Here is a 72089-nt window from a genome sequence, read left to right as displayed (position 1 = left end):
CCTGAGAAGAGCTAGATAAATGTCCTTTAAAACACTGGCTGATGTCACACTTCAACACTATTCAGAAGTATGAAGTCGTGTGGGTGAAACGCAGTGTCTTTTTTCTTCCACTTCCTTCCTTTACTCACTTTTCAGTCAGAGAGTTGGGATGTTTCCTAAGTTTGGGAAGAGGGACAGGGAGATGGGTCCACTCACTCCTGCCCCTCTGTGCCAGAACCACACTGGCAGCCTCCCAGGCACAGGGCACAGGGCCGCTCATTTCCACCCTCCTCCTACCTGGTCAAAACTGTTCCGGAACTTTCTCTCCAAGTCTGTCACCAGGCCTGCCAAATAAAATTTGCCTCACTTAGAAATTGTGCTGCTCAAGTATAATTTAAGTCCCAACCCCTACAAGTCACATTTAGACAATTAAAGAAGTGAGATACATTGTGCAAAGGGATGTCATTCTGGGTACAAAGGATGCAGTGGTTGAACTGAATTGTTTGTGAGATAAAACTGAACTGACCTATTGACCAGTGCATTGATAATTTTGGCTTAATACGTTTTTATTTAAATATGTTATTTCTTAATAGACATAACTTTTAGATTTCCATTTTAGTTTTTAAATTAAAAAGCAATATTCCCAAACAAACAAATAAAAAAAGCAAAAGTGATTATTTTATTTTGAAGTTTTATTGTTATTACTTTGGACTCCAACATGGAGACAAATTTTGTTAATATAGTGCAAAGTAGATTTTCTTTACCAATCAGAATGCCATACTGTTCTGATTTTTCCCCACCTTACTGACTACTCCTTGAGTTTTTGCTGATTCCATTTCAAGTGTCCAGCCTCCATAGTTTAAAGTGCACAGAACTAGTCCTTCAACTCCTTTATACTCACAATTCCTAGTGATCGCCACAAAATCCTGTATGTATTGTGATGACTCAAATTTGAGTTATTTATAATTCAAATAATTTCACTTAAATATCTGACTGTCGATATCTGGAGTCCCCAACCCCAGGGCCGTGGAGAGGCTGAGGCGGGATGATTGTCATGAGTTTGAGGCCAGCCTAGGCTATATAGTGAGTTTAAGGCCATCCTGAACTACTGAGCAAGCTGATGTCTCAAACAAACAAACAAGCAAACAAACATTTGATTTGTGATTTGAGACAACTTCAAATCTCTATACACTCAGGATTAAAGTTAAGGCAGAATGTCCCAAGAGTGCCACAAAAGCACTTAAAAACTACTCCCACTTTAAGTATTCTATCTTGACCAAACAAAGTTTTCTGTGGTGATAGATGAGATGTAAGCAGCACACTTTGGGTATCATTGTCAGTCATCACTCCCAAATGGGACCGCCTGTTAACAGGAAAACAGGCTCAGGGATGCCACTGATTTTGCATTATGTTGAGTCATTAGATATTACAATAATAATAATAATAATATAATAGAAATAGAAATAAAGTGCACAATAATTGTAATGCATTTAATTCACCCAGAAACCATCCCCATCCATGGAAAAATTGTCTTCCACAAAAGTAAGGAACAAACAACTTCAGAATCAATCTCTTTCACTCCCTCTCACTCTTTCTCTCTTTCTCCAGTCTTATCAATACTTTCTTTTAAACACTAGAATTGGATCATGTGTTCCCACTTCCAGTGTTACTACCATTGTTTAAATCTGCTTCCACTTTTGGCCACTTTCAGTCAAGTTTCTACACATCATCTAGTACTATCTTTTACTTGAGTCATTTATAGGAAAATGGCTGCACCTTGAGACCATGATATTTAGTGAAATAAACCAGACCCACAAGCTTAAATGTCACATGCTTTGTCTTATATGAGGAACACAAATTAGTTTTATAATTTACAAAGAGCAAAGTAAAAGATAGATAATAGGAAGAAAGGAGATAGATCTTTCTCAATTGGAAAGGAAGCAAGAGATGGAAGGACAGTAAAGGGAGGGGAGACAAGGGGATAAGAAAGGAATTAAGTTGTGTTGTGTACAGTACCAGCTCCACACAGGAAATGGAAACCTTATGCATTACAAGTATGTGCTATTTATTTATTAATAAAAAATAAACCTTTTTGTTTCATACATACAATTTTGTCAATCCTAAAATAGCTTCTTAGCACACAGAGAATGAAATCAGAAGTTCTTCCTTCTGTGAGGTTCCCATTATTTCAGTATCTGGTTTCTCGCCAAGCTCATCTCAGCCCTCTCAAATGAACTCTCTGGTGTGTCTTTGCAAGTTACGTGCTGCTCTCTTCAATTTGCTGATCTCTCTGAATCAAATGCTCTTCCCCAAGATAACTTCATAGCTCACTTTCCCCACTGCTTCAGTGTCTCTTCAAATAAGTTAATTAATTAATACATGATCCAGAGCAGCCTATTCAAGTCTATCTAATATTTTTCTTTATTCCCTAACTCACTCTACTCTGTTCTCCATGAAGAAGCAGCAAAACCAGGATTCAATACTGATGCAATAATCTTGGAGACACTGGATACCAGGTGACAAAGAACAGTAATTCCTGAAAGACTGAGTCAAACAAAGTAAGCCCTAAATTGTTTCAGCTTGCTCACTTGAGATTCCAAGCCATGGAACAGAGAAGAGAAAAGCACATGGAACCTGTGGAAGTTCCAGACATGAGGGGTTAGAGCCAATAGTCTAGGGATACTTATATAGCTAGTTTACAGAACAGAACATAGAAAAGCAGGGATCTCCCCAGCAGGAAGAAGAAGAGATGGGGAGAATGGCATGCTAAGATCTGCAGAAGGTCCTTTCAAGAATTCACAAAATATGTATCAGCAGAAGCATATGAGGAAATCATTTGAGATAAGGGAAAGAACCACTGAAAAGATGATAGGAAACAATATCGCATTCATGCAGGTCTGGGAATAGTTCCTGTTCTTACCAGCCAGAAAGAACAAACTTGAAACTAAAAGGGCATTAGTAGAGCATTCAGAAGGGTCCTGCTTCAGTAGTGGAGAATAATTAATCCTATACTAACCACAGATTTGTTCCCACCTAAGAAATCTTTTGTTTTTATTTCTTTTGGGAGGGGATATAATGGGAATCCAACTAAGGACTTTGCACTTACCAGGCAGGCACTGTATCCCTGACCACCTAATAAATCATAAAAGCATGGCTGAAGATTATAAAATTATGCCTAAGTAGCTACTAGAACAAACCTCAAGAAATTGAAGGAATACAAAGACATTCAACAACGAAAATTAGCATCAAGTTAAAATTTACTAGATTAGCAAAGGAGCAGGAAAATGACTTTTAACTGAAAAAAATATCTATTGATTGAACAACCCAGAATTGACACAGGTGGCAGAATGAAGAAAAATAAGAACATTGAAAAATTTAAGTCCATGGACTTTACTTTAAGCTGATAACAGCCATTTATGACAAACCAACAGCCAACATCATACTAAAGTGACAAAAACTGAAAGTTTTCACTTTAAAATCAGGAACAAGATGAGGATGTACACCACTCCTATTCAACATAGTTCTGGAAACATTAGCCAGAGCAATTACACAAGAGAGAAAGAAATAAAAGAAATAAGGATAGGAAAGGAAAAAGTGAAATTATCATTATTCACAGATGACATAATATGCTACATGGAAGATTCCAAAAACTCCACCAAAAGACTTCTAGAACTAACAACCAAATTCAGAAGCATAGCTGAACACAAAGTCAACACTCAAAAATCAATAGCCTTCCTATAGAAAACAACAAACACCCTGAGAGAGAAATTAGGGAAACCACACCTTTCACAATAGCATCCAAAAAGGTGAAATACTTAGGAATCAATCAAACAAAAGAAGTAAAAGATCTATACAGTGAAAATCACAATACTCTGAAAAAAGAGATCAAAGAGGATTTCAGAAAATAAAAAGATATTTCTTGCTCATGGATAGGAAGAATCAACATTGTGAAAATGACCATACTCCCAAAATTGTTATACAGATTCAATGAAAATTGTGGTACTTTTATATAATAGAATATTACTCAGGTGTAAAGAAAGGCAAACTCAAGGCTTTTATAGGTAAATGGTCACAACTAGAGACCATACTCATAAGTGAAATAAATCAAACATACATGTGCAAGCACCGCATTATTTCACTAGTGTAAAACCTGAAAGAGTTCATTTAAACTAGGAGGTATGATAGACATTGTGACATGATAGGAAAGCACTCAAGGGTAAAGGGCAACTGGGATGTGAAAAAAGAAAAGGGAAAGAAGGAGAAATTTTGTATGTATGTGTACACAGGATTGTTAACATGGTTGTTCTACTGTCTTCTATTTCTTTGCTGAAAGAAACTGTCAGTGAGTCCTTGGTTGATCAATATTACATGTCTCTATCTGTTTTCATGGGAAACCACTTTGAAGATATCAATATGTAATACAATAAGCATTGTTAATTTCCTATCACTTTGTTTGTAACTCCGTATTGTCTGTACTGTTCTTTTGCTATTTTGTAAAAGGTTGCCTGTCTGTTACTGTTTTCCTCCTTTTATTTTTAAAATAAAAAAAGAAAAAGTTGTAAGAAGAAAATAACATCTTTAAAGGACTGAAAATTTTATTTTTAAAGGTCAGTCCAGAATTCTACACTCAGTCAAAATATCTTCCAGAAATAAACATAAATTTTTTTAGAAATACAAAAGGTGAGAGAAATCATCACCATCGGTTAGACACTACAAAACCCAAGGAATAAGTGTTGTCAACAATAGTAACTTGTTAAAAATGTATTTTTCCTCATTATTTTAACTTGTTAAAGATAATTGATTACTTGAGCAAAAAATAGTAATGTATTGATAGTTTTATAGCATAAGAAAAGTGTATGAAAACAGCACACGATATAAGAGGAAGTAAATGAAGGTATACCAGTGTGTGGTTTGCAGATAAATTTTTTCAAGACTTTAATTCTAAACACCAAGTGGTATAATATTAGAAAGTACACTGATCTGCTAAAAAAGTTAAGCTGTGATTCTTAAACAACCAATAATTTAAAATATAATAGTTAATATCACAAGAAAGCTAATATCATAAAAACAAAAAAATACTGTCAAAAAAGAACTCATATACGGGCTGGGGATTTAGCTCAGCGGCACAGCGCTTGCCTGGCAAGAGCGAGGTCATGAGTTCGATTCCCGGTACCGGAAAAAAAAACAAAAAAGAAAGAATTCATATAAGAAAAGGAACAAAGAATGGATGGAAAAAATAATAAAATATAACAAAATCATAGGCTTAAATCTAATATTAATCACATGGAATGTAAATGGTTTGAACAGATGACCTAAACAGAAAACACAATCAATGTAATATGCTACATTAAGAGAATGAAGAGAAGAAAACATAGTCTTTCAACTGACACAGAAAAAGCATTTGAAAAATTCAACACACTCTCATGACAAAAACATCGATCAAACTAAGGGTTCATAACAAAATCCATATATGAAAAGTCTACAGTAGGGAGTAGTAAAAGACTGAAAGCTTTTCTTTCAGACAGTCCGGTCTGCTTTTGCTACTTTTATCCAACATAGTACCAGCAGTGTTAATCACAGTGTCTAGGAAAGAAAAAGAAATAAAAGGCATCCAAATTGGAAAGGAAAGAACTAAAATTGTTTCCTTTTACAGATAATATAATTGTACATATAACATATCTACAAAATTCACAAGAAATATTAGAACTAATAAGCACATTCAGTGAAGTAGCAATAAACTGTTAACTCACAATGCAGTACTCAATTGCATTTCTATACACAAACGAATTTGAAAAGAGAATTAGGAAAACAATTCCACTTACAAAGGAATTAATTAAGTCAAGGTGATGAAAAACTTCTACACTCAAAACTACAAAAGATTTGTGAGAGAATCAAAAAAAGCATGAATAAATGGTAGCACACCCCTTGAACATGAGGAGAAACTTGAAAGCCTTCTTACCGTTGTAAATTCACTAATGACTGATGGGAATGTAAAACAGTAGTGCCTCTGTGGAAAGCACTATGGCAGTTCCCCCCAAAATGAAAGGTAGGATTACTGTATTAGTAACACCACTTCTGAGTATATACACAAAAGGACGGAAAGAGTCTCAAAGTGATGTTTGTGCTCTCATGTTCACAGTAGCAATACACACAATCTACACAACCTGGATGCAACCCAAATGTTCTCTGATAGTTATTGGATAAACAAATGTTATAATATTATTAAGCTTTAAAAAGAAGAGAAAATCTCACATATGTTACAGCATGGATAAACTTTCAGAACATTTTGTAAGTGAAATAAATTAACCACAAAAACACAAATACAGTAGAGTTCCAATTTTATGATATGCTTCCAGCAGTAGAAATCATTAAAAAAAAAAAAAGCTAGGATGTTAGTTGTTAGGAGTTAAGGAGAAGAGAGGGACAGAATTTTAGTTTTGCATGATGAAAAGAGATCTGGAGATAAGAGATGGGGACGGTTCTACAAAAAAGTGAATTATATAACTGTATACTTTTTTTGTTGTTGTTGTTTTTCTCCGGTACCGGAAACCGAACTCATGACCTTTCGCTTGCCAGGTAGGCGCTTTTGCCGCTGAGCTAAATCCCCAACCCCTAACTGTATACTTTAAAAAAGACAAAACTATTTGGTATGATTCTATACTGGTAGATTCTTGTTACTACGCATATGTCCAAATCTACAGAATGTACATAACCAACAGGGAATGGACTCTCCCTGATAATTATGTGTCAGTGCAGATTTTTCCATTATAACAAATGTGCCTATTTGGTAGCGGACGTTGGTAATGAAGGAAGCTATGCATGTGTAGGGCAGGGAGCGTATGAGAAATCTCTGTACCTTCTGCTCAATTTTGCTATGACCTAAAAGCTTTTCTAAAAAATTTAAGCAATTCTAAAAATTTTAAAAGATTCTTAAAATAATAAATTTTATCATTTTTCTTTTGTTACCATAAAAAAATAGAAAAATATCTTCCTAGAAAACTGTAGGTCCCCATGGCTTTTTTGATTAATTCTTCTAAATGTTTTTTTGTCTTTTTGAGATAGGGTCTCACTATGCAGTTCAGGTTGGCCTTGAGCTCACTTTGTAGCCCAGGCTGCCCTCCAACTTGCAACAATCCTCCTGCCTCAGCCTCCTAAGTGCTGGGATTATAGCATGTGTACCACACCCAGCTCTACTAAATATTTAAAGAAGTTATACCAACTCTAAACCAACTATTCCAGATCTTTAAAGAACAGAGACTATTTCTTAACACTTTGCATCAGGTCAGTGTAGAAAACACAGTCTTTTCACAATTTGTTCTAGGATAAGAGAATTATTATATGCAAATTATAAGCTTTTATCCACACCTTGCACATTATATAGTTTCTAGCTCAAACAGAAAAAAATTAACATTTCTAGAATTAAATATAGAAAAAAGTCTCTGTAATTTTTGCTAAGGAAAATTTCATTCATGCAAAATCCAAGAGCGTACTAAACAAAACCAAAACAAAATGTATTTCCTCAAAATTCTAAATTTCTTATTTTCAGAAACAACTGTTAAGATAATGAAAAGATAAGTTACAGACTGGGAGCAACACTTGCAAATGTAAATGTTATATGGACCTATGTTCTGATAATATCAATATCATTAAAAATTCAAGAAAAAAATCTTAGTTTATTAAATGGGAAAAATATTTGACAAGAGACCTGAAGAAAGTCTTTGGGTGATAAAGAAGCAAGCAGATGCTCAACTTTATTAGTGATTAGGGAAATACAAATTTAAATACAACACTATACTCATTAAAATTGTTACAATAAAAAATGTATTCACATTTAGTGTCGGGAAGGACGTAGAGAAACAAATTCTCATACACAGGATAATTGAGGGTAGACACGTAAATTGCAGTCACTTTGCAAAACACATCTTTTCACAACTTTAAAGGGATATGTATCATATACTAGCAAACTGACTCTTAGTCACTCAAGAGAATTGAAAGCATGACTAACAACACATGCAAAAAATGTCCATAGCAGCATTATTTATAGTAACATCAAAATAGAAACACCTGAATTGTTCGACATATAGATGAATAAATTTTGGTATAGCCATAGAATAAAATACTACTCAGTTAAAAAAAGGAAAAATTACTGTTTCTTTCAACAATTGCTATGTCTTATATCTGGATGTCATCCTCCCTCATCCCCGTGCCAAAGCTTCATGTGGTCATAGGTGGGGCTTTTTAGGGGTGACTGGATCCAGGGTGTGTAAATGTGGGTGCAGGGTGTGGGTAATGGAAGCCTCACCCTGGGTGTGGGTGGCATCAGTTAATAGGGTTGTAGCCTGGGTGGAATACCAAAGGGCAGAAAGAAGGTAGACCTGCTGCTGGCTGCTTACTACTTACTGCTGCCTCCTGCCTCTTCTGCCATGGACCCTTCTGCCATGCCCTTCTGCTGGGAGCCAGCTGACTATGTACTGAAACTTCTACAAACTGTGGGCTAAAATAAACCTTTCCTGCTTTAACTTTTGGAGTCCGGTATTTTGTGTCAGCAACAAGACAAGTAACCATGATAGCAACAATAACAGATCTCAGAATACTTAACTTGAGTGAACAAATGACAAATACTACAGACCTGTGACTCCGTTAGTATAAATCTCTTTGATATGCAAACTGTTCTACGGTAACAGAAAGCAGATTATTGCTTTCCTCTGAGTAGCCTAAGGAAAGGTCTGCCAGGGTGGAGTGTGGCACTGGGGGAACTTTTAGAGATGATGACTGTGTTTACTGTCTTGATGGTAGTAATGGTTTCACAGGTATTTACATTTGTCAAAATTTATAAAATTGTACACTTTCAATTTGTATAAATCATATAGCAATTAAACCTCAATAAAATACTTTCTGTAAAAAGGGTTATATAAAATTCAAGCTGTAGCCAAGGAGCGAAGTTTTGTGGTCTTCACCTTAGTAGTGCAATTTAGGAGTTCTGGAAAAGTGATTCAAAGGGCCATCGTTCCCTTAATAATGTATGCAGAATGTGAGTGCTGTAGACTATTCATAGTCAGTTGTTTGCATCTTACTAACTTTAAGTACTTGAATCCTACTAACTTTAGGTACTTCAATCCTACTAACCTTATGGGGTGTATCAGTCAGTTTCACAGTACTTCTATGGAATATGTGAGGAAATTAACTTAGAATAATAAAAGAATTTGTCTCACAGTTTGGAGGTTCAAACCCAATATCAGGCCACCCATTACTTTGTCCTCTGTTAAGGTTGGCAGACAGCAGTGGCAGGAGCATGTTTTGGAATCAGTGATCACAACTGGAGCCAGAAAAAATAAAATGAGGTGGGGGTTGAGAAATAGAGACAGAGACACAGACACTCCACAGTCCCACAGCCCTTTTGAAGACCATGCTCCCAATGACCTAAGGACTCCCCATAAAGCTTTAACTGGGAAGAGTCTATAGCACCTCCCAGTATTGCAATGTGGAGCCAAGGCTTTATATATGGACTTTTGGGGACACTTATCCATCCAAACCATAGCAAAAGAGATGCATCATTGGCAGTTGTGCTTACCCAACCTCATGCAATAATAGAAAGATTTAATACTCAAATAATAAATGCTTAACAAATATTAGCTGTCACATGACAGCTAAAAATAAATAAATATTGTTATGTGGGTATTTGATGGGAGAGGTTCATAGCTTTGGTCAACTACATAGAGAGCTATGATTCAAAGAGCCAACAACTTCTCTAATAATTGAAATTGTGAAAGAGGATGAAATGACTCAGAATGCAGAGGCAGAGAAAAGGGAGTACACAATCATTTGGGAAATATTTGAACTTAAAAGGCAAGAGATGGGAGAGGAACTACATCAGAAAATTGAGGAGTATTACAGAGATGGGAGAACACCAGGAAACAGCAGGGTCACAGAAGTTAAAAGAGGAAATATTTTCAAGAAAAAGTTTTATCAAATCCCAAAACTATGTGAAAGAATCTCAAATACTGTACAAAAAAGGGCCACTGGTGTCCACAATAATGAGTTTGTGTTGTCCTTTGAGACATTTCATCACACAGTTGGGGGAGCAAGCTGCATGAGGCTGTGAGTGAGTGGCTAGGACATGCAGGCAATGAATTCAGATAACTGCTTAAGAAATTTAGAGATGCATATAAAACAGAACAAGTACACACAATAAAGAGAGTATGTTTAATGTTAGGAAATATCTGAGCATCTTTCAGTACAAAAAAGGGAACCAGTGCAGATCAGCTGGTTGAAAAGTTAATAAAACAAAATGAACGGAATAGACACTTCTTAAAAGAGTTACAAATGGTGAATAAATACGTGAACAGAGCAAGCAAGACATGCTATATATGTGTACCAATTCCCAGAACAAAACTGTTATTTAGTGCAAACATACACTAACAAAAAATTCATTTAAAAGAAATAATGAGAATGCTTTCTATTTTTTGAGCTTTGTTCTGCCAGAAATGACAGGGTACCTTAAAAAGTTATTTGCATCATTTTCTACACTTAAATTTTCCCATGAAATTATCTTAGCATTTGAGTTCATTTGTTTAAAAAAAAGTATAAAGCAGTAAAATCTTCAAATTATTATGTAACAATAGCTGGTAGATATCAGCACAAATTTAATGAATACAAAAAAACATTTATTTAGGTGATGAATGAAGGTTGGCCCCACAATTTAATAAGCATAGATAATAACATATTTCTTTATTTGGGTTTATATATCCAGTTTTCCATATTTTTTCATTTATATGTTATAATGACAGTCACTATAATCATGTCTCAGAATTGCTGTAGCAGCTGGGTTTGGTGGCACATTCCTGTAATCTCAGCACTCGGGAGGCTGAAATATTGCTGTGAGTTCAAGCTCAGTCTGGGTGCATAGTTAGTTCAAGACCTGTCTGAACTACAGTGCACAACCCTGCCTCAAAAAAAGAGAAAGAGAGTGGGAGAAATAAAGATAATTACTATAGCATATTTTTTTGAAAAGATAGGTATGTTTAATCTGATTTAAACATTATATACCATTGAAGTATTACCATGTTTACTTCACACTAGAAAATATTTTATAGATCTTTTGAGAAAACCAAAATTTTAACATTTTAATTTGTATATCAATATTTCAGAGAAATCAAAATGTTTTGAGCCGTTCATAAATAAGATGTATTATAATTTTACATTTATTTAAGATTTACCTACATTTATTTAAGATTTCCCTCATCTTTTTTGTTTAAATTTTATGAATATCATGCTAATTTGCATTTAAATTCTGAATTTGAAGTTGACTGCTAAGTTCTTATTTTTAAAATAGTTTTGTCATTTATGAATTAATAAAGGAGAATGTTATCCATTCTTTCTCCTTTTCATTTACTTTTTCACATTAATGTGTTTTAAGTAATCAGATTATTTAATTTTATTTGGTTTTATTTTGTTTAGAAAAAAAGAGTTAACCACCACATACAGAAAAAACTAAGAATGGTATACTAATAAGTTGTGGTGTTTTAAAACTCTTGTAAATTCTTGGAGAGCTAAAGAGAAATAAACTGGACTAGAAATTCCATGCAGTGAGAGAAATGTTAGTGACTAGAGTGAATTTACTGATACTTTAATGTAGTGATGGCGAACCTTTTAGAGCTCTCAGTGATACAAACAGCCCACTGTAGGACGCGTGCCATAGGCTTGCCACCACTACTTTAGTGTCCTACCAAGGAAGAGTCCCTTAGAAGGAAGAAAGTAAAACATTTAACATGGCTCGCTGAGTTACCTTACAATGACAAAAGATTTATGTAGATATGAATGGCTCTGGGCCTGAGTGCTGTCAGATCTTCAGGTCTCAGACTTGATTATGGACTTTGCTGGACTTGATAAATAAGTAACATGCAAACTGTCACAGTTTTGTGGTTACCAAAACCACCCTGAGTAAAGCAAAAGGAGGGGAACTATAAAGACCAAATGAAAGATTATAACATCATAAACATACTGTTTTCTGCTCTCTTTTTGAGACCATAGCTCTTGTTCCAGAATTAGCAAATTCTTCTCCTCAGTTTTAAAGGGAAATAATCTAGAGATCTACCATCCTAATTTAATCCTTAGCTCTGTAACATTTCTCCCCTACCTATCTGAAAAACATTTCAAAGGTCCAATTCCTATGACGCCTTTTTTATGACAATATCCACAGTGTATCCAGAATATTTTCTGTAACACTATCACAATGATTACTATCAGGAGTTTTTGTCTTCTCAGCTGGAATATGAGCCCTGCCAGGCAAAGCACGCAATTTATTCACCTGCATATGCTTCGTGCTTAATCTGGACTAGTTCATTATTGATAACTATCTGGTAAATGAAAAAGAAAAGGAAAGGAAGGAAGAGAAAGAGAGAGAAAGGTAAAAGGGCAGGGAGAGGGAGAAGAAGAGGAAGAGGGAAAGGGAAAAAGAAAGGTGAAAATTAATACAAGAAATGTTTAGAGAAGGTACTGAGATTGTTGCAAGTTGTTACTGGCATCTTAGGATAACCCATAGCATACTTCTTATTTACATCCTCTGTTAGGTTAGCAATACACTCAGCCCTGAACCTTGGACAGAATGAAAGCCCAAGGGGCAGTCCAACGTAGCAAGTAGCAGTAAAAAGTTAGTACTTAATCAAAGCTAGGAAGATCATTAAAGTTGAGTTGTCAATCCAAAGGACCCATGCAAAAAGTTAGAATCTAAGTCAAAATCAAAGGAATGGAAGCCAGGAAAACCAGATGAAAGGAAAGAAGAGAAGCAGAACAAGAGGAATTCCTAAGGCAAGGAGTAATTACTAGTTATTTGTGTGCCATTAATAAATGAGCTTAGCATTCCACACTAATCAGGTCCTGAAATAAGGCTGCCCAAATTCAAACACTGGTTCCTTGCTTATCAGATTTCTGACTGTGGGTGTGACCCCCAAAGTCCTTGCTTATAAGCCAAACCAAAGATGCACGCTTACAGAATTGCTTGGAAATTAAATAAAATATGACTGCAAATCACTTAGCACAGTTCCTAATACATAATCATGATGGCTACTGTTATTAAGAGGTTGCCAATCAATCTGAACAAATAAGTAAAGAAAAGGTGACAGGTTAAAAAAAAAATCAGTTTTTAGGTAGGGTAATAGTATACACTTTGGTTAGGCTCGGTCTTGGTTTATATATGTTGTCCTGGTATCTTATTTAGTTATTCTATTCTCACTATCATAAAAACACTAAAAAATAAATGTCTATGAATATTTTTAAGACATCAAGATTAGAAGTAACATTCTGAAACATGAAATGAAAGAAATAAATTATGAAGAAACAATGCTAAATAATTATAAATATCAAAATTTTAAATTTTGGAGAAAAAAGGTAAGCATCCCAAAAGGTGAACACTGCACTAGTAATGAAGAAAGTGCAGGTAAAAACACAGGGCCAATTTGCTTCTGTAATAACATGAAAGTAATTGTAGAACAAACTTCCCAGAGGAACTAAGTAAACACCTGGAAAACTGTGAAGAATTCAAATTAGATAGAGTATGTCTTTTGATTGTGATACTAAACTAGTCAATAATAACAAAATGATAACTAGAAAACATCTAAATGTGCAGAGGTTAGATGACATCTCTAAGTAACCCGTGCATCAAATAATTAATAAAAATGGCAATGATGTCAATCAAAATTAAAATATGCCACATCAAAACATTGAGATGCAGCTAAAGCCACACATATACACTGAGGAAATTTTATATCAGAAAAGAGAGGTTGAAAATTAACAAAAGCTTTTAACTGATCTAGGAATCCATTTTAAGACATTTGAAAAAAATTAGAACTAAAGAAAGTAAAAATAAATAAATAAATAAAAGCATAATGAAGGTAAATGAATTATAGAGTAAATTAACAAATCCAAATGTTATTTCTTTCAGAAGGACTTATGAGTGTGATAAATCCACGTTGACAATTTTTAAAGGTAAAGATAGATAATATCAGGAATAAAAGGTCACTGCTAGAGATGTTTATTTCAAAAAGAAATTTCACCTCAGAAAACATAGTAATTTTCCCTACTAATATAACAAAGGAAAAACCATTTCAATAGATGATTCTAATAGATACAAAAAACCATTTGTTGAAATTCGATATCTATACTTCTCTTCCTAGACTAAGGCTAGCTATACAACAGAATATGTATACAATACTGCTCTTCCTACACTAGACTTAGATGGGAATTTCTTTAACCTAATTTTAAAGTAAACTACAACAAGCATTTTATTTATTATTTTTCATGGCGAGATATTGAAAGCTTTCTTCCTTGGATCCCAGGTGAGATGAGACTGTCTGTTATATCATTTTTTTCAAGGCAGAGTAGAAAAATGAAAATTGATTTGGGTTAAAAATGTATGTTGTTCTTAGATATCTGAATGTTTATTTTCCTGGAGATGGGGACGGAAAGGAAAGAAGGGGAAAGAGAAGATAGAACCCCAAATCTTCTTTTTTTTTTTCTACTAACAGGAAAAGGACTTTAAAAGACAGAGAAATGTAAGTAACACCTGAGGCTGGTGTTAAAATATAGATGCCCCTGGTGTGAAAGGGAGAGAAGATGGCAGAAAGCCAAAGAACTCAAGGTGATTTAAAGGGGGACCAGAAGAAAAGGCAGACCGGAGCCTGGGAAATGAAACACTTGAGACTAAAAATAGATATTTTTAAAATGTTCTATGTTTTATGTCTTACTTCTGTTTTTTTTTATTATTCTGCAATAAATGTTCTCAAATCCTAGTACAAATTAGATTGTTTGCTTTTCAACTGAGTCAGAACTAGGAATTGTCTATATTGAATAGGATAAAAATTATCAAAATAAGGAAACGAAGTAGCTTCTGATCTTAATTTCTTTCAGAGCCCCTCACATAAATCTAACTTCTTCCCTCCATTATCACAACAAAAACTAAACAAGTCATACCCAAAATTTAATGGCCATGTAGAATCATAACAGTAAATGAAAGCAATAGAAAAAGCCTAATACCCAGTGACAAATTTTAAATTTATATTTTCACTGATCATGACCCATATTATAATAATCAATAATAAAACAATTCCAATGATTCCAAATAATTTCAATGCATAGGTTTCAGGTGAAACGAATATTATTCTCTGTTGTGGATCTTATGAGTTGACACAAACCAGTAATTTTTCTAGTGAAACCTTCACAGGTGGTGGTTGTGTCTGTATTCAGTCACAATTGGTGGTAAATTGAAAGGTTCAATTAAAAATTCAGCAGCAGAATTGTTATGCGGACAAAATAGCTAGCATATTGCCTTTCACATTTAGACACGTTAGTATCTTATAAACAGCAATTCTTTGTAAAATCTAGGGTTCCTAGCTATACCAGAAGTCAGTAGTATAGACTAAAATTCTGCTCTCAGTCACAAATGGGCCATTAAAGCTAACTTTATAAAGAATAAATAAAACCACCAAATCTGTTGGTTGAGTTTTGCCAGTACAGGAGAACTGAACCATACCAGTTAACTATAATCAAGATTGTAAACTGCCTGTTATTAAATTGTTTTTCCTGTGGTAAGCAAACAAAGATACATTGAAGGAAGGCAGGTAACAGCATTAGCTCCTGATTCAGTTTGCAGACTTTTTGGAGCCAAATTGCATGTTGCCAATCAATACGGAGCCGCACGGTTGTTTTTAAATGTCTTACCACAGGAACTGGCTTGCAGCCACCGTAGGAGGGTGGTAAAAGGAAGCTGATATTGGAGGAAGGGACCCAGTTTTTTTCCTCTCTGAAGACTGTGCATTTGTATATTTTGCTACAACATCAGTATTTTGAAATTCAAAGCCCCTAATGTAGGAACTCTTAGAACACAGTTTTATCCTTGAAGGCAATTCTGATAAGAAAACCTTTCGTTAAGCCCTTGATTTCTACATGTATGCATCATAAGATTAAAAAAGATGAGGGGCCAGGGGTATAGCTCAGTGGTATTGTGCCTGCCTGGCGAGCAGAAGGTCCTGAGTTCAATTGCTGATACCCACGAAAACAAAAACAAAAAAAAGGAATGTTCAGATGTGACTTATTGTGTTTCAAATATTTATTTTATGGATTTAAATTTTTATTGTAGTCTATGATTTTGGAATTGTCTACACCTTTGCAAATTTTCAGTGTGTACAAAGTCACCGTCCACGTGCCCGCTTTGGCAGCACGTACACAAGGTCTCCATCTAAGAGAAATGCAGTTTTTAAGATTCCAAAACATAAGAAGATAAAAGAAAAGGAAATGAGATGATGATTTGGACAGGAATTCTAGTAAGTGGTCTAGTAAGTATAAATTTAGAGTTCACTTTCTAAACCCTGGTGGTGCACTGCTGCAATCTCAGCACTCAGGAGACTAAAGCAAGAGGATCACTGCAAGTTTGAGGCCAGCCTGGGCTACAAGGTGAGTTCGAGGCCAGCCTGAACTGCACAGAGAAATTGTCTCATAAAGACAAACAAACAAATAAATAGAAAATTTTTAAAAAATTAAAAACAGAACTTACTTTCTTGCCACATACTTGTTTTAATATCCTCACAAGAATACAGTATATTTAATATTTTATAATGATTTTTTTCAGCAAAGAAATCTAAATAGGTTATTTAGATACTTTTAGTAATAGAGGAACATGTTTATCAAAAAAGCCACTGTATGTCACTATAAAAAATGGAACATTTATGTATGATTATTTCATTTGGTGATAATTTTATAAAGTAGAAAGCCAGATTTTTGGTAATTCTGTCCCCTGTCAAGAATGATCCATAAATAATAGATTTCCTGTCTCATTCTGCTATGTAAAATGAAAATTCTTCAATAATTCAATCTAAATATGCACTGAGAGCTCTCACATTGCATTTTTAATCTTTTATAACAACTCAGGTCTCTGCAAGGTTGAGCAGGTGTATCTAGGAGTTAGGTAACATGAAATTTTGTCTTCCCTACTTACTTTTTCTCATTCCAGATGTATAAGCATTGATTAACTTTAACTCTCTGGGGAACATTACATCTAACAAATATTTCCAATAAGTTTAATAGTCATCCACAGGAGGTCCATTAGTCATCTGCAAGGAGTTCATTAGCTGTGCAGATGAGGGGAGGATAGTTATATATCTAGAATAGTTATATATCTACGTGAGTAAGGAGGAGTTTCTTTCCACCTAAATTGCAAAATGTCTTTAAGGAAATATACATCTCTGATAACCTGTGCAGCTAATACACTGCTCCTAAAGTTTACATTAGAAATATATGATGTTTCATTGAGTAGGTGCATCTCATTTCACCCACTGATGTACAAATAACATTATTAAGTCCTGCCTTCAACCTGAAACTGGGAGAAGGTGTGTGGTACAGCTTGTTATTTCTCACATTGAGCTCATGTAGACTTTTGGAGACATTTATGGTTGCAGGTTCTAAGAAGCCAGATGATAAATATGTGGTAGGGCATCTTTTGGAGAGATAATTTTACTTGAGGGAAGGGGAGAGTTGAGCAATTTTCAGGAAGTTAGCTGGTACACTAGATATAGTTGCAGCTCATATATGATGGAGTAATTCACTAAACTTGTACAAATGTAAAGACAATTTTAAAATGAAAAAAAAAATGAATGCAGCAGGATATGTAGGGCTGCAGCATCCTGCACGATCCCAGGTAGGTCATTCCCGCTGCACTGGAGGCTACTTTGGTGGGGAAGTCTGAGGAAGATGGCACAGCAAAAGTGACACCAAGCTTCCAGCTACCCGCCTTGTTAGTGCTGCAAAATCTGTTCAAGTCCTCTCAAAAATCTCTATATTTCAAATGATCAAAATAATGTCACTGAGCCAATATCACAGAGACTGTTTTTAAAGATTAAATATGACAACCTTGTCAACTGGAAAAGAAGAAAAAGTGATGTAGATTTTTTTTCACGTATTTATTCTGTTATTTACCTGTGTCGAGCACTTACTACATGATGCATTGTCATTAGGTGTGATTCTTCTCTTCAGAAATCATACATTCTAAAAGAGACAAGAAAGATTTCACTGGATGCTTGCAGTGAGTCCATATCTCCATAGATGTTTGTGCTAAGTTTATTGAAGCCATTTGAGAAAATACCTCAATTCAAGCCGCAGAAGATAACTCAAGAAGGGGATTTCTGGGAAAAGGAGAAACTAAGACGCCCAGAGTTAAGAGCACACTTCATTTCTAATGGGACAATCATGTTTGCAAAATAGAATTTTGGGTAGTTGACATAATTATATGCTTTTCTCCAGCAATGTTGAACATGGGACAGAAAGGTCAGGAGATGTTTGAGAACTGAAGTTTTGATGGTGATTATGAAGAGGAATTTGAATGTATAACCAAAGGAGTGATTTAGTGGAAATGTCATGGATCGAAAGAAGACTTGAGGGAAGCCACTGAGAAAACCAGTAAAGTCAGGGATGGGGGACAGCAGCAAGATGGACACTTGTCCAAGGGAGATACCAAACAATGAAGAATATATGAGGGTTTTGTCCATAAAAACAGAGATAAAAGTCATGGGGTGGTGGAAGACAGGCTATAAAGCAATATGTATACCAGTATCCCAGTTTTGTAAAACTAAATACTTGGAATGATACACAACAAAGTATTAATGGTGGTTATTACAGGGTGACAGAATTATGAGCCGGTTTTATTTTATTTTTGCTGTCTTCTATAGTTTTCAAATTTTCTTCATTGAATATATATTGCCGTGGTAATTGAGAGAAAATGAAAAACAGATGTGGTAGCCCAGAAATATGGGAGTAAAACCAAACAGGTAATTAAAGACAGTCCCAGACCTGAAGAAATGGAGAATGATATCCGGCACCATGTAAGCATCACAAACAGACCCTAAGATGAGCTGATTTCCACCTTATTGAGATTCCTTCAAGTCCCCACTGCCACTCACCGCCTTCCTTCTGCCACCCAGAAACACACACTGAAACTAACACAGCGAGAAGCTCACAAGCCATTAGGCATGAATGCAGGCACGCACACACCCACACACACACACCCACACACACCCTTCTGCACTTCCTTCTGAAAATGACAGGAAGTCGTTAATACCATTAATATAGGTGACTGCATCCAGCACGTCTCCAGGCATTTATGCACAGCTGTGAACAGTTCTGCCTGTGCCCATTTCTGGGACCTCATAGCTTTTGGTACTGGCTAGTGTATTGGAAAGTCTAATGTGGGTCTAGAAGAGTCTCTGTTAGATAATTCTCATTTTCTTCTCCATCTTTCTTCACTCCCACTTCACTCCCAATAAAGTACTTAGTACAAGGAAGTTTATTTCCAGTTCAGGCCGGAGATCTATGATTAGGCAAAAGGACAACAGATGAAGCCTTGATCAAATTTCAGTAATGTTTCTCTGAGTAATTTATCAAGGCCGTTATCCAGGCAATAGCAAGTTTCTCTTCCAAAAGCAATCATCCTGAATTCCAAAGGCTTTTCCCCTTATACTCCTCTAACAACTCCTGTTGTCTAAAATTCCGATTCCACATCTACTGCACATGAGAGTGACTCATGTATACAGATTTATCTTAAATTCATTTTAAAGAAGTAGTAGCGGGTACAATACATCAGTCACTCAAGTTTTTTATGAATTATTTTTATCTTCTTTCTTTCTTCTACTCCTAGCTGTTTGAACCCTGTGGTTACGGTTGTTTGGATCATTTATTCTGTCACATCCAAGGGCAAAGGTTTTTTTTTTTTTTTTTTTTTTCCTTTAGCCTTATGTTGGGCCCTGGAAAGGCAAAATTGTTTCATTTAAACTGTAGGTTTACCATTTTAGATTCAGCATAGGTAGGCTGCACCTTGTACATACCCCTTGCATTTGGTGCACAAATGTTCTCTGACCCAACTTCAGATTTTCTTTGCCAGGCTATTCATCTTCAATTTTGTCCCTCAGTGCAGCATTCAACTGGAAAATGTCACACACATGTGTTAAGGGAAGTTCAGGGAGTCCTGTTAGCCGAGGAGGTGGCAGCATAAACAGGAATGTCTGGATCAGACAGAGCTGTGGTCAGATTCTTTCACTGCCACTTTTTACAAGGCTGTGTGATCTTTTGAAAATTAGTTGCAATGGTACCTCAGTTCGCGAACTTAAATTTTTACACGATTCTGGCAGCAACCAAATTGAACATGAGCTTCCCCAAATGAAAGGAGGATTAGAATCACTTGACAAAGCTGTTTTGAAGGGTTGAGGACGTAATGTGTACACAGCCCCCAGTCCAGCGACTTGCATCATGAGTGGTAGTTTACTTCTTTCCCTCTGTACTATCCACTGGAGAGTGACAAACTGTTCATCTGTTAGGGTTCAGCCATAGTCTTCGCACATCTGTAACTAACTTTAAAGGAACAAGCCCCGAATTAAACAGTCCTGAGAGAGAAATATGGTCCTGCCTAAGAATGTAGGCAAGGATTACCTAGAGGAAGTCAAGCTTTCTAATAGCACTAACATTTCTTGAGGGTGACCTGAGGCCAATATGAGGGCAGATCTAAGCACCCAATTGATCCTAAAATTAACCTGCTTTTCTCCAATACAGAAGAACTTCCTCGGGTTCCTTTACTCCCAACCCAGCCAAGACTCTTAGGATGCTTCTCAGCCTAGAGCTAAGCCTCAGATGAAATTATGTGTCTGTGTAGGGGGGTGGTGAATAAATGATAACTAGTTAAATTTCCAGGAAGAGGAAGAAAAAGATTATGTCGCTGTTCAGAGAGTCTGGTGCCTTCTGACCCTGTCTTACACATTCGATGAAATCATTAATCCATAGAGACTCAAATCTTCCTAATAAAGGATCTTATTCCTACTGAGGTAGGATACCAGTGAGTGGCAATGTGGCTGGGGACAATCAGCAGTTGGGGACAATCTGCCAAATGAAGAGACTCACTAACCACTATGGGTGCAGAGCAGCAGCTCCCAAGCCTGATACCTTGAGATCAAGCAGAGCCCTGCACCAGGAACCAATCTTCGGACATGAGAACACATGGGAACTGGGCCCTGCTGTCAATCTCCTGACTTGTGAACAAGCCCAGCCTAGCACCTGATGTCAGTCGTCCAGCAAGTGATAAAGTGGGACCACCTGGATCAACTGTCAAAGAAAATATAAAAGGAGAGCAGCAATCGCCTGCATGCTGTAGCCCTCTTGTTATTATAGGGGTTCATTCTGCTTGCAGAACGGACCTCTTCTTCTTCCTTCTAAGCACCCTTTACTTCTTGAGTATTTGGGAGGGCTACTTCTTTCCCATTTCTTATTTTTGCCCTTCGTACATGTTAATCTCTCACTTCCACCAGTTGTTTGTTCTAATTTATTGGAACAGGAAGAACTTAGAAAGCACTGCTGGTCCCCACACCACTCTGAAACACTATGGTTTAGATGACATTGGTCTTTCAAAATTATCAAATTCAGCCGGGCATGGTGGTGCACACCAGTAATCCCAGCACTTGGGAGGCTGAGGCAGGAGGATCATTTCGAGTTTGAGGCCAGCTTCAGCTATAAAGTGAGCTCAAGGCCAGCTTGAACTGCATAGTGAGACCCTGTCTCAAAAAGACAAAAACCAAAAGAAAACAAAATTATCAAATTTAAAACTTTCTACTTGAGCTATGAAGCAGAACCTGCTTTTCATTGTATTTTTAAACCTAAACTCTTCTGTGACCTTTTCTTTCTCCAGCAGTTTTTTTTTTGTTTTGTTTTGTTTTGGTTTTTTTGGTGAAATTAAGTATCTGCCAGAAGAAAATACTTTCAGAAATGGCCCTTTTGATAGAGTCTTAGGAATAAGAAATCAAGGAGGGAAATAAAAATAATGCACATGATAATCTTGTCTTTTGGCTTACTGCTTTTCTGACTTGCTAGTATAGAGAATTCCATTTCTTTTTAGTTTTTGAACTTGGAAATACCGAATTTACCAGACTGAGCGATAAGGAGTGTCATCTGCTTCAGTTTGTTTCCTTTCCTTACTGGGTTGCAGTGAAAAACCTAAGAAAAAATTAATGTCTATTCCAGCAACAGAGTCAAAAGTTCCAAAGAAACTACAGTTGTGAAAACAAAACCACTGGTGCATGTGCTATGGACAAGTGTTTTTTAACTAAATACTCGGCTTCCCTTAATCTAAATTCTAAACAAAGACAGTGTAGAAGTGGCTAAATTGACATTCTCAGGAGTATTTCCCTGATGAAGCTAAAATGAGGAATTTCAGATAGGCATATTGAAGCTCTTTAGAGTCAAGTGCTGGAAGTTTAGGACCAACAGGAGCACTCCAATGCATGGACTTCAAATCGGTCTTCAGATCAGTTCTCAGAAATTCCTTCAGATTGCAGATGGATAAAGTCACCCGCATTCCCAACACTCTACATTAGGATGTTTTCTGGTTCACAGCAGCAGCCCCAGGAACTGGCACCCTGGTAATGGGAATCAAAGACTCATAGGCAGGTAGTTTTACCTAAAAACTTTATGTGGGATAATGACGGTAATCATGCTGTTCATTGTTACATTCTTAACACCGAGAACAGTACCTGTTCTGTTGGAATAAATACTTGTCAAATGAATGAATAAATGTATTGCTACACTGACCAATATAGTGATATACCTAGTTTAATTTCTTTTTGTACGTCATTACATTGAATTTCAAAGCTTACAGTCTCTCTATAATGTAGATGTCATGCTACCCATCCTACAGATGAGTCTCAGAGAGGTTATAAAACTTGCCCAAGCAAGAAATTAAGCTGAGTCTAAAAGTTCAGTGGCTATGTTTAATCACCCTGCTTTATCTTCGATCTTAAAATCAAGAGCTAATGAAGAAATATTTGAGCCAAAAGTGCGAAGAAGTTCACTAAACTGCAATGAAATAATGATACACAGCGCATAAAAGAACATTCCTTGTTTCTGTATCCCAGCATTAATGGGCTTCTTTTATCCAAGCAATTCTTGAATCATATAGAAAATTCTTGATGCCATGCAAACCTGTTAAACTATTCCAAGTGCAATTATTTTTTTATTTTCCTTTCTCCTTTTAATTACTAGCAACTAATTCCACCAAGGGAATTTAATTTTTGCTATCTTTATAAGAGTCCACATGTTATATGCATTAGGTTCATTTCTAAGAAAATTAAAAGTATTTTAATAGAAAAAGCTAGGAAAAGCAAGCACACACAAACAAGCTGCAGATTCTAATTAAACATGTTGCTAATTCCAGTTTATTTTCTTTTTATTTGCAGGAAACAACTAACAAGTTTTCCCTGTTTATACCAAAATACCTTTCCTACCTGCTTGATCCTGTTGTACATTTTCTGTCATGGCATTAATAAAAAATGTTTCTTGGGAGTTTACTGTTCTAAAAAAATTGTAAAATTATTTTGAAAAATAACTATACTATTATGCCAACTGTCAGCAAAACACACGGGAACTTTTTTGTAGCTGCAAGAGTTGGCCAGAAGTAAGGAAATGTCACTATTCAACTCTTTTCTTAAGGCTCATGTCTAATTGTAATTCAGTAAAACTTTTGCTAAAAAAGAGAAAACTATGATTAAAAAAACAGTTTATAGTAATTATGATTTTGTGCCACTTTGGTACTACTCAAATATATATTTGTTATAGCTGTTGGAGGGATGGATATTCAAAACAGCTAAATTTTTTATATCCCAGTGTTTTTCAAGGTTCTTTTCACATATAAAATCATTTTGTCATCACAAGTCAATTTGGTTTATAGTAGAGGAATCTTAGACAAATTAAGTAGCTGCCAAGGATGTGCATCAAACAGAATTAAAGTCAAGACTATTACTGTCCAGTACAAACATAATATAAGCCACATACATGATGTTAAACTTAATAGTCACATTAAAAAACAGATGGTCAAATCAGTTCGAGTTCATTTTACTTGATGCTTCCAAGGTACTATCATTTTAGCATGTCACTTAATTCTAAAAGAGACACTTTCACATTCTTTTGTGTATGCTCTATTTTTAAAATTCAGTCTATATTTACATGTATGGAACCTCTCATTTGGCACTAGCCAACCACTCTACAAGAGCTCAATGTGCAGGAGCAGCTAGTGGCTAATACATAAAATGATGCAGCTTTCAAGGCCATGATAGTCTGCTTTGTTTTCTTTTTTGTTTGGTTTTTGACACCTGGCACTGATCAGTTTCAGTGATGATGTATCTTGCTGATCAGATTGGTAAATTAAGGTTATATAAGCATACATCAGGTATAAATAATAACGCAAGTATACTATGTCCACATTGACTTCCATCATAAACACAAGCTGAGGATTAAATCTTGCCTTGCTTTGAGAAGCTGGAAGCCCACTTGCAGGGATAATGTTAGTCTTGTAGGAGCTGCTTATGTGTCACCACCTGCTGTGGTTCCACTCTGTATCATCAGGTCCACTTCTTCCTCTTCCCCCGACTACCACCCATTTTCTTCTGTTTGAGTGTGCGGCTTCCTATTCTCCAGAGAGTCTTCACCAGTTCTTCCATTTGTCAGCTTTATGTTGATATGACAACATACCTAAGACAAACAGTTTAAAAGAAAGAAAAGCTTACATTGCCTCATGGTTTCAGGGGCTTCAGTCCATGGACAAGTGGCCCTATTGGCTTTGGGCCTGTACACCTTGGTGGGGAACATGTGACAGAGGAAATCTGCCTACCTTATGGTGACCAGGAAGCAATGAGAGAGAGGAAGTGGCAGTGGTCCCAATATCCCCTCCAGGGCACATCCATAGTAACCTGTCCTCCAGCTAGGCCTCACCTCTCAAGGGTCCCAAATGCTTTCTTTTGTGATTTAATATATTAAAAGTCCTATCTTTTGTGCTAACTTTTCAGTCAAACTTTTTTCCAACTATGAAAAATTATGCTTTCCATTTGCTAAAATATGTAACTAAATTCTGTTATCACATGAGAAATCACACTAGCATAAAGAAAACTCAAACAAAACAAAAAAGTTTTAAACAGTACTCCAAAGAGAGTCTGAAGAAAGAAGCAAAGAATTTTCCAGTTTTCACTGTTTGAAATGCATCTCAGCTAAAAGGAAAGATTGCAGTGGTGTTTATTAAAAGATAACTGCTTTTTACTATATAATTAATTTCAGCAAATACATAACTCTGAATAGTCACCACTTTGCAAAGATAAACTAAAGGGTCATAACCTATTTATAGTTCATCCACCACTTCTTCCACAGGCTGACCCTCCGGCAACCCAGCCCTGCCTGGCAGGGTGTGAAGCAGTGTAATAATGGTCCCCAAAATCAAGAAACTGAACCCAAATTCCCTCACTAAGTTGAGTAGTTGGGTATTCTTGGAGAAGTTATATAGCCTCATCTCTGAAATAAAGGAAACATTGCCTTTATCATAAGTATATTATGAATATTATATTGGGTGAAACAGGAAAAAATACCTGTCCTGTGGTGAATATTCAATAAATGTTCACTTACTGTCAGATATTTTATAGGGAAGAGATGATACAAAAATACTGTGTAAACTTGCCTTTTACATGGCAGTGATTTTCTCTATTATACATATGATCTGTCCAGTTCTTTCCCTGAGTCAACATCACATAATCGAAAATCACTTGATGTGATATCCTGTAAAGCAGAAGAAAATTTTTACTGGGGCAATGAAAATTATCCTTGTTAAACAGTCCGTTTGTTTATATTGACCTTGTAACTTCTTGATCAGTCCTTGATAGAATTCCAGGACAAAGTGCCACCAGAGGCCTTCACTGCTTTCTTAATCAATATCAATATAATTGGAAATACAGTCCTCTAACATCACAGCTCTCAAGCCCTCAGACTTTGCCGTCTCTTTAACTAACCAATACATAGTAACTCCACCTGGGCCATGTATCTCATCTGTGTCTGCTTAACAAGGGAGACATCTTTTCTTGGAAGATTTTATTATGGTAATCGATACAGTATTATATCATGCTAAAAAAACTCACACACATTGGCTCAGGCTTTAAATACATTATATTATAGCCAAGCAACCTCTGAAATTTCATATGCACAGCCTAGAACAGTGGTGGCCAACGTATGGTATGTGTGTTATTTTTCTTTTAAGACAAAAGATTTTAATATATGAGTTTTTTTTTTCTAAATGAAAACCTAGTATCCCATTTTAATTGTAATGTTGGCACCTTGTGATAAATAAGTGGATTCGGGGTTGCAGTTTGGGCATGCATCCCTAAAATGTTCACCATCACTGGCCCAGAGCTAGTGCTCTTTCTGTAATGCTTATATTCAATTTCTGTATTAGAGATAATCAACAAGAGATGATTATCATAATTACATGTATATAGAAAATTTCTGATAATTGTTAGTTGTTCACATCAGGTGTATGCATGAAATGGATTTTCATGAAAAAGACATATCTGCAGTTTGCACTGCTTGTGTATCACAGGAATGGTTGGAGATGGGCAGTGGCATCTGAACATTTCTGTAGACGTCTCTCGTCATTACCAACTGGAGTTATCTGTTCCCTGCAAAAATGGCAGTAATTAAAAGTGGCGGTAGCAGGTAGTCTTACTGGTAGAGCCGAGGTTAACTTATAGGTTATGGAGCTGTGGTACATTTTTGAAGTCTGTACTCCATGTCAACATATGAATGAAAACCCTTAGAAGTTCAATAAGGTTAGTGTTTTGAATTTATTGATAAAAATGGTGTACAATAATTATATGAATCCTGGGAAACAAGTTACACAGACTGAAAAAAGGAATAGCAGGGAAAGGAATCTGAGTATTCATCTTCTCTGGTTTCAGAAACTATGAACGCCTAGTGGTGAATGGGTGCATTTAGATGACTGGGAAGTGTCCCTGCTGACTTGGAAGGTTTATGTCATCATATTCTTCTGTTAATATGTAGCCATAATTTATTCCATTAGATTTATTTATTTTCTTAAAGATTAACTATGTAACAGTTTCCCTGAGTACCAGTACAGCAACACATTTGTTTATGTACTATCCCAAGGGTCACCCAGGTTTTTAATTTTTTTTATTTTAAAAAATAAAAGAAGGAAAACATATTAACAGACAGACAACCATTTTCAAAATAGAGTAAGAACAATACAAACAAAACAGAGTTACAGACAAAGTTGTAGGAAATTAACTATGGTTGTTGTATTACTTACTGATATCTTTGAAATGGTTTCTCAGGAAAACAGAGACATACAAGATTGATTAAACAAGTAATCATTAACTGTTCTTTTCTGTAGAGCAATAGAAGATAGTAGTAAAATTGTCATTTTTATATTTCCTTCCATATTACCTTGTAAAATTAATGACAAATATATGCAATTAGTGGTCATCCTATACTTAAATAACTGGACTTGTAAGTAGTTAAACAATAGAATGTAGCAGCAACTCACCCAGAGTTAGATTCTAATGTCAAGGTGATAGACTTCTATTGAAAGTGCATCCTTCATCTTTTAGATGTAACTATCATCAAGGATGAATAAATATTATAAAATGCATTTTTATTTGACATATTTCTGATTAATCTAGAAGCTACAAGTTCCAGAAAATCAACATGTTCTCCAGAGTGGGTTTGTGATACAAATTAGTTGAATCAAATGTTCATAAATTTTATAGCACTACAGGCAAGTGTAGCAGTAGAGGTAGCAATGGAGGGCATGTATTCATTCTGAACAAGAGATAGCATTTAGCAAAAATAATAATATAGTAACATAGCACTAGATCCTTTAAGCAACATTATATGTACTACTTCAATTGAATCTTACAAAATCCTGTGAAGTAGGAAAGACAAGCAAAACCTTAATTTTATAGATGAGGAAACTGAGACTCAGAATATAGGCAATTTGCCAGAACCATTTGATTCTTAAAGGCCAAGTGGATATCGAGATTTGAAATTCACTCTGACACTTGATGTTTTCTTTTCTATGTTGCCATACTTGTAAGAGGTTTAGGAATAAAACACTCATAGATTTTCATGAAAGAGACTGGTATTCTGCAGTTTGGATTTTTTATATATCACAGAAGTGGTTGGAGACAGGCAGTGGCATCCAAAGATTTCTGTAGACATCTGTTGTCATTACCAGCTGGAGTTATCATCTCCCTGCCCTTTGTCACTTCCACCCAAGTGAAGAAAGCAGCAAGTAAGCTTCCTGTGAGATCTGAAAATGCATAGCTCCAGAGGTCCCTTGATGTTAAGCTGGAACGCGATATCCCTGCGTTAGAACCGTTGGTAAGATATGATGTGATAGTCCCTGGAGGCACCATGCTTTTCTGGGGTAAAAGTTGTTTCTGCGTGACTTAGCACATCACAAGACTGGGGAGGAGACAGTGTTTCCCAGCTTCTCTTTCTGGAGTACTGAGACTGCTGCACAGCCATCGTCCCATAACCTCCTGTAACCTCCTTCTCTACAAACCCTTACCAAGCCTGCAGTGTTCCTCTTTCCTTCAACCCTCCCCCAAGCGAGTCTTTTATGAGTCCTTTATCTTTTAGGGAATCCCTAAATGCTCTCTTTAACTTAGTTCATCTTTTCATGGGTACACAGCAGCAGGAAAGTGGAAACACTCAGTTGAACTACTGACTCGTGATTGACAGAAAACGCTCAAGAAACTTCAACAAAGGGGACTGAGTGCAGACTTTTCCCAGAAGAAGTCCTGTCTGCGCCTGCATGCACTCTCACTGCGTGCTCTGAGACGTCATCTCCCCTTTTGCCAAAGAGCACCTGACCCATTAGATGTTAAGCACAGCAGAAGAATGTTTTAGATATTAGGGCACCTGTAAAAGCTCCAGAATGTCTTTGCTTTCAGCACTCACAGAGACCAGGTGTTGTGGATTGAATCTTAGATGTCTCCCAGAGGCTCAGATGCTAAAGGCTTCCTGTCAGCTTGTGGCGCTGTTGTTCACTTCACTCTTCCAAGGAAAATCGTTTTTAACCATAACCCATAAAACCTTGCAAACAAAGCTGTTACTTGAGACAATGTATTTAACAGAATTCTGAGAGAGATGAGCTATGTTGGGAAGGTAGAAAAATCATAAGAATGCATGAGCAGGGAAGCAGTCAGGACAATGAGACTAAATACAAGGCACTGGATGTGCATTTAGATATATTTTTAAAATGCAGAACTAACTTGTGCCAAATACTGTACTAAGTGCTTTATAAAAATTAACTAACTTAATTTTAACTACCCTGAAGTTGGTTTTGATTTTCTCCCGCATTTTACTAATGAAGAAACAGAAATAGTCAGAAGATGGTGAGAAATGGGTCTAAACCTAAGCATGGTGATCCAGAGTCCATGCTCTTAGCTAGTTTTGCACTGTTTTCAGTAATGACAATGCGTGATCATACTGGAAAATAAATGCATGAAAATTAAGATGTACACACTTAAGAACATGTCCAAAACTTTTACAATGTATTATACTATAGAATACATTATACTGTAGTTCAAATCTAATCGAAAATTCATAGAATAAATTATACAGAAAAGACGTAAAAATTAATTCCCAATGGTAAGAGAAACTTTGATTCAACTAGCCTATTAACAATGATCTCTATTTCTCTCCGTTTTTGCTGTTGTACTTTTCTTTCCAGATCTCTACCTTATTAAGCTTTAGGACATTTTTTTAAACAACACTGGGTGCTGAATCCAGGGCCCAGCTCTATTCTGTATCCTGAGCCCCTCTCCTTTTTAATATGTATTTTTTTAAATTTTGAGAGAGGGGGTCCCTAAACCACTAAGTTGTTCAGCCTGGGTTTGAATGTGTGATCCTTTGGCCTCAGCCTCCCAGAGTCTTGGGCTACAGTGTGGAGCACTTTGAGGATATTCTTGATAAATGCAGGAAGAGAAAGAGGCAACATGGTGATTAATATGCTTCACTGTGGTCCTCTACATGCAGACATTCATATTACTTACCAGATGGATGACTGCCATGGTCATACCCCTCTCCCTGGGAAACCTCATGCTCATCCTACTATATTTACTGAGCCCCTAACATCTATCAGCCTCATTCAAAATGTTGAGACTGAAACAATGGATTAAACCGGCAAAAGAAAAAACACCTAGGCCTGTATAGAATGTATTAGTCTAGTGAGAAGAGACAGATAAGAAAAATATGTGAAATAAAATGCTAGCTGTAAAATGGGAATAATACAAAAAGGCAAAGTAGCAAGGCTCTTAGTAGGGCACAAGGAGAGGAGAGGTCTGCAGTTGTGGAAGGGATGATTGGGAAGTACTGAGTCCAGACCTGAACATGGGAAGGAAGAAAGTTGCGTGGTTGCCTGGGGGAAAGCAGGTTGGCTGGCAGGAGTAGGCCATGGGTGTTGGAGGAAGAGGAACGCGTCAGAGTGACTTGAGTGGAATGGGCGATGCAGACCTCAGATGTCTTGCTAAGGATAAGACTTTACCTAAGTGGGCTGGGCCTGGTACAGAGGGGGAAATTATTTTGACAGTTGTAACAGGCTAATTCTGTATTGATAACAGATTGAAGTGGAGTAAGAACTGAAATAAAAAAGAAAAAACAGGACCCTACAACAAAGCTACTCCAGAGGTGATGATGCTGTTGATGAGGGTGGTAATGAGGACCTTTGGGAAATCAGAATCTGAATTGCTTTTAGGGTCAATAGAATTTTCTGAAGGATTGAATATAGGTAATGAGAGAAGAAATGACCCAGATTTTCACTTTGATGATGTGTTGGAAGGGAAAGCTACCATTCTCTCAAATGGAAGGAAATGAGGATGTTTTGCTGGGGTTCAAGGACTCATCCTGGGCCGTGTAAATTTTAAGAAGTTTTTAAATATCCATGGGAGAGATGCAAAGCAGAAATTTGCATGGAGTCATCAGCACACGCGCATAGCATCTGAACCCGGGAAACAGGCTGAGATTTCCCAGGAAGTGAATATGGATGTAAAGCAACAATGGTCCAAAGACTGAGTTGGGAAAACTCCAAAATGTAAAGAAGAAATTAAAACAAAATGAAAGGAAAATACAAAAGAATCAGAGCAGTGGACTGAGAAGGAGCAGCCACTGGGGTTGAAGGAAACACCAAGAATAGTGGTGTCCCGCAAGGATGGGAACAGAGCCTCTCGTGTGGTTCTGCTACGAGTGGACAGCTTAGAGGCGATTAACAGAAATTTCAGAAGTGCACTCTCCTACCTTTTAAAATAACAGAGTTTATTTAAAGATTATATCTTCCAACTTTGTAGATAACACCCAGATACTCTCAGTGGAACTTTTTTTAACCACTAAATAGCAGAATTAGAACCACTGTGATTTCCCTAAGAAGCCATGTCCTATAAAACAGTACTGAGCTTCATGAGAAATGGGGGGGGGGCATTAATTACTACAAAAGAGTTCCAAGCTGACACCTCCTAAAGTGACATTTTTGCCACTTTATTGAAATATTATTCCAGTTGAAGTGGAATCATTTGCATAGTCCAATGTTTCTACTACATCCAAAATTCTACTGCGTTTGAATTATTGTACTTTAGAAATTATTCTACCACATTTGAAATTGTGTTCCCTCTGTCTATATTTTATTAGTTATTCTCTTAAGACTTCAAATTAAAGGCAAAGACAGGATGATCAGCTTCATAATCACTGAGTAATCTGACAAAGCATAAGTATTTAAAACTTTAATTGTATCCATAAATGTTATGTTTGCAAGCAGTGAAAACAAATGGAAGAAGCACAGAATTCTTCAAGAATGCCAGGAAGATGGAAAGCTTGCATATTCCCATCCCGGGAGAAGATAATACTGATGTCTATTTAAGAAACACTTTGCATAACTTCACCACAGCTACGAATAATTTCTTTCATTTGTAGGCACCTACAATATTTAATTAAAATATGTTCACCTTTATTACCTTTTCCCCATAACTGCTTACTCTATTCTTATTCCTTTCATATAAGTGCCTTGTTTCCCAAAATAAGTTTGAAATAAAGCACAACCCCCATTTCAGTTTCTCATAGAAAATAAGTTACGTTCCTTCATCTGAGAGTATCAATGTAATTTTTTAAAAGATTATGTATCCACTTTGTGCAAGGCACTATGTAAGGTCTTGTTCCAGAGACAGCCCAGGGTAAAACATGATCTTTAACCTTCATGAGCTATAGTTTATGAATGAAAATGGATAAGTGAATTTTGAGAAACAGTCTACTACAATTATGTGTTAGTGCTTTGAGACATGAAAGATGAAGAAGAGATTAAGATTGAGAGGTCAGGGAATGTTTTATTCTTTAAAGCAGGCACTGGAAATGGACTTTGACTTATTTGGGAATAAAGAGCTAGGAAGTGTATTCTAGACAGAGTCTGAGTAAAGACAGAAGAATGCATCTGGCACTAAAGAAATAATGAGTGCTGTAGTGAACAAGTATGAGGAGGAAGGAGAAGACACTGAGAAATGAGAGCTAGGGGAGATTAGAGTTTATGTAACTGGTGATAGAGAAAAGAAGATATGACGTCACTAATGCTTGACATGTTGGTGAAATAATTGGTGTTTTTTATATACTGACACAAAATCCACCGACATTAATAAATATAATTAATACATATTATTAAGCTATAATGAGCAGATGAAGGACACTGTGATTTGTAGAAACATCCAGAATAAGTCTTTGGGCTTTGTCTTAGATTTAAGTTTGCAGTTGTAAGATACCTGGAGGCTCTAGATCTTCAGAAAACCAGGAATGAATCTAAATCTCACTATTATTCAGTGAGTAAATCAATGGAGACAAAAAAAAAAAAAAGGAAGGATCATATGATGAACTGAAATATATATGGGCAATGATTGAATAGATAAGAGGAAGTCTGAGTAGAAATGAAACTTCAAAAAAATATACTGAACATTTGCTAAATTTATAATTACAGCTATTCAAAACATTCAAGGCTAAGTTTCCAAGCTAAGAATTAACAAAGTAACAGTTATTTCACTGTAACTCTTTAATGTTTAATAATTGTAAGTTCAAAATGCACAAATTTGTTTTAAAATTTGTATTATTTTTGGTAACTTTATTATTTTTTCAGCAAAAAAGGAAATATGGGAGAATTTTTAAAAAGGGAATGAAAGAGCAAGGACCTAAAAATATATTACACTAATTCTTGCACTTCCTTTTTACAAAGTTAATGTGACTAATATATCCATTTTCAATCCTGACTGAAGAAAAAAAACCTTTCTACTCCATGTGATTTTTATTAAGAGGTATAGTTAAGCACTGTTTGTCATTTAAAATAATAAAATAACACCATACAATATATAGTGAAAAACATCCATAGTAAACCATAGGTGTACTATCAATAATTTGTGCTTCTTCTATAATAACACATAAAATCCATCAATGTTAACATTCTATTGACATAGAGATAAAAATAACTTATATCATTCTAACTAAAGAAAATCTTTCTTGGTTTGATTTCCAGCTGTAACAGAAAATAAGATAAAATAAAATAAAATAGCAGAACATGTGGAAACAAGTAGAATAGGAAGAATTCAGGGTGCTAGAATAATAACCCTTAAGGGGGAATCTTCATTAATCAAGGGAACCTAAGGTAAGACATAGTCTCATGATAGTCTTGTCATCAATTATTCAAGCACTGCTACAGTTCAGATCTGGGATGGCCGGCAAGGCTTGTGTGTTAAAAGGCTTAGATTTCAGGATGGGTTCTGTTGGGAGGTGCAGGAACCTTTAACAGGTGGGGCTTTGTGCCAGGGCCTTGGGGATGTGGCCTTACAGAGACTGTGGGACTCTGCTGTCCTAACACACCTTTCCCCTGCCCTCCTTCCTGGCCATGAGAATTTTGCTTCACTACATATTTGTAACATAATGAGTCATCTCAGACCTAAAGCAATGATACCAATAAATCATGAATTGAACCCTCTAAAACTGTGAACTAAAAAAAGTCTTTTTCTCTTCCTGTTATCTCAGGTAGTTGTCATAGTGACGGGAAGCTGACACAAAATATACCATTTTAATTGACCCACACTATAAGTTTTATATGCAGCGAAATGTGGATGGGCAATCTTTTGTTTTCCTTTCTTATTCTGATTAGGGCATAAGAATTATGGGAGTAAGTGGTGAGCAGTGTTTAGCAGTAAGATCAGTGATTGTGAAATCAGTTCACTTCTTCCACTGTGAAGCCCCTTGACCTTGGGCTTGTCCCTCCGGTTTTCTGTGCTATAGTTTCCTAACCATTAATCTTGCACATCTTTCTTTGGAGCTATCATTACTTTATTGATTAAATCAGTGTGGCATATGATAACAATACATATACCCAGAGCATCAAATGAGATGTTTTTTTCTTAAAATCAAATAAGTTAAACATGAATATATACATTTGAATTTCAAAGCATCATATCCAGTTTCTGGCAAAAAGTTAGTATTTTGTTAATGAACAAAAATGAAGTGCTTATCCATTGATTTTTCAATACAAAACATTTTAAAGAAGATGTTCAAAATCTAGGTCATAAAAATATGACATACTTTGAAATACAAGTATTCTTAAAATATTTGATTATATGACAAAAAAATCACATCAAGAATCAGTTTCTAAAAAAAGAATCAGTTTCTGTTTTTTAAAAAGAGAATAACTCAGTTATACCAAGTACTTCATCTGGTTGATAATAATCCATTTCAAAGATAGTAATGTTCAAACTGCACCATCAAGCTTTTGCTTCTACCTACCACCGTTGAGCCCACCTCTTCTCATCTTTACTTTCTCATTTGTTTTGTAATTTAGATCATGAACTCATGTTCAGTATGGTTTTATGGCCTCAGAACATCCTGGAAATATAATTTCAAACCTAGGTGTGTTTAGGTCTATGGTTTCTTTTGTTCTTCCAGCACAAGCCCAGGTTGAAATGAGAAATTTCCTTGCCATCTTTCTCTGGACCTGGATGGGTTATTCTATCCCTTCCTTTTACAGAGAGGACAAGCCTTTGACGGTCAGAAGAGGATGAAATCCACTCATTCTATCCCCCACCCACTTTGAGTTATGCCTTAAGCCTTTCTCACTCGAGGGCCTTCACCCAGATATTCCACCTTTCATTTTTTAACCAAAATTGTTTATATTTTTGTGCCAGAAGACTCTGTTAAACAGATGAAAAGAAAGAAAATTTCTGTCATAAAATGAAAACTTACTTGGGAGATCTTAAAGAAGACATGATTAAAATTTTCATTACAAATCACAGATATTTTGAAAGGGCCTAACAATATCATTGTTACATTCCTTTTTTGTAGTGAACATCTAGGTTATTCAAAAGTTATATTTACTATTATCAGAGCTTAAATACAGAATGATATTGAAGTTTGATGACTTTGTCAGATCAAAATTTAATTAGAACGTTGCTGAATTCTGTTTTAATTTGCATGAAGTATAATTGGTCCCAAAGCAAACCACTGATGTATATTTCCTTATGGCAATGGCAGGAAGTTATGCTAAACATCTTTTATACTTCATGTAATATATATTTTCTATTCTAAATAAATATATGAAAGTATGATATCCTCTTAGTTATTAAAATATATGAACAGCTAAATTTTGTTATTAATTCAAATGAACTTCAATAAATAGAATGAAGCATATTGGAAAAAATTAAGACTGGAAAAATGTGGAATTTATTGTGGGCCACTGGGGAAAACCTAAGTTAAAACTTTGTTACATTTACTGCAAAATCTTATCCTCCATTTCTTAGGCCACATTGCAGCTTCCAAACAATATGAAGAATCATTCTCTAATCCCTTTGTACCTAATTCCCCTCCACTAACATTACTCCCAATGAATTACCCTTCTATATTAGACCTCATTCAGAAGATTTCACAGAGGAAATAGTTAATAAACATTGTTGCTAGGAGTAGATGTAACAGTCTCTACACAGATCACAGAAATAATGAATGATCTGCAATCTCTCAGTTAGTAGAAAGTGCTGATTTCCAAGATAGGCTGAAATTCAATAGAAAAGTATATTTACAACAACCATGTGTCATGGTTTGGGGTTTTTTGCAAGGGAGAACAATATAATACAGGACACATATTTTAGAAGATTATTTATAATAGTCACCAAAAAAGTCATCAAGAATGTGGATTTTACTGTACTAATAGGACAATATCTAACATAACACAGGGTAATTAAAAAATTGCTTAAATTATTTTAATTTAACATCAAAACCAACAGCTATAATTTCCCTTATCATTTGTTTAGCCGCCATACTAAGGTCACTCTGGAATTTCAAGAATGCATTACAGGAGAGCAGCACAAACAAAACCTTTTCATATCTCTCACCTGAGGCCTAGGAAGGGATGACATAGATTCCTAATCCACCTTCTATGCCCAAAGACGGGAAATCTCCTTCCTAGTATAAGGTTAATAACTTTGCCCCAAGTAGATAATTAAATCATTAGAAACAGATAAAACCTGAAACTAGGACTACATTAACAAAAAATTTAAAGAAATTTTTGTAACCTGAAAGATAAATTCAGTAAACAAATCAATATTTCTTACAAGATTTGAGGAACTAATATTCCAGAAAATATCTGACTTTTTTTTTTTTTTATAAGCAGACTCAACAGGCTACTAAAGTTTTTATTTTTCATGAAAAAGAGCTGAACTTGGCAGAAATAGGGAGATCTCAGCTTCCTCATATTGCCTTAACTTGTTTTTCTGGATTTCACCTTAGGCTGTCCTTGCCACCCAGCTATCTGGCTCAATCAGGAAGTGTGGAAGAAAGAGCTGGGTGTTTGCTGTTGACACAACAATCTGAATTATGCCTTGCTCTCTGAAAGGACAAATGGACCTGCCATTCCCTAGGTTTCACAGAAGCTGCCTGACTTGTAACAAGTTGCCATGACGAGCCAGTCTCAGGGAATCCACCAGCTCCTTCAGGCAGAGAAAAGGGCCAAAGACAAGCTAGAGGAAGCCAAAAAAAGTGAGTCTCATCTATGAGGGTTTTATCCAAAATGGATGAGGGAGGCTGGGAGGTACAAGAAGAGAGCATGGCCTTCTTGGTCAGGCAGACCTGAGCTTAAAGTCAGTTTTACTATGTGTCCTGTGAGGCCTCAGGAGTTTGTTAAAATTACCCAGCCATGAGTTCCTTATCACTGCAATGGAGATGAAGTTTTCTCATTCTTATCCCTTTCTGAGGCCATTTACTAAGTGAGAATATCCTGTACATTAAAGTAAGGGCAACATGGGTTTATGCCCAGCTGTCAACCCGCTCAGGGGGCCCAAGGGAGATTTTGAAGAGTGAGGTCCCAAGGTTGAAAAACACATGCATGCAAGACATCAGCAACAACAGCTGGCAGTATGGAGCAGAGCAGAGAGTGCAAAAGAGCTACCTGTGTCTTTATTGTACAATTCTTATACAGGTTTTTATCTCATATTTACATTCTTATATAGCACTGTAACCAGCGCATGAGTGTTTACCTGTGCTAAGAAAGGTTACAGAACTGCCTCCCACTGAGCACCTGCGCTAGACAAGCAGGGTCACCTCCTCAGAAGTCCTTAGATGCCCCCGAGATTTGAAGCAGTCTCAGCGGTTCCCCCGATGATGCTCTGCCCCACCTTAGTTTGTCACTATTGAGAAATGTTTAAAATGCGGACAACTTCCAGATTGAATCTGCTCACTAGAGAGTAAACTTGAGCAAATTATTTATCCTTCCAAAGCCTGAATGTCCATTTCCACAAAATTGTGATAGTAACATTTAATAGCTCATTCTCATCCCTTTTTTGATAGTTTTTCATTCCTGATGTTTGAAAATATTTCCATTTTATTCTTACTTTCTCTTTTTTTAGTCATACATCCATGTACTTGGATATGAATGTCCTAAATCAACTTCGAGGTCCTTCCTACTTTCTTTGATATTCATAACAGCTATATAAATAAGGTATTAATGTGATTCCTATTTTGTGTATGCAGAAACTAAGAATTTATGATATGCCCAAAGTTATTTTAAAAATTAGAAACTGTGGCACCAGATACCATGCTCAATATTTATCGTGTTTACTCCTCACAGTGACCTTTATGGCAAGGGAGAAAATGATGCTTAGAGAAATTGTACAGCTTGCCCAAGGTCACACAGAGAATAAGAATGGTAGAGACAGGATTTAGAAGAGGGTTCCTCAGTCAAGATCTTAACCAATGCACTATAAAAAAATTGCATAATTTTTATAATGAAAAAATGTTGCATATCTACATCTTGAATTCAGGTTCTCTAGCGAAGATCTATATGTTTTTTCCTACTTTCCTACTTCACATCACCTCCTTATTTGATTTGCAGTAATTTCCAGTATCATCCTCTTTCTTCAGGACTGTCTTGCCTCTGCAATTAAATTCAAAGTCAAGCAAGATAATCTTAAAACTCTCGCTTGTGTAATTATTTGGATGAATATGACAAAATTAGAGTAGATACTCCAAAGAGTACATTTAACTGTATTGAACTGAATGCAAGTACATTATTTGCAAAAGAGGAATCATAAATGAAATGTGCACTACTCAATCCATTGGGGTTTTTTACCACCACGTGAAATCCTTTTCCCTTCTTAATAAAATTTGATTTCCTGAACACTGAGGAATGTGGGCACCAATAGCACAAAAGGTAAAGACGCCAGGTGAAGGTGGTAGCAGAGTAAGGGAAGGAAAAAGATAATGAACACATGTTTTACAACTTATGCTACAGCAAACCATGAAAACAATTGCAGAATGGTGTGGATATAGTCACCCTATAGAAAACAACACAGAGATAGACTTGGTAGTTGAAACTCCTACAGGTTTTATTGAAATTCGAACCACACTTAAAGCTTTCAGAAAAAAAGACCAAAATATTGTGATGTGAGAATTATGCTGTCTTTGCTTCCTCATAAAGGAAGAAACAAATGGATGATACGGAGCACACATATAATCAATATTATTATGATTCAAATGACTCATTATATTTTTTTTCCTTTTTCAAAGTCCTTAGAGAAGGAAAGTATTGTCAGTCATGCAAATTATTTGAGAGTAAGGACCACTAAAAGCAATGTAGCTGCAAGTTCATAGTGAAGGTAAAAGTGAAACAGCTTTATATGTACTCCAATCTTTGGGTAAATTTTCCTCAGAAATCAGAATTTTAAAATGCATATTGGCTTATTTGCACACAAGATATTCATCTCATGTCCTAATAACTTCAAGTACGTGTTTACTTTTTCCTTAGCGTACTGTTTTGTTCATGACTATTCAAGCAAAATATTCAACCATAATAATTACCCCTGCTTTAAAAATAGTTTACAAAATATTTTGACTTTCAACAACTAACCCCTATACTCAGTGTTATAGAGAATGTCAGTGTGTCCTCTTTGCTTCAGAAATCACAGGCTTTAGGACAATTTTCACTGGATACAAACTGTTTTCTCACATTGCTATCATCCGGTAGCACTTTACAGTTAGAACAGAACCTATTCTACTGACTTCTTAAACATTCTATGGCAGAATAGATATGTTACACTATATACTCAATATGCTGTAGCTTCCTTCATATTTCAGAAGTTTTATCTCATTCATTTATCTAGTTCTCTAAGAATTTATTTGTTTGTTTTTTTTTGTTTGTTTTTTTTTTTTTTGGTTTTTCTCTGGTACCGGGAACCGAACTCACGACCTTGCGCTTGCCAGGCAGGCGCTTTGCCGTTGAGCTAAATCCCCAGCCCAAGAATTTATTTGTTGCTTACCAGCTCCATGCCACACTGGTATCAGTACTGATGAACAGGCCTAGATTCTTCTTCAGGTACTCCCACGTGAGCTGAATACAGAACTGTCCGTTAAAACAGAAGAAAGGAATAATGACAGGAAAGACAAAAGTAGTTATCATTTTAACAAACCCATATGTTTTTACTTTATCTTTTTTTCCCTAAAAGGATTCATTTAAAAATCTGGCATATCAAGGCTGCATAGAGATTCAGAATAGGGATCAGTAAGTCACGATAATTAATGGCACTGTAGAAGGTCTGTATCACTTTCTCTGAAATCCATGTATTTCAACATCAGACATTCAGGAGTCTGAGTAGGACTTGTGAGTATGTATTTTAAAAAGAGAAAAAAAGGAAGGGGTGGAGGAGAAAGATGGGAGAAAGCTACAGTAACTCACACTGCTAATTGTTTGAGAAAAGTCCAAGATGAATAAGGTGGCAGTATTTTTATGTTATGCTGAAAAATATTAATATATTCCACTAAGAAGGGCTGCCTCAGTCTGCAGTAAAACTGTGACAAAATACCACACAGCACGAATGTTCTGCCTTAAGGGCTACACATGAGGGGCTATGGACCTTCTGTGATAGAAACTCCGCCTGTGAGGCCTATAGGAATGGAATTCACAGAGCCCTACCTTCAAGGCACTCACTAGCTACTGAGGAGACAGGGTCTAGACCGGCATGGGAAGGGCTGTGGAGAGGCTTGAAAAGTTAAGATGTGAGGTGAGTAGAATTTTCACTTTAAAACCTATGCTTCCCAGTCTAAGTCATATAGCACCGTGAGTGTCACTCTTCTTTTTTCAAACAATAAAAGCAGTTATTTTATATCTGTATCTGAGACCCAAAATATTTGAAAGATAGGAAAAATATATGTAAGATGGTAAATTTGAGTAAAAAATGAGTACTGGAGAGTTGGTTTTCTTTTTCATATGTATTATAGCCGTGGTTGTAAGTAACAAGAAGAGAAGAGTGAAATAGATCAGAGCAATCTAGTTTCATTCCCTTTTACTCCTGCCACAAATTCTGAGTCTGTATTTTTTGTTTTTGTTTTTTGTTTTTTTTCCAGTACCAGGAATCAAACTCATGACCTTGCACTTGCCAGGCAGGTGCTTTGCCACTGAGCTAAATCCCCAGCCCCTGAGGCTGTATTTCTTACACTAGAGATTTTCACTGCTTCTGATAAGATGACAAGAAAAGCTCACATATTTGCCTCTATTCTCTGAATACAGATTAAATCGTGTGTATCAGTTGGAAATCTCACACATATTTTACGTGCCAAAGAGCCTTACCGCATTTACATGGAACCAGAGTAGGCTTGCACGATTTTAAATTACCTTACTTAGAGTTAATATTTTTGCCTCAAGATATCGTTCACTAATGAAAGACATAAAAGAAGGTGCATTATGCCAAGAGATCTACACTTTTACAATAGGACATCGTAGACCTGCCCTGCAGATCCAAGTTTGGGATATTAAATTGAACCTTCAGTCCGAATTACCTTAGAAATCCAAGGGAACATCAACTACAGGAGGAACAGACTTCTGTTTTTCCAAACGTCACAATTTTACTTTTGGTTTTAATATTTTATGAAATTTACAGCCATTGCATACTTGGAAAACTCTAGAGCTTTGCGTAAATACTGCTAGTTTGAAATTTTCAAGTGCCTGAGACTCAACATCACGTAAAGAGCCCGTGTTCCTGAGTATTTCCTAACATTCACCAAACCCTTTCCTGCAAATAAACATCCAAGCCTTCTACTTGGAAGTTACTGAAAACAGTTTGTGCTTCATTAAAAACTAACAACTGCATTATATGATACAGATTAAAAAGTATGGTACACAAGTGTAAATCTTCAGATCTGGGTGTGAGAAAAACAGAACAAAGAGGAATATTTTTAAAACATCCCAGATGCTATAGGAAATCATAGTACAAGTGAAGAACCAGCCCTCTATTTTTCTAAGAAGACAGTGTGGTCAGTGCTGGCTCCCTGGAGCAGTCCCGGCTATGTGTAAATCCAACTTCTGCTTCTTATTGGTGTGTGATCAGGTTACCCCCAGCATCACAGCACCTGGTTTGTTTGTTCATTTATTTGTTTGTTTGTTGCTTTGAATTTTTCTACTCAGAACAGAAATACTAATAATACCCACTTCATGGCGCCATCATGAATAACTACATTAACATTTATAAAAGATTTAAACACCACTTGGTACTTAGAAGATAGCCAACAAATGTTAGTTATTAATTTCCTTTTAATACTTAATAAAAAGAATTCTGTTTTTAAAAGGGCCAGCAAAGGAATAGATTTATGATTTGTTAAGCACAATCCACTATGATGTCTTTTATTGAATTGTAGTTTAGCACAAAACAGATACTCCAGAATATATTTCTACTTTCTAATTAGATAATGTGTCAGTTAATATAGTAATGCAGATTAGTTTTTGTAGGATTGGATATTAACCTAACCTATTTTTGTATGGGATATTAACCATCAATATTTTTCTCCTTAAGTCAGGAAATCACCTATGTGTTTCCAAATTTGTAGGTGTTCTGAATTATTTAAACAAACACATTGATTTAATAAATTCTTCATTCTATAAGTGGATATTTCATGAAGACATGGCTTTTAATAAACTAATAAAATGAAAGTTGCTATATTAGAATTTCATGGCCCTGTCTTATATGTTTTGTAGGCCTGTAAATACTTCCTCTTTCTTTATAGTCCACAGACTAATAGGGTATTTATAAGTACATTGGATTTTCATTTATTTGAGTAATAGTAAAGTACAGAACATTTTTGTCTATTTATAGGTTATACTTAATCCAAGATCTACACAAAACTACTTCTTATATTTTTTAGTAAAGAAAATACAAGTAAAGGGGAGAAAAAGAAAAACATCAGGGAAAGTGGTGGTGTGAAGGGAAATAGTCAAAAGAAGCTTGGTAGAAATCATTTTCACAAAGGAGGGCTGGATTTTTTTTTCTATTTCCAATGTTTGTAATAATTAAACAATGGCATTCTTTAAGTTTAGTTGGTTTTGTCATAATACTAACAACCCCAAGAGCCAAAAAAAAATGTGTTTTATTCCTGAGTTCAGAACAGAATAAAAGTTATTAGGAACAGCTAAGACTCTCCAGACATTCTCAAAGTATCCCTTTGTTGTCCTAGCAAATCGTGGTGGCCTCTGTTCCCCTGCCTCTGTATACTCTTGTCAGGTGGCACATTCATTTGAATATGTATTCTTTCCACCCTGCTGTGGTACCTGGCTTTTCCTCCAGAGTTCAAGTGACATCATAGTCTTTGTTCTCTGGTGATCTGCATTGGTTTCTGAGGAATACTGTAATTAATTATCCCACACTAAATGGCTTTGAACAACAGAAATTTGTTGTTTCACTGATCTGAAGGCTATAAATCAGCAAACAAGGGGTCAGCAAGCTTGAATCCTTCTGGAGTCGGTGAGGGAGAAAGCACCCTGTGCCTGTCCCCTCCTAGCTGGTGTGTCAGCAAGCCTCAGCACTCGTTGGCTTGTAGCTGCACCATTCCAATCTCAGTCTCATAATCAGATGTCCTTCTTCCTGGTACATCTTCTCAGTCTCTTGTGTTCAAATCACCCTCTCCTTACAAGGGTAATAGTGGTCAAATCTTTGTCCATTGTGACCTCAGATTATCTTGATCACATCTGTAAAAACCCTAATAAGGTCACATTCTCAGGTACCAGAGATTAGACTTAACATAAGTTTGGGGGATGAACAATTAAATTCACAGCATCCTGTAGCTGTCAAGTTCACTTGACCACCTTGAGCCGTGATCTCATTTTTTGCCCCACTTTATTAGTAAACACTTTCTAACGAAGTTATCTGTATTCCATGTTCACAATTTTCTTCATATTTTCTGTGAACTTTTATTTGTGCAGTTCTACCAAAGCTCCTCTTGACAAGATCGATAGTGTTTCTAAACCTGATGTAAGTTCAGTATCTTTCACATTTGGATGCCTCTTTCATCACTGAAATTCTTCTTTCATTCGGCTTCAGGACGGCACTGTCATTGTTGATTTCCTGTATCTTCTAGTCTCTGGCATCAGACTCCCAGTTTGGACCTGCAGACACTTTCTAGGTTATCTCATTTAATTCCTGGGTTTATAGCTCAGCTTCATGACAATAGATGATACCAAACTTAGTAATTCCAGCTCTCTAGGTCAGTTGCTTCTCTGATTTCTAAACTCAGATAAACATAAATATCAGCCTTCTCAGCATCACTATTAGATGTTTAACAGACATCAAAACAAAATTACAGTCTTGACTCCATCCACAAAATAAAATGTTAGGGTCATTTCTGACTCATTTCTGTCTTTCACACTTGGTTATTTTTCGTTTACAGTAAGGATTGAACCCAGGACCTTTGCGCTGACCTACATCCCCAGCCATTTAAAAAATGTGTCTTTAATTTTGAGGCAGGATCTCACTAAGTTACTAAATTGCCAAGGTAGGTTTGAACTTGTCATCCTCCTGCCTCAGCCTCCCAGAATGTTAGGATGACAGGAATGTTCAGGAATGTCCAGCTTGGTAAATGTTGCTTTTGCTCCTCTGCAGCATACTATTCCCCTCCCACCTCAGGGCTCCTGCAAGCACTGCGCTTTCAGAATGGCCTTGCCCTTGGATACTTTTGTTACCCTTCATCTTATTCCTTTCTGCTTCTGCTCCTGTAACTTTCCATTCCAAGGACCTGACCTATCTAAATTACAGCTCACCACCATTTTCTCCTTACCACCTATATGCCTTTATTCTTCTTCATGGTGCTCAACTTCCCCATCACATTCCCTACTTACTGTCTATTTTCTGTCTTCAGTTCAGAAAGCAGGACCCATGAGAAGAAGTAGATGGTCTTTTCTCCCATATCCATAGATCTAGAAAATTGAGTGGCACATACTAGACATCCAGTAAATGTTAACTGACTAAATGTCTGAGTTCTCTGTAGCTTCTAAAGGCCATTGTTGACTGTATCCTTTTTGAGATCTTTTTGATTGCTTTTACTTCCTGCTACTCTCAGGCTCCTTTTTTTTCCCTGGAATTTTCCCAGGGTGAGACCTTAGCATTCCCTTCTCATTCAGCACACTCTTCCTTGATTTCTGTCTAAACACTCTGGACTGTGACTGGCACCTTCCCAAATCCAGATGACTGATAGGTATATTTGTCCCCATTCCTGACTTTCCTGTGGATCCAGTCGTGTCTGCCCAGCTTGCCCCTGATTTCCTTTCTTGGATATTTTCAGGGAAGCCTGCAGGAGCTCCCTGGACAACTGCCTGAGGACCGGTTCTCAAACTTATGCCTGTTTGCTGCCTTCGTCTTAGGCAGACTCGGACCTGTTCTCCTAATAATGATTAAAAACAACTATTCTTTGCCAAGCACTGTATGTAATTGCAGTATATGTAACCTTCCCACTCTGTATTGGCTCTGTTTTATTGACAAAAAAACTCAGGTTCAGAAATTCTAAGTAACTGACTCAAAGTTGCAAGGCTTCTAATGTCTCCTGCTGGTGCCTGGAATAGGATTCTGATCCTCTTCTGAGGTGATAAATGCAATCCCATCTTCATCATTAGAAAAATATTCCCAAACAAGTTTAACAACCTAAGTAACAGCGTAAGTTCCTCTGTGTTTCCAGGGCCTATTTGCCTCTCAGGGGAACAGCCTGTCCAACTCAGGGGAACTTGGTCTGTCCAAGACAGGTCAGAAAAATGTTACCTTTGAGCATTATCCTCTCTGTGTCCTGCAGAGAATTCAGTTTAGCTTGCCCCAAATTTACTTTTTAATTATTTCCTTATGAATCACCTAAAAATCATTACAAACATCTTTTTTCCTGTTTCTTTCCTCTAAAACATATTGTAGAATATTTCTCAATAATGGCTTATTAAATGTACACCTATCTGCCTAACACTGCATGTTTAAAAATGGATGTGATTTTACAAAGTAGAACTATTTGCAAGGGCCCCAGAACTATTTTAGAAAGGATTTTCTTGCTCTTTTTCAGTCCTCAAAATGGCCTGTCCATCCCCATTGCTGGTGTGGCCAGTAAGTCTATTCAACTCGATGGTTTCCTCTGCAGGACTTTTTCCTGACCTCCTTTGACAGCCATCTTGGAGCTCCCATGATATATATCTGGGCAGCTTTGTTTGTATTTGTGGCTTACCTTGTTAATATATCACACAGTATGATAATTGGGGTGAAAAGAAGCACAGGTTTTCCAGAATTTCTGAAGTCAAAGACCCCATAAATATCATGATTTTTAACTCTTACAGAGTAAACAACCAAGATTTTTGTTTCATTATTTTCACAGTTGATTTTGCATACTCCTCAGTTTCATTTATTTTATACTTTTCCTCTTGAAAGCTGGGGTAGCAGGTACACATTTTCAAAATACATAGAATCTATGCCATCTTGAAGCAAAGACCATAAGATATGCATTTCTTGATCCTTTTGCTAGTTCTGTGCTTATACAGTAGGTGATAACTAATGATGAAAGAAGAAAATAAAATCCATCATTTCCTGAATCACACTGCTCAATATTTTTAGCATTATTTAAAATCACAATGCATTAGATGAACATATTTTCAAAACCAAAAATCAAAACATTTGACCTGATGACCTTGTGTATTCTTGTAGGTATTTAGGGAACACAGATTCAATTGTTATACATAAAATCAGGAATGTTTCATATGGTCACCCTATGTGTAATATGGAGAGTATAGAGAATAAGAGTGTGAACTCCTTTCCATTCACAGCAAATATTTTTTTGATGGTTAATAGGAACTAGGTATAATTTCAAATTTGGCACTCTTCCTACACACAGAGAGAAACAAGCAAGAGCCAGAGGTTAATACGAGTGGATTTGACACATGCATTTTGCTTCACCTCGAAGAGAACAGTAGGCTTTAGGCTCCCATTTCTTCCGGTGGATTAAATCAGGTGTAGCACATGCAGGCTCTCACGCAGTGGCAGCTGCTGAGTCTATCCACAAAATTGCTGCGCCAGCAGCAATTTCCCCATGACTCTCCTATTTAATTGAATGAGAACCAGCAGGTGACTGGTGCCATGACAGGGGAATCACAGACACACTCTGAGACTGTCACCATGTGATGGAGCTAATATACAGGCTCTTAGTGGAGTGCTGGATTCTGCTCAGGGGTAGGGCACACAGGGCTTTTGCTCTTAATTTTTTAATGTGCTATGGAGCTGTGACTTTGAAGGCAATATTTTTAATGTAGTATGCACTTAATGGAGAGTAATGATGTTTTGTGCCATTTCTTTTATAAAATAAGTATGTATACCATAACTCACTATTACCAAGAAAGTGTCCACATATTAACATTTTATTTTTTTGTCCTAATATTAATAAAAAACACTGATAAGTAAGTGAGATGGAGATCAAGGAATAGTTTCCCCAGCCAAAATATCATTTAGTTATTCTGTTCTTAGAAAATCTTTGCATAGGATGTCTTGGGTTGCCATAAGATGGTTAGAACCATAGAGAATGAAGGAAGCAGACTGTACAAAATGGTAATAAGCTCTAAGTAGGAAAGGGTGGGCGTCACTGTGAACGTTCCTCTAGGTCTACAGTGTCAAAGGAGCACTGCATTTCACCAGACTTGGGTTTTAAGGGGAGCAAAGACAGAGCTAATTATTCTGGACAAGATTTGCTCAGTTCCACTGAAGGGTGATGGGCATTTAAAAGAAACACATTTCAATTTGTAACTCAGTGAATCTGTTTTTATCCCAAATACACATTCAGTGACTAGGAAATCAACTCAGATCTAACTAGGGAAAAAATTTAGAAAGAACACGCATTCAAATCATACAAAGTCATAGAAACAGATCACCAGATGATTACATAGATAGATGATAGATAGCTAGATAGCTAGATAGCTAGATAAAATTTATATTAAGATTTTTTTCATACCGCTTACTCAAAACACATTTATCTAATCCAAATTCTGTGCAATAGAACATAGTTAACCAAAGTTACAAATGAAAATTTGAGACACTGTTATAGAAAATAACCATATTAAATGAACAAAAAAGAAAGGCATTTCACTGAAATTGAAAGATAATAGTCAAGGAAAAGGAATTTTAATACAGTTCAGTTTTTTAAACTTTCGCTTATCACAAAGAGCTAGTACTTAAGCCCCTGAAGATGGAGTGTAGTACGGGTGAAGCAGCAATTATTTGTCTGTAACTCCAAAAGCTTATTTATTCTGGTTGTCAAAAAACTCATGTGCTTGGTTAATGATCCCTACAGTATTGTATTTGTCCAAAACTTTCATCTACCTTGTCTGCTGGCTTAAGGTTTACACCTTTGCTCTTAATAAAAGAAAAATGGCTACTTAAGTAAATCTCCTAACCATTAAAAACAGTTGGTTTTACAGCCACTTGCCAGTCCCCCTCCAAGAAAGCTACTACCAGAAAAAAAAAAAAAAATCCTACTTTGATGTATTGTGGGCTTAATCAGACATTCTAGAGTAACAAATGGTAAGAAAAAAAAATTCTAATAAAATGTTTTAAAAAAATTGTAAGTCCGTTTGATAGAGTCTGAGTCGCATGTTTGTAGTGATGTTGGAGACCTGCCAGTGGGAAATAGGATCCAGTTGGTGTGGACTGAAGGATTCCTGGCAGCAAATCAGGACAGAAAATCTGACCAAATAACATCTTTTTGAGTAAGTGACAGCTAAAATCTGTTCTCTGGCTGTTACTGCTGTGAATAAATGGGCAGATATTTTATTTAAACATGGAAGTGTGAAAGAAAGTTGTCATTTTCATGTTCTAGAGAATCCAACAGAAAAAATAGAAAATTTAATTATCTGTTGTGTTTTTAATGAAGTTGATATTCTAGAAAAAAATTACTTAAACAATGGAAAAGTCATCCATGTTTTAAAAAGTCAAGTTTGGCATTCCATATATATTAAAAAGAAATATTGCTCCTTTTATGTCACTGTTAATTTTTAGGAAAAGGGAAACGATTGAAGCAAGCTAAGGAAGAAGCAATGGCAGAAATTGACCAGTACAGAATGGAGAGAGATAAGGAGTTTCAGCTGAGACAATCTAAGGTGAGAAAGCACTGATTTTTATGAAACATATATTATAAGACATTAATATTCATTTGATGTAAGGTAAAATATTGGGAGAAATATACTGTGATTAAGCAGATATTTTTCAATCAAAGTTGAATATCAAATTAAATCTTTTTCTTTTTTTTTGTCTTTTTGAGACAGTGTCTCCCTATGCAGTTCAGGCTGGCCTTGAGTTCACTTTGTAGCCCAGGCTGGTCTTGAACTCTCAGTGATCCTCCTGCCTCAGCCTCCTGAGTTGAGGGGATTACAGGCCTGCACCACCACACCCGGCTTCAAATTAAATCTTAAAAATAACAGAATTACCAATAAATTTCACATTCAAAGCACTTTTAATTTGTCCTATATGGGGCCGGGATATAGGTCAGTGGCACAGCAACTGCCTGGCAAGCGCAAGGTCATGAATTTGATTCCTGGTACAAAAAAGAATTTTTTTTTTTTGTCCAATAAAGAGTCAATTAATACTAGTAACTAATATATAGTATGATTAAAAATCATATTCTCAAATATCTAAATTGAAGAGATTGAGCAAAGCATCATTCCTTCTAGAAATTATCGACTGACACATTTTCATAAGAAAAAAAACTTCAGAAAATGTAGTTTTTGTTTTTCAGTGTTTACTAGAAGAAGCAATAAAAATATTCATGCTAAGTTACAGAATGAGTTGGTCAGACTAAGTTTCCTTCGTCGTTGCTAGATGTACAAATTATCAAAGTAGATACTGTTGTAAGTTGCTGAAAAGCCACACTGTAGTATTTCCTTTGCAATTTGGTGGCTTCACTAAATAAATCTATCATTAAAATGCAAAACTTTGTCCAGCACTACCATTTTCTAAATATCTTCAGTTCACAGTTAAAAAACATAAGTGCATAAAAATTTTAAAGACACCTTCCTTCCTGTGAAACAACATGGATTAACAGATAGAAAGCCCCGGGGCTGGGGATTTAGCTCAGCGGCACAGCGCCTGCCTGGCAAGCGCGAGGTCGTGAATTCGATTCCTGGGACCAAAAAAAAAAACCCAGATAGAAAGCACCTCTATGTGCCATCACTAAAGCTCACATGATAATCTCTTCTTACCTCAGTAAGAATATAAATAAGATTCTGTTCAGAAGGTTGATATTTCAAAATGAACTACAAGTTTTGAAAATCTTTCCATTTGCAATTTTTATCTTACCAATATAGATACATAGGAGCCCAAATAGGTTCGATTAACTAACTTGAACCCACTGTAGAAAAAGAAAGTTTTAATGAGTTATTTTTCACTGAAAAGCCCTTCTTCAAATACAGTGAACCTCTCAGCAAAAATGAATTCATTCTACCAATATTTGGAAAAAATCTAAAATCCTGGTCCTACATGTGTACCCAACCCTCTGTGGCTGGCCTTTAGCATACTTGTGACCACATTTTACGCCTTGGTTTTTATTTGTTCTACCCTGGCTATGTCGGTTTTCCTCTAATTCCTCAGACAAATGGGACATACCGCTACTTTGGAGCCTTTGCATATACCATTCTCATCCCTATAATTCTTTTTTTTGACACATTTGTCTTTTTTCATCTGGATGCATTTGTTCATCTGTTCTAATTACCTTATCTAAAACATCCTTACCTTCCAACTGAAGTAATACCCCATTATAATCCATTATTTTCTTTATAGCATTGTTCACTATCTGATAGACTACTTATTTACTTTTTTTTAAAATTTATTTCCTATCTTTCCTTTAGGACTATAAGCACCAAAACAGTAGATTCTTTGTTTTGTTCTCTGTAGTTTTGCTAGACTTTAAACGGTGTCTTCTCCATAAGAGTCATGCAATATATAGTTGTTGAAATAATGACTAACCAAACATTTCCTCTGTGGCTTTATCCTTCCTATTGAATTTTGTCAAAACTATGACAGTGGAACCTGAGAGAATAATCATCATTACTCACAACCAGCTTTGACCATCATGTAGAATATTTAAGATTTGATACTTATTTCTACTTTAAACATCAGAATAAAACTAACCATAATTTCAGAGTGGTTGGGCAAAGCCTCTGGAAATGCTATTTCTCCAGAAAAATCCTATCAGATAGAAATCTGGTTCAAGATTTGTTTTATGCTTTAAAAAAACAATTAAAATTCCTCATCACTCTCATAATTAGAGCTCCAAGCCAATTTTACAGCTAGTTGATCAAAAGCTCACATAGAAGAGCCATCGTGTTGAAGCCTCTGCTACTTCAAGCATATTGTAACACCATTAGTGCAGATCCTCTTTCCTTGGCATGACCTCCATATGTCAGGCATATTGCTATGCCCATTAAATCTAGTCATCATTAACCCAGGGCAATTAGGAAGTCTGGGAGGAGACCCAAGAAACCAGCTTTCTCCCTGCTGTGGGTACTGCACCCTGATGTTTCTTTTTATATTGCTGGTTTTTAGCTCTTGTTAGTATATATGAATTTTCAAGTCCCCTGACTTAACAACACAAGCCAGAATTCTAGTGTAAGTTATTAAGTAATATTATTTCAAAGATTTACTTATCCCCTTCTTATCATTGCTACCCAGTATAATAACTTTGACTGTAAGGTATTATGTTGTTTAAAAATATGGACCATAGAAAATTAAATCTATTGTTAATACCAACAAAAGTTACATGGACCATGAGTTTAAGTAAAAGGCCTAATAAAGGGCTTCCTTGGGTACACTGAGAAGTCTTGTATGTTTTTTCTTTCTGAATGTATATCACAAAAGCATTTTATTTTCTTGGAACAATAAAAATTTGAGAGGTCAAGACTGTTTACAGCTGTGGGACTTAAAACTCTTAAACAGGAACATTTAATCAGCTTATAAGGAAAGTTGTTGAATCAAAGATGTTACCATCACTATCGGCCAATAGGTTGAAAGGCAACACCAGTTAACATGAAGTCTTTAACTGGCATCTTTTGACCAAATAGACCATGACATGTTACAAAATTACCAGTTTCCATTGTATACGTTTCCCAAATGTTCAGGTAACAGGCTTCTGCCAAATAACATGAGTAACAGAACACACATGGTGAGTTCTCTGTGACGTCTGGAGAGCTGGTTATCATATTCACTACAACAAATATGTATTCAGCATAGGGGATATGTTCCCAACGAGTTGTCTTTTAACTTTTTACCACTTCAGACATTACGTATAAGAGTAAATTTTTTTGCAGTTGGGTAAAATCTCATGTAAGGTTGAACTTAGAAGGGAAATGTTTAATTTAATAGAATTATTTTGATAAGTGGTTCTGTGTTAAACTTTTTAATAAGGTTTGTGTCTGCTATATGTATTAGCATTACTAATTACTAAATGTATTAGCATTACTAATTGCTATTTGTATTAGCATTACTAATTACTAACATTACTAAAATGTTTTTTAGAAGATATTTGGTGTCTTTGAAACACTATATCCTCAACATTATTTGAATCCAGATGCCCCACTGTTTGAACTATAATCAGAAAAGAACTTAACTTCAATATCCTCAGTTGCATTTGGGCTCAAGCTTAAGACCCAGAAGGATTACATGGATTCTAGAAGTTAAAATAGTCTAACAATTCCATAGAAAAATTCAGTCGTCAGTGGCGTTTCTTGGATTACACTAAGTGCATATTGTCTTTATGCACAGAATTAAAATAAACAAAAACACAGCTGCATTGCCTTAACAAAGTCATATGTAAGAAAGACTGAGTTTACAAAGAAGATAAAGTAGGAGTTGATTGTTTTAAAACAATCTGACTTTCATTCCTTTCAATTGTTAATTTTCCTACTGATATTATATTTTAGTCTAGTTATGACGACAAAGAACTAAGAGGATAGAAGAGGTTAGGGAAATAATTAAGAATCACTGCCAGTTAAAGAGCACTCAGAAAGATATATTTAACTGTCTAAATTTGTAGTGTAACTAAATGAACAGGTATATCTCAATTGGAAAGAAATTCAAATCATACTAAAACCCTCAAGATTATGTATGTTATCCAAACATATACACATATATGTATATGTACTGCACACATACATATATAATATATATACACACACACTATATACTTTACTGTTCATATTACTGCACACATACATGTATTATATATATATATATATACACACACACTATATATACTTTACTGTTCATATAAAAGTATCTTAGACAGTATTTTGTAGGTACAACCACGAATCAGTAGGCTAAAGTGTATAAAACAAAACTTTTATTGTGATGCATGGTATAATAAATTCCATCCTTTGTTTTGGCAGATAATGGGCTCTCAGAGTAATATCTCAGAGGAAGTAGAAGAACAAACACTGCAGAAGATACAAGAGATGAGTAGAAGCTACAACAAGTATATGGAAAGTGTGCTTAAACAGCTTTTGAGCATGGTATGTGATATGAAACCAGAAATCCACATAAACTACAGAGTCACCAATTAAACATACATCATACTATGTGATAATTGTGTAGGTGCCTCCTGCTTGCTCGTAGCTTTATTTTTGCACTAAGGAATTTAAATGTTAATCTTTTTTGGATATATACAAACTGCAATGTGACATAATTCACATGTAGGCACTGAATTAAACATAAATAAATAAAACTGTTGCTTCATCATTCCTAATATTAGTTATGACTTCATCATCTAACTTGGAGAAAGACAAGAATACACAATAATACATTTTTTGATACATGAAAAGAAAATTATTTTGATAGCCTTTTTATGTTTTTTCTTCATTTCTTCTTCAATTTAGAAAATGTGTTCGTAGGTGTGGTTGTTTAAAGATAATTTTAAGCTGGGGATATAGGTCAGTGGCACAAGCACCTGCCTGGCAAGGACAAGATCCTGAGTTTGATTCCTGGTACCAAAAAAAAAAAAAAAATGATTTTAAACGAAATAATTTTAACTCATCTAAAATGACTGTGTCAAGGATTTTATTGATCTTTAATCAATGAGAAAACTATAAGACATCATTGTTAATTCAAAAAGCAATTCTAAAAGTGTGTATAGAAAAAGAGACAGAGAATTAATGGGTTATATAATCATGGTAAGAGAAATGGGTTCCATAACTACTTTATGCACTACTTCAACTGTCAAGAGATTATTTTTTCAAGTATATTTTAAAGCAAAATAATAAAAGATGAGCTGATAGCATAGATGGCATGGTTTTTGTTGTTTGTAAAGAAGTAAGTTCCCAGGTGTGAGTTTGTATACCTCAGTCTCTCAGAAATGATTAAGCTGACTTCTTTAGTACTTTGTTAGTTACATGTATGAATCATCTCAGACCTGTTGTGGAAGCAGCAGTCCTGCTGCATGAATGCAAAGCCTGAGGAATTTGCTTTCAGTTGCTTAGCATCAGGGCCTGTACAGATTTTCACCAGGCAGTGACTCCAACATTAGTTTCTCATAAAAGTGCCTTCCTTAAATGTTTCTGTGTGTATACAGTATGTACTAAGAATCATGACTACAAAAGGTCTTTGATTTTCAAATAATACGTGTATGTGCAAAGAAATTTAAATTCCAGTCCAAACAAAAGTTATTTCATAAATTTTACCATTTTATCACAAAATTTAACATCTCAAGATGATTTTATATTCACATTAGATAAATGAAAGAAAATTACAATTCCATTTGTTTTCCTATTTTCAAAACTTTTGGTACAAAGAAAACCAATCAAGTTAGTTTTACATGTTTTGGTGGTATATTTCTCCATTACTTTAAAAAAAAAAAAAACCCGATTTTTCAGTTAATGAAGAGAAAGGTATCAGATATTCTTAGGAAAACTTTCCCTCATATTTTTTCTTCTGAGGAAGAGTGTAGGCATCACAGCTGTCTCCCCAGTATGGACAGTCATGGACGATTTCCACTTCAACACAGATTTGGAGAATTCAATAACTCTATCCTACAGAGCTGAGATATACACAACAATGAGTACAATTGCCGATTTAAAAAGTTTTTGTATGAAAAGATAATTCTGATACCACAGCCCTGTGATGTCCCTTACAACATAAGATTTAGTTTTGTATCTTAGTTCATGAAAACTAAAACGTATATTTTCTGAATGTGAAAGTTAGAATATATAGTGTGGAACACCCAAAGTAAATAAATTCCAGCTAAGGTCAATTAAGTTCCTTATCTACTTTGGGTTTTCCAGACTATACAGGACATAGAATCCCTTTTAGGATCTAAACAGTTCAGACACACATTAAAGTTGGTGTATAACATTTTCTCGGCACTACAGTAGAGCCACCCACAGAAGAAGGGATGAAACTGTGCACTGGGGACCACTAGTAAATTGCCCAGCCTCCCTGGACCTCTAATTCTTGTTAGTGTTTTCTTCTGCCAAATAGTGTTGAGCTAAACAATCTCTATGGGCATTTTAAGATTTAATTGTACATACTAAATTAGATCAGTTTCAAAGAGTAGTATTCACTATTTACAACCTTTTTATTCACTATTGTAATATTTTTAAATTTTTCAGTGACCCCATTTTTATTCTAAATACCCTATCGGAAAGAGCATTGGCTATCCTTAGTACCCTGGTCTCTATGTAGCTCATATTTTTGAGTTCAAATATGGTTTCACATCTTGGAGTAACTGAATGAGTCATTTTCCCAGAACTCTCACATCTCACAGATGGTAAAGCTGCCAAGTTTTACCTCATTTACATATGAAAAGGTTTCATATGTTTCAGAGATAACTCATTTATCTATGAGAGCTTTCTCAGTCACACCAAAAAGCTAACTTTTTTTGTACATGTACTTATCCTAAACTGTTTTTAATTCTTGCCTACCTTTGTTTTGATCCTTTGTACTATCAGAAACTACAAAACAGAAATTAATTCCATTAGGTTCTTACTCATTTCCTGAAAATAAAATTATACAATGAACAGAAGGGATAAAAGGATTACACTTTTTTTCTCTATTTACACACACACATAAAACAAAGACTTGCCATCAATGCATTGCCATTAATTTCTAGATGGGCAAAGATAACAGGGCAGTGCTGGCCAGCTAAGGTCAGCCTAGAACTACCCACACTCCTCACAAAAGAGCCCACCCTAGGTCAGAAAGCCACATTGCCTACAACCAACCAAAAAAACATGGATGAGCAAAGAGAAAACAGTATTATCTGCACAGATCCATAAACTCAGGAGAAATAATAAGTTGCTATTTTGAGCCACTGAGTTTTAGGGTGATGCATTCTGAAATCGTAGCTAATGCATCTATTAAAAAGAAATACTGCTTTAAAAGGGAGAGGCTGATAAACTATCCTGACTGCTGCTAAGAGCTGAAGTACAATAGGACGGAGCTGTGCCTGTCAGCGTCACACATGATCAAGGAGAGCATGTGGGGTAGTAAAGAGCAACAAGTAAGACTGTAAAAACCATCAGAGAAATGGTGCAGCAGCTTGAGGAAGATGTATGTTGGGCTTTTCTTTATTTGGAATGGGAAATGTTAGAGCATATTCATATGCAGATCAAAATTCCCCTAAAGGAGAGAAATTGATATGGAGAATAAAAAATTGCAGAAGCAAAGTCCTTGAAAAGAGCAAGTAGCATAGATCACAGGCAGAAGAGTTCACCTTAGATGCAATCAGGGATGTTTATACTAACAAAAAAGACCCTAGCAAGCCTGGGCTGACATTGGAGAGGATCAGTGGGCTCACTGGTAGGAGGAGGAAATGTTCATGTCTAAGTACCTTTGTTTTCAAATTAAGTATGAGAGAAACGATCACCTGGCAAAGAATAAAAGCTCTGAGAAACTCACCAAGACAAAAGAAAGAGCAAAATAGTCATTTTAGGAAGTAAGAGGGTACTGTAGATAAGCAGGCCAAGTTGGGAGGCAGCATTGAATATGTAAATGGGACATTCTGCCATGCGTTTAAGATGAGATGAATACAGTTGCTTTTTTCTCTGGCGATGATGAGCTGCTCTGGGCAAAGAGGAAGCAGATTTCTCCTTCCACCACTAGAATCCTCCACAAAAACTTAAGATCGTCTCTCTTGCCCTTTGTCTTTCAGCTCTAAGGTTGAACTAAAATAACTCTTCTTCAAAAGACTATAAATGGTCTTAAATTTAAAGAAAATAATTAATTTCTATAATTTTCCATTTCTGTAAAGGGCTAAACAGAAAGAAATACAAGTACAGAGATCATTACAATTTGATGATTCTGTTTTTCAGCCCTAGGTACAATAACTACTGTTAATTCTCCATGATGTTAAGTTTCCTGTTGTCCTATCCTCACTCTATTGGCCTAATCCAGGCATCGCAAGGGGTTGCTGGTTTGATGGGCTCTTTTCTTCAGAAAGTGACCAGAAAGGGGGTTATGAGATGAGGAATGACAGAAAATCAATGTAATTTAATTCTGTAGCTAGCTTAACCAAAGCATCATAAAATTATCTCAATTTAAAGTGAACCCTAAACTCTTTCTTCATCATCAAATAAGTAGAATCCAACAGAACAGAAGTTTAACCAAACCTATTTTATCATATCTAACACTTGCATTGAAAAGCGTTACAACTGTCAACTTGTTACCATTTTTATTAATGTGTAATCAATTAATAAGCACATATGTGTTTCACAGACAGACCCAAAAGATATTTAAATAGAGATTCCAGTGAACATGAGAACCTTGCCAACATTCTTAAGACCTGTTTCCTAGTGGAATTCACAGTTTGTTGTCACAGATCAGAAAGATGCTTTCCTAAGCACAAATGTAAATATGTCCAAACACCCCAAATAAAACCGCCAGCACCGAATCTTATGTACATTTATGTCTGCTCAAGAAGCACGAAGCTTTGCATGGTGATAATGCCAGAATCAGCAAGGTTTAAAAAAGCTGTGATTTTGTTATTGAAACTTACACAGACCACTGCCTTTAGAAAGATTTGCAAAATTCTATGTGAATGAAGATAAACTAACACAAAACTACCCACCCTAGCCAGAAAATGAGTACGTCTCAAACAACCTGGCCAATGACATCCTCATTTACTCAAACCCTCCCCGGTGGCAAGAAAGTCCATACAGGAGTGTTAGCAGCAACATTAGTAAATGAAGAGATAATATTAAAGCCAGTTAGTATAATCATATGCTAACTCCTTCCCATAGAATATTTTTCTTCCTTCCCTTCTGAAAAGCTTTACTCATCCTTCAGGTTTTGCCTTAATTTGTGAAATTTCATCTCATTCCCTAGGGAAGGTGGCCTTTAGCTCCTGGCTGATTTTGCAGCTCCTTCATGGTGCTGAGCATGTTGTGTGACTTTTAATCCTATGTGTCCCGCCTCCCCATCAGCCCCCAGCCTGTGATTTTCCTAAGGGCAGAAGCTGTCTTCTGCTCATCTGTATCTCCTAAGACCTGACTCAATCTTTAGTGTATTATATGGGTTAATGATTAATTAACAAATTTAGTGTTTTATAATAGGCAATATTGTAATGGATATGAAAATAGCTTCTCATGCACATACTAACAGGAATCTTACAGCATTAGAAATTAAAATTCTTAGAATCTTCAATTGTTCTGCTAGAAAAACAAAGAAAACTAAAAATCCGAGGTTGAGTCAGTCCGGTGAATTAGGAGGAAGGAGAGATGTTATGCCAGAGGAAAGGACACAGGAACACGCCCAGAGATTCAGAAAATATGATTCAGATGTGGAAAACAAGGAGCCCATTTAGCCAGAAGGCTTAAGGTGCTCTTGGAGCGATTACAAGGGCCTTTTATGCCATAATAAGAAGTTTTTTCTGCATTTGAAATGGAGAAAGATCCACTGAGTAGCTTTAAGCAGTACAATAACATAGTGAAAATTACACACGCAATGATCAGGCAGCATCTGGTGAATTAGAAATGGGAACAGGATCAGAAACAGGAGCTTTGGCTAGAAGGCCTTTGCAGTGATCCAAGTGGGTGAGAAGTGGGTGCTTATCTGCAGCAGAAACGGAGATAAGAGGACAGATGCAGAGATAATAAGAGGTAAAAGTGACCTGAGAACTGGCTAATGTGAAAAGGAGAAAAACATAACGAATGCTCAAGATTTTAAACACTGGGGCTGGGAGACTGTGGAGACTGAGAAGAAACCACGCTTGAGCAAAATGGGAGAAGAAGTCAGCAGTACTACAGGAGTGGGCTGAGCGTGCAGCTTGGTTTGCTCACGCCAGCAGACAGCCCACTTTCTAACCTCCTCTCTGGAACCAGTATTAGTTCCCGCATTCATACTCACGGTCATCCTTCTAGGCAGATACAGAGGATAAATTAGAGATGCCTCTAATTTAATGTAAGTGAAATTATACGGAATTTAGCTTTGTCTCTGTTTCTACCCATTCTTCTCAGCAGAATCTTGACTATAGCTCCCAGTCTCCATCCAGTTCTCTCTATCCAAACCCCTTATATTTTCCACTTCAGGCAACTATCTTCTTTTCCACCCCAAAAAGGCGCTGCAAACCCACACAGATAGTTTGAAGGTCTGGGATGGTTGGCATATGTTTGAAATATCCTTAGAGTTTTGACAGAATTGTTATTCCTTGTGATGTTCAGCTACTGTCTCACATACAGAAATGGTCTCTATTCTGACCCAGAGACAGCTCTTACACCATCGCCAGCTTTCTCAAGGTGACGTATCTCTCCAGACATATTTTGGGCTTTATACTTTTCCTGAATAGCAGTAGGGTCAAAGGGATTGTTCACACCATAGCCTGCAGCATTTTATTTGAGCATCTTCTTTTTTAAAATTTCTGTTGCTGCCTGTTTGTAGTACTTAATGATTACATTCATTGTGGAAAGTTCCTACATGTACTTAACACCTCTAATTCTTTTTTTCATCCTCTTCCCCTCCTCTACCTCCCCACTCCCTCCAGCTCTTTGTACCCTTTCCTTTTGCAAAAGATTGATCTCTATGTTTCCTATTCATAGCACGTGCGTCTCCCAGCTCTGTCCAGCCATTCCTTCAAGAAGTCATGCACTGTCACCACCACCAGCACAGAAATCAACCATCTTTCCTCGGGAGTTTCCTTTCTTAAACTGTCTTCCTTTGCTTCCTTTTCTTCTTCTCTGCATATGCCTTGGAACCCAGCATCCCCAACATAAAAGTACATATATAATTAAATACAAGGTCAGCTTCTATCTCCAGAACTAATATTCCCACATCCGTCGCTTTGTGCAGCAAATACAAACCCAGCCACCAGGAGTCAACCTTTATTAAGGGAGGGTGAGGATTTTCAATAAAGAGACCACAACCTTAAACTATTTATGCTACACAAGTTCTTAGGACTATCCACAAAATTCTTAAATTCCAAGAAGGAATGATGACAGTGTATTTTTAATTTGTTGACTTGATGTGGATTTAGGCATACCACCCAAGGAGATTTTAATTCAGGCCCATGGATCTGCTTCTTTAACAAGTTCCCTAATAAGTCTGATGCCAGAGTTTATGCTTTGAGAAATGGTTGTAAAATTTTATAATAGAAGTACCTGCTATTAAATGAAAATTTTAAGTTCTAATTTGACACACAAGTTTAAGTATCACATTATTTCTTGTATCTGAGACACCCAAAGGGTAAATAAAGAGCACAGCGGAAGATAGATATTGGGAAGTAGGAGGAACATGTTCAATTGGGAAATGGAACAAGGGAGGGGGAAGAGGCAATGGGAAGAAAGCAGAAAGGGAACAAAAGAGAATGGAAGGGAAAGATGGAAACTAAGCTTGTGTAGATGGGGATGTGAAGAAAGGGTGAAGGGAGGAAATAGGATGGGAGAGAAAGAATTAAAGCCAGGGATGAGCTCAGTGGCACAGCACTTACCTGGCAAGAGTGAGGTCCTGAGTTCAATTTCTGGTTTGAAAAAAAAAAAAGATGTTGCAATACATACAATTATAAATTCCCTATGATAAATGCAATCATCATGTATGACAGATATGTACCAATAAAAAAATGAAGTTTAAAAACAGTAAGTTCAAACATCAAATGCCAGGAACCATCTCAACAAATCCAGCCTCACTGGATTTGTTGAGATGAAAGAGAAATAATAAGTTCTCTTTTTCTATAGCTGGCCAGAACAGCGGAATTTCTGTGCATCAGAGGTGAGAGGGAGAGAAACGAAAAGTTTAGAAACATTTCTAACACCAGTACAGCAGGTTAAGATTAAGAACATGATACACTGGAAGAGAGCAATAGGTAGGAAACCAACAGCCCCAGTCTGAAGGACGACAGGAGATAGTTGCCACCTGTAGGATTTCCATAGACTGAGCAGTCTTAGTTCAGGACATAAGTATACCAAATATATATGTGTATATATCTATATCTATATCTATCTATTCAATATACATATTCATGACACTAAGAGTTATCTTAAAAAGAGTGATTTAAAACAAAAATAGATTACATGATATATCAGAATATGTATTTAAAAATATGATAGGTCAACAGCAAACTCTTGTGAAAGTGGACTGCACATGAAGACATCAAGTTTTGCTGAGTTTAAGTTGATAATGATGCTCGCCGGCCCTCGCTGGCCCGGCGCAGCCCCGCCCCGCCCCCGGAAAGGCAGGCAGCGTGCGCCCGGGAAGCGGCGCGGAGATGCACACCGGCCCCGGGACGGCCCACGCCGCGCGGTCGAGAACCGCCAGGCCACAGAGAAGCACCGACACAATAGGCCCGCCAGGAGACGTGCGTGAACCATCCCGACATGCAGAAACCTCTGGGAAAACTTGCCACACGGAGGGGCGCTCTTGGCCCTGCCCTTGAAAGCCAGAAAGGTCCAGAGTCAGCGGAGGAGCAGCTGATGAACAAGGACTCGGAGTACAGGAGAGTACCGACGCCCGACGACTCAGAGGTCGAGCTGACTGGGGACACGGGAGCCATTCGGGAGCCGGAAACCAGGAGGACCTTGCACAGCACCCAGGAAGACGCCCTGGAGGCCATTCTCCGCCCCCTCCCCCGCCCCCAACTGTACAGGCTGCGGTGGAGGAGCGAATGGGGCTCCGGAGAGGTCTGTACCCAGACTTCCTGGATTACAGAGGTGCCCAGTTTTCAGATTCTGTAGAACCGCCTTCATGGAGAAGGACCGTTGACTCCAAGGAGGAGCCCCATGAAATCATGAGTATAGAGGAAAGAGTAGACGGCCCGTGCCTGTCTCTCTGTCCGTCTTTTCAGTCCTGGCCTTCCTTGCAGCCATCACACCTCAATGAGGGGAGTCACTGATGAGGAGGTAATCAGCTATTTTTCACAACCCTTGGGCTGTAACTACTTGTTGGATCTTTCTTGCACATCTTTGTTTTCCTGAGAAACCATTTTGAGGATGCCAACATGCACTGCAGCAGCCATTGATGATTTCCTACCAATCTGCCCATACCTCTGTAATGTTTGTATTGTTCCTATGCTGTTTCATAAATGGATGTGTTTGTTACTGTGTGTTTTCAACAACAACCACTGAGAACAGTCAATGATTGTTTTATTGATCACTCATGTATAGCTCAATCTGTTTTCCCTAGAGACCACTTTGGAGAAGCCAGGATATAGTACAACAATCATTGATAATTTCCTGCCATTTTTGTCTGTAACTCACTATTATTTGTCTATTTGTTTTCCTGAGAGACTATCTTAAAGATACCAATAGGTAAAATAACAACCATTGATAATGTCCTACCACTTTGTCTGTAATTCGGTGAATTCCCCCTATTGTTATGTTGTCCTTCTTTTACACTTTAAAATAAAAAATTTTAAAAAATGATAATGATTTGATCAGTCTTCTATTCTTACAGCTGGTAATCTGAACAATGTAGTTGAAGATAACAATATGTAATATAGTAGCCACTGTTAATTCCTATCATTATTGTGTTTTGAAACCCTGTATCATTTTTATTGTTTTTGCTTCATTTTGTTTTTGTCTACATTGTTATTATTTTATTATTGTTTTTTGTTCTCTTTAAAATAAAAAAAGAATAATTCTTCTTAATACCTAAGTACATGATATTTAAATAAAGGTAAAATGTGATACTGCTAGGGATATATAACAGAGACCTTGATTCTGAGTTCAACTCCCAATTGCAACTCTCAGAATTCATGAGACCTTGAGGTATTTTTTTAAATAACATGGAGCTAATACTAATGCACCACAGAAGGTTGTTATGATAACTTAGTGAATCTAAAATGAGTGGGTGTAAAACTGCTGTACAGATTCAATGCAATTCCCATTAAACTACCATTAGCATACCTCACAGATCTAGAGAAAACATGCCTTAAATTCATCTGGAACCAGAAGAGACCCAGAATAGCAAAAGCAATCCTGGGAAACAAGGACAAGTCAGGTGGAATCACAATCCCTGACCTGAAATTATACTACAAAGCTACTGTAAAAAAATCAACCTGGTACTGGCTAAAAAACAGACCTGAGGATCAGTGGAACAGACTGGAAGAAACAGACACAAGCAAAAACACACTCAGCCACTTAATCTTTGATAAAGGGGCCAAACAAACTCACTGGAAGAACACTGCCTCTTTAATAAATGGTGCTGGAAAAATTGGCTTGCCACCTGCCAAAGACTGAACATAGACCCAAGTCTATCACCATGCACCAAACTCAAGTCAAAATGGTTCACAGATCTCAATATTAAAACAGAAACACTAAATCTATTGGAAGAGAAAGTAGGTAAAAACCTTGAAGACATAGGGGTAGGCAGAGGGTTCATGAACAAAAGCCAAACTGCATGTGAAACACTTCAAAGAATCAACAACTGGGATCTCATCCTACTGAAGAATTTCTGCACATCTTAAGAAATCACCAACAGAGTAAAAAGAAAACCCACCAACTTGGAAAAAATTTTAGCTGACTGTCCCTCAGACAAAGGGCTTCTATCTAGAACATATAAAGAATTAAAAAACACCAGCCCCCCCCCAAAAAATTCAAAGACTCAATTCAAAAATGGACAGCTGAAATGAATACACACTTCTCAGATAATGAAATACAAATGGCAAATAAATACATGAGAAAATGTTCAACATCATTAGTCATTTGAGAAATGCAAATTAAAACAACATTGAGATTCCGCCTTACCCCAGTAAGAATGTCTAGCATTAAGAAATCAACCAGTAACAAATGCTGGTGAGGCTGTGGAGAAATAGGAACCCCTCTCCATTGCTGGTGGGAATGCAGACTGGTGAAACCACTGTGGAAATCAGTATGCAGATTCCTCAGGAAGCTAGGACTAGAGGTCCCATTCAACCCAGCTATTCCCCTTCTGGGTATTTTCCTAGAAGATCTAAAAATATCATATCACAGCGATATATGTGCACCTATGTCATAGCAGCACAATTTGTAATTCTAGATTGTGGAAACAACCCAAATGTCCATCCACCGAGGATTGGATAAGAAAATTGTAGTACTTTTATATAATGGGATATTGCTCAGCTTTAAAGGAAGATAAACTAGAGGCTTTTATAGGTAAATGGTCACAACTAGAGACCATACTCATAAGTGAAATAAATCAGACCTGCATGTGCAAGCACCACATTGTCTCACTAGTGTAAAACCTGAAAGAGGTTGCTGTATGAGGACCTGAACCACATCATGCTTGGTCCCAACTAAGAAAGTGTTTTTGGTTTTATGGCTAAGACAGGACAATATAGAATTGAAAAGTATCAGTTATAATAGTTCAGATAACAGTAAACTCCATTGAAATTGCTTCAAACAATAAAGGGGACTTTTTGACAAAATACAACTAAACCTTCCAGCAGTGGAAGTTAATTCAAGAAGAGACTTTAATTTTGATGACATCATGACTTGATGTCCAGTCTCATCACTAAGATTCTACTGTTCCTGCTGAGGTGAGTTTTGTTTTGGGCGGAGCTGCTATTTTGGTTCATGCCCAGAGAAGAAGAAGATTTACTCCGCATGCTACAAATCTCCAGTTTCACTCTGGATTGACTTTTATGGCTGACTGATACTCCAGATAAGACCACACCTGGGTCATGTGGCTCCCAAAAGCATACATAGAAATTTGAGAATTATGGACAGTGAAGGGCATAGACAGATGTTGGAAAAACAACGAGGAAATGTCCGTTATGAAGAACAGGGGTATAGAGATAGAAAAATTTAGAATTAACATTTTCTATTTTCACAATATCTCTAACTCATCTTTTCCTTATCAAAGTCTGGAAAATAGTACCTATCTCATAGATTTATCATGAAGGAGGAATAATAAATATAAAACATTCAGCAAAAGGTTTCACATATAGTGAGCATGCAATAAAAATTACTCCTTAAACTGGGTGTGGTAGTGCATACTTGCAATCCCAGCACTCGGGAGGCTGAGGCAGGAGGATCATTGCGAGTTTGAGACCGGCCTGGGCTACAAAATGAGCTCACGGCCAGCCTGAACTGCATAGCGAGACCCTGTCTCAAAAAAGACTTAAAAAAAAAAAAAAAATTACCCCTTAAGTCCCTTCACTTCTCAGAACAATGCCTGTCATGCAGTGGTCACTCAATAAGTATGTGTTGAATGAAAAAATGACTAACTCAGTGAGCAATGCTTGTGCACACATAGTTTGCTTGCTTGAACAGACAATAAGAGAAAGAAAAGCCAAAAGCAGTGGAGCTAATAAAATATTCTGATACACTATTTTTTGTATACTTAGCCAGTACATTTTATAAGCATAGTGTACAAAGCTTTCCAGGTCATTGCTTTCCCACAAAGACAGATAAATTTAAAATTAAGATATAAAACTACCGTCCAGGTATTGTAATGGAAAACATGGAGATGCAGAAAAGTGAACATCATGTTCAAAGAAGCTGTAAAACAGTCACATACTCAATTTGCATGGCAGGAAAAGTGAACTTTGGTACCTAGTCAATCTGTGTGATCTGAAGGAAGTCTTAGCTATCTAAATTTTGTTTCTCTATCTTCAACAATTCTCTCTTGTTTGAGTCACCACATGTGGCATTTCAAGGAACCTCAGTAGTCACACAACTAATTAGGCTTTTAATACAGACTAACACCCTAATCCCCTAGCATCCTGACTTCAAGCGTTTCCAGTATGTTAAAAGGACGAATATACAACTTCCTTTTAAAAGATTTGCTCTTCTAGAGAAATGGTACCATAATCAAAGCATTGCAAAATTATTTTGATTATCATACTTTATAAATGCAGGATGACTGAAAAACCTCATCTTTTCAAACCAATGGGTGTAAGAACCATTTAAAAGGCATTTTTTGACTACTATTATGAGTTGAAGAGTTAATCCACAGTTTTTTATAGCATCTATCCTGAAGTACCATGTGTGGGATCTCTTAGTTTTCTCTATTATTGTCCTACTTTCTACCTTCAGTAGCTTCAAAGAATTCACCATGAACATTGTAGTCAATGGTAAAAAATTAAAAACTTTTCCTCTAAGATCTGGTACAAAGCAAGGGTGCCCATCTCATCACTTCTATTCCACATAATAGTCTAGCAAGAGTAATTAGGTACAAAAAATGCATCCAAGTAAGAAAGGAAGAAATAAAATTACTTCTCTTTGAAGATGATATAGTCTTTTATGTAGAAGTTTCTAAAGATCCACAAAAAGACTATTAGAACTAATAAGTTTAGCAAAATTGCAAGATTTTAAATTAACATGCAAAAATCAATTGTGTATCTATATACTAACGATGAAAGAATAAAAAAAAAAACTAAAGAAACAACCCAATTTATAACAATAACAAAAAGAATAAAATACTTGGGAATAAACTTAATCAAGGAGATGAAAGAGTTATATGCTATGAACTATACAACTTTGCTGAAAAAACTGAAAAGGACAAATAAATAGAAAATATATCTCTCAGCTGTGGACATTAATATTATTAAAATACCCATACTACCTAGAGTGAGCTACAGATTCAATGCAATCTCAATCAAAATTCCAATGTTATTTTTTTAAGAAATAGAAAAACCAATCTTAAAATTCATATGGAATCATAAGGACCCATTGATAAGCAAAACAGTCTTGAGAAAAAAAAATGACTGGAGGACTAATCAAAATAATATGATAGTAGTGTAAAAAACTCATGAATATGTGGTCAACAAAACCTTCAACAAAGGTACTGAGACTATACAATGGGAAAAGAGTAGTCTCTGCAGCAAGTGCTATCGGTGAGTCAATGTCAGATTTGGACAGAAAGGTAACGATGCAACTTCAAGTTTCAACAGTCACTCTGAATTTTATGTGAGACATTACCTAAAGCAGAAAGACAATTGCATGGAAAACTGAAGAGGCTCTAAGAGAGGAGTGATAGTGGTAGCTTGGGCCAGAGTAGGGAGAGTAGTAAAAGCCATACATGAAAGGTAATTAGATTTTAAAACTCTAATCTGCTTAGTGGGGGCCTGGCTGTCAGTGATTCTAGGTAGTAACTGTCTTGTTCTTGAGGAATCTATCAGGGCTTAATAAAAAGGCACCTCACTCAGAGTATGTGGAAATCGTGAAGTGACAACCAGGACAAAGTAGATAGTCCATGGGTTCAGACAGGACTGTGAGTTCAAACAATCCCAAAAGCTTTAACAGCAACAACAAAAGTAGAATAACTGCCTAGGAGGTGAACTGCCACCTAATTTCAAAGCTAAGGAAAAGCTGTACTAATAGGCATACATTTGAGCCAGTACTAATACAGAAGATATACCTGTATCTACCAGGACTAACTTCACCTACCAAGGCTTACTTAATATCCAGGATACTAAGTTTCCCTAGTTATGAAAGCTCCAGAGTTTACACTTCTTGGAATGGAATACATAAAATGCCTACAGTTTTAGTGTCAGAGTCAACCTGTATAATTTGTTCTTGTTAGTCGAGCATCAACCAGAATAAATGTTTTTCAAAATGTCTTTGCAAAGCTCATGATGTCTCATATGGTCATTCATTCAATTAACAAGCATAAACTACCAACCACAGCTAGATCTCCATCTAAAATCAGGGATTAAAAACATAAAAAGTACAAGAAAACAACAACCACCAAACCCTGCCTCATTTATAGGAGTTGTCTGTCAAATATGAAACCAGAATGGGATGGGAACATGGCAGCACTGTCCAGTGAAGTCCAGAGGAGCTGTGGGTGCTGCAGTGGAAAGGTGAACACACATCAGCAAGGGAGGAGAGGAGGAACTGAGCTGCCCTCAAAGGTTAAGGTAGAATGTGCTGCTAAAAATAGGGAAGAAATAACAAACCAGAAACCAAAATAAATGTCAAGGTTCAGCCTGATCTGTGTGTTACCTCTTATTTATAGAAATCTCGTAAGTTCAACAGACAACTGAAAATCAATATTTTGTCACATAATTGACATTCAGCTTTTTGTGTTCTCTACATTTCCTTTTAGAAATACCATTGTGTTAATCAGTTCTGCCAGTCATTTCACCTTTCCCCATTTATCTGCCACTGAAAAAATGCAAGCAATTTCCCCTCCAGTGCACAAGAGTGCGTAGAATACAAGGTGAAAAATTTGAACTGGAAACATCATCCTCCATCGATTCCATCAAAACTCTTACTTCCCAGCCTGATCTGTCTTAGCGTGCTGCTTCTCTGGGATTGGATGTGTAATTACCCCTACACACACACACTTTTTTTCTGTATCCACCAGGGCTTAATTGCTTACCTGATAGATAACATGTTAAGATGCCCTGGTTACAAAAACTCCAGAGCCTGTACCTCCTTCTCTGGAACACGTAAAACTTTTGGAACTGCCTGCTCTAGAACACATAACTTTTTCTTGGTTTTGAACAAGACTCTAAAGATTTTCCCCATTATTCACAATTCTCTTTATTGATTGATCAGTCTTAATCGTCTAAACTAACCACAAGTACTTCTGGATATATAGAAGCTGTGCCTTTATTCTTAATGAACTCATAATATTCGTGTCACTTTAAATTTGTCTTATAAGTATTTATCTTATTTTATTATTTCTGATAGCTTTGCAGCGTTTGCTAGTCAATGCATTCTGAGTCACCTCAGCAGCTATTCATATTTCTTTTAAACTTTATAGTAATTAACATTTCTCCTCTTCTAGAGTATTTTCTGTCTCCGTATTTTATAACATAACATTTCCTACCACTGTTCTCTAGTACCAACAAGAATGAACAAGACTTCAAATCTGTGAATTATTCATAACATCAGCTTCTATTAAGAGTGACTCACAGGATATTAAATCAACATAAAAGAAGTTAATTAACAAAATCAACATTAAAGCTTTCTACATAGCAATAATAAACCAGCTGAGAAAGAAGTTTATTCCATTGATAACGACTTCGGTAAAATAAAGCCTAAGGGTCAACCTAACCAAAAAGGTGAAAGACCTCTACAAATGAAAATTTGAGAACACTAAAGAAAGAAATTAAAGAAGAGACAAAAAGAAAAAAAAAATTCCCTATTTAAATGCTAAGCATGTGGTAGTTATATATATTCTACTCTTCAAGGTCATTACCAAGGTCTGATTTTTCATACACATCTGCCTCCTGAGGGCACATCTTATCACAAGGTGTGCAGAGTTCATCACTGCTGCAGATACTGGCTTGGTGGGACCTGGTCAAAAACTGATGTGAGTTTTCAGAAACATCTTTGAGGAAGTATCTATAAACAGGTATATGTAATTCCACAGCATTACATCCTATACTACTAATTTTTTATTACTTCTCTACTAGTTATGCTATTGCACTGTAAAAAGAAAATATCAAAATTATTATTGCTTTTTAGTTATGCATTTGACATTATGCATGTTCCATGTCTAGAACACCAGGCAAAAACACTACCATGAGGACTAATAACATCTATTCCATTATTAGTCCTAAGTTGCCTCAAACTCTAAATTTACGTGAAATAACTGACCTTTTAGAGACAGACGACAGGAAAGAAGCAAGTGCTATAGTGATACAACCACCTCAAAATGCTGCAGCACCTCTTTCTGATGACAACTCAGGAGACTAAAAAGGTGGAACAATGAATGATTTGCCAAGTTCTTTGCTGCATGCTGCTGCCTATCTTATTCAGGATGGCGCTGATTCTGAGTCTGGCTCATACGATCCCTCAAATGCACCTAAACCCAACTCTCCTGACCAAGTTCCATCTAGGTCTACTGCACAGCAACCTCCACCATCCAGGAGGAGGAAGGTGACAAAAATTGTTCCCAAATGGGAAAAAGCTGACCTAGCTGCACAGCTCTTAGCAGGTAGAGTTACAGAACCACCAAATGATTTCTTCACCAAAATGAGAAGGCCTATAGAAATCCTTGAACTTTTTCTTGATGCTGAAGTCATTGAACTCACTGTCAAGGATTCCAGCTTATACACTTGAGATAAAGATGTACATTTTGGCATGACTAGCTCCAAATTCAAATGCTTTCTAGGAATTATTTTTCTGGTGGTTACATTTCAGTTCTTAGAAGAACTTTGTTTTGGAAACAAAGATCAGATGTGCATAATGTACTGGTTAGCGCTGCCACGAGATGCAACCACTTTGAAACAATGTTTTCTAATTTACACATTGCTGACAATGCAAATTTGGATCCAGTGGACAAGTTTTCCAAATTGCGATCTCTCATAAGCAAACTCAATGAGAGATCTATGAAATTTCTTCCAAATGAAACTTACTTCTGCTTTGATGAATCCACGGTTCCTTATTTTGGTCAACACAGGTGCAATTTATTTGGGGAAAACACATTCAGTTTGGCTATAAATTTTGGTTTGCTGACGCAGGTCTGGGCTACATTTGCTAATTCCAGCTATGTCAAATTAAAAGCCCCAATACTAAACATTAGGAATATGATAGTAGTGCATTGTTTGGCCTTCAGTTTGTGAGGCAATTTCAGAGGCACACCCAAGACAATACCATTTTGTATTTTTAATAACTTTTTCCCCTGTATTGAACTTCTTGATAAGCTCAGTTTAGTGAGATATCAGGCAACAGGTACAGTGAGAAAAGGGCACATTAACAAAGCTGTCTTGGAACCAGAGGTAGCTATTCAGGAAAAGAGAAAGAGACACATTCGATAACTGCAGATGGAATAATCACAGTGTTGTCACTGTTGCTTCTTCTGATGCTGGTATTGGTCTTCTGTGTCTCATCTATTGCTATTGCCAGAAACTGAAAAGAAAGATACAAGTTCAGCAGCCAAACATGATCAAAGGGCATAACCAGTTCATGGGAGGCACAGACAGAGCAAATGTAAACATTGACAAGTACCACACATCAATCCATGTAAAGAAATGGTATTCAAGCCTTCTTTTGTTCTATTTCAACTTTGTCTCACAAAATGCTTGGCAGCTACAAAAAAGTAGATTTTGTGGAGTTAGGTCAGGGTGTAGTATGCCATTATCTAGAGACCCATGGTCACACTGCAGAACCTGGTGAAGAAAAACCTTCTCAGATGCATAACACTGACTCATGTTATAGTGGCATAAATCATGTGATAGTGAAACAGGAAGAGTCAACACAGTGTGATGAGTGTTCCAAGAACACCACTTTTTGATTTGAAACATGTGACACTGCCTTAAATGTGATGTGTTCTGTTGAGTATCACACTGGAGAGCAGGTGTCACCACCTCCTGAAGAAGCAGCATGACTTTATACATCATGTACAATGTAACAGGAGGTTTTGCCTCATATTCTACTTGTGGAATGCCACACAACTTCACGGTGGAACATAATAGTTTCTTTCTCTTCAAATTCTTGTTCCTTGAATTTTTCTAGAAAAGTATATTAATTTTGTGCAAAAACTCAAAAAGTTGCTACCTCAGGCATAGTCATTAAAAATGACCATGTTACCAAAAGTGATCTCTGAATCATAGCTGCAATGAAATTCTTCACATACATAGAAAAAACAATCCTAAAATTCATATGGAAACATAAAAGACCTGGAATAACCAAAACAATCCTAACTAAAAAGAGTGAGGCTGGAAGAATCACAACACCCATTTTCAAATTATACTACAAAACCATAATGACAAAAACAGCATGGTACTGCTACAAAAGTAGACACATAGCCCAATGGAATAGAATAGAAGATGCAAGAACAAACTCATAAAACTACAGCTATCTGATTCTTAACTTAGTATCCCAAAACATATGTTTCAGAATCTGTCTCTTTAATGGTGCTGGGAAAACTGGTTAACCATATGTAGAAGACTAAAACTTAGAATCCCATCTGTAAGACCTAGGTATAAAATCTGAAACTTTGAAAGAAAGTATAGGAGATACACTAAAAAGTACAAGCAGACACTTCACTAATAGGACTCTAATAAGACAGGAAATATCAAAAATCAACAAATGGGATTACATCACATTAAGAAGCTTCTGAACAGGA

General features: G+C 36.4%; 1 protein-coding gene and 1 pseudogene across 1 annotated transcript; both read left to right on the top strand.

The window, feature by feature from the left end:
• The first annotated feature begins 36695 nt into the window (after positions 1-36695).
• Positions 36696-53943, top strand: Atp6v1g3 (ATPase, H+ transporting, lysosomal 13kDa, V1 subunit G3). Its single transcript, XM_005375134.2, has 3 exons — positions 36696-36894; positions 48678-48778; positions 53057-53943. The coding sequence occupies exons 1-3, from the start codon at positions 36813-36815 to the stop codon at positions 53228-53230; spliced, it is 357 nt and encodes a 118-aa protein (XP_005375191.1). The 5' UTR covers positions 36696-36812; the 3' UTR covers positions 53231-53943.
• A 15598-nt stretch (positions 53944-69541) lies between these two features.
• On the top strand, positions 69542-71348 carry LOC102030383 (annotated as a pseudogene).
• The last annotated feature ends 741 nt before the right edge of the window (positions 71349-72089 follow it).

The sequence above is a fragment of the Chinchilla lanigera genome, unplaced genomic scaffold (assembly GCF_000276665.1).
Source record: "Chinchilla lanigera isolate Chin_1 unplaced genomic scaffold, ChiLan1.0 scaffold00005, whole genome shotgun sequence".
Lineage (NCBI taxonomy): Eukaryota > Metazoa > Chordata > Mammalia > Rodentia > Chinchillidae > Chinchilla > Chinchilla lanigera.
The sequence above is the reverse complement of the archived record's forward strand: the minus strand, read 5'-3'. Positions and strand labels throughout refer to the sequence as shown.

What these genes read in the sequence shown, in the direction of transcription:
- Atp6v1g3 (XM_005375134.2), top strand. Translation starts at nt 36,813, where the DNA reads ATGACGAGCCAGTCTCAGGGAATCCACCAGCTCCTTCAGGCAGAGAAA. An exon ending in GCTAGAGGAAGCCAAAAAAA is followed by an intron (nt 36,895 to 48,677) that starts GTGAGTCTCATC and finishes GTTAATTTTTAG; the next exon opens with GAAAAGGGAAACGATTGAAG. An exon ending in TTCAGCTGAGACAATCTAAG is followed by an intron (nt 48,779 to 53,056) that starts GTGAGAAAGCAC and finishes TTGTTTTGGCAG; the next exon opens with ATAATGGGCTCTCAGAGTAA.